The sequence below is a fragment of the Talpa europaea genome (genome assembly GCF_964194135.1).
Source record: "Talpa europaea genome assembly, chromosome: 1".
In the NCBI taxonomy this organism is placed as follows: domain Eukaryota; kingdom Metazoa; phylum Chordata; class Mammalia; order Eulipotyphla; family Talpidae; genus Talpa; species Talpa europaea.
Window position 1 is genome coordinate 1,913,222 of NC_140073.1, and position 67,198 is coordinate 1,980,419.

At 67.1% G+C, this 67,198-nt stretch overlaps 2 protein-coding genes across 2 annotated transcripts; both read left to right on the forward strand.

The window, feature by feature from the left end:
• Positions 1-21,199: 21,199 nt before the first annotated feature.
• On the forward strand, positions 21,200-25,794 carry FGF3 (fibroblast growth factor 3; the record flags this gene model as incomplete). Its single annotated transcript, XM_084250446.1, has 3 exons — positions 21,200-21,410; positions 23,214-23,317; positions 25,369-25,794. 3 exons carry the CDS (start codon positions 21,200-21,202, stop codon positions 25,792-25,794), a joined length of 741 nt encoding a protein of 246 aa, XP_084106572.1.
• A 17,732-nt stretch (positions 25,795-43,526) lies between these two features.
• Positions 43,527-45,158, forward strand: FGF4 (fibroblast growth factor 4; the record flags this gene model as incomplete). Its single annotated transcript, XM_084229676.1, has 3 exons — positions 43,527-43,866; positions 44,460-44,563; positions 44,982-45,158. The coding sequence occupies 3 exons, from the start codon at positions 43,527-43,529 to the stop codon at positions 45,156-45,158; spliced, it is 621 nt and encodes a 206-aa protein (XP_084085802.1).
• Between the last annotated feature and the right edge of the window lie 22,040 nt (positions 45,159-67,198).

The window sequence follows — 67,198 nt, forward strand, 5'->3', positions numbered from 1 at the left end:
AGGCCCACAGCACAAAAGCCCGAGCGTGGACAGGCTGGTGTCGCATCCAGCCTCAGCAGTACTGCCTTTCACGGGCGATTCGACCATCTGCAACCAACGTGTTCGTTTATTATTTCTCGCATTTCTTGGGTTAGTGTTCTGGCTTTTCCAAGCAGGTCATGTCATTTGCAAAGAGCGGTTGTTTCGCGTCTTCTGTTCCCCTTTGCATTCCTTTTATGTCTTGTTCTCGCCTGGCTGCTCTGCCTGGGTCTCCACACTGCGCGGAGTGGCGGAGGTGAGCCCGGACATCCCTGTCGCGTACCTGATCTCAGAGGAAACGCCGTCTTTCACCACTGAGAGCGATGTTGGCCGTGGGTTGTCCTAGATGGCCTTTCTTGTGGCTCTAAGCCCCTTCCACCATCTCATTGAGTATTTTTTTAAGTGATTTTTTTTTTTTTATTTATACACGCACTGGGTACAGTCAGAAGCGCGGGAGGGTGAGAGGATTCACCAGAGCCAGAGCGGGGAGCAGAGCAGGCAGAGGGACCGAAGGACACTGCTGAGGGGAGCAGCGGGCGGCAGGAGAGGTCTGCGCGCCATGTGGGACCCTCCTCCGGTGGCCGGGGAGCAGCCGGGGATCGAACCGGCGCTGCAGAGGCTGCGGGCAGCTTCGCAGCCCAGCGCTCAACCGCTGCGCCACCGGGGAGGCCCTCATTGAGTATTTTTATTACAAATGGGCATTGGGTCTTGTCAAATGCTTTTTCAGTGTCCACTGCGATGATCGTGCAGTTTTTGTCTTTCTTTTGTTCACGTGTGGATGGCGCGATGACGTGTGGATGTCGGACCAGCCTTGCATTCCTGGAGTGAATCCTGCTTGGTCAGAAGCAAACAAACTGGCCAAGCACAGCAAAAAGAATTCTTAGACTCTGAAAAATATCAGTGGGATCCTGGTCCTAGCACCCCCGCGGGGCTAAGTGAGGTCGTGACTGGGGCCTGGTGGGGGGAGCACTCGCTCAAGTGGGCCCTGTATTCACAGGGGGCCGAGCCTACGGGTGTCTGTTCCAGGTGTGGACTAGAACAGTCCCTGCATGTCCAGTGCCCCCGCCCGACCAGTCAGGGAGGGCAGGACGCAGAGGACAGGGCTGTGAGGGCCCCTGTGAAGGTCCGAGGCTGGCAGCCCCTTCACGGCCAGAGTGGGCTGGGCCTGGGAGCTGGTACCTTGTCACCAGGGCGTGACCACCAGGCCAGGACCTCCCCTCCGCACCCGGGGCTTTGTGCGGGCTGGCCTTTGCTGGCTGGGCGGCCGGAAGGCCAGGGGGGCTGCGGCCCGGCCAGGGGCTGGCATAGCAGGCTGGCAGCGGTGCAGAACAAATCTGCAAGGGCCTTCCTGTCCCTCCGCCTGCTCGGGTAACCTAATCCGGGGGGCGGGGGGTGGGGGAAGCAGGCCGTGGCTTAGGGTGGGGGCTTCTCTGTGGCCTTCGGGCTGCGGTGTGTGTTCACAGTAATTTGAGGGCGTCCACCGGGGGGTTCCCGATCATTTGATGTGGCAATTAGCAAGGGGACTTTTGTCGTCCGGAAAGACACAGCCGCCCACTTCAATCACCCTGTTTATGCCCCGGCAGAAGCTAAACAGCCCCAGCGGCAGATAACGGGGGACTTCAAAAGGCTCCAGGTTGGGCGCCCTTGGAACCACCCGGCCGCGCTGTGCCCCCCGCCTTTCACGCAGCCAACACGTTACTTTTCCCATGAGAAGTTCTGGCCGTCATGGCGTCGGCTGGCAACGGCAGGGACCCACCCAAGCCTTTCCAGCGTGGGCACCGGCTCTCGAGTGCACGTGGAAGGAGCACGTTGTTTCCCTTTGATTCCCAGAGCAACGGGGCCCCCCAGATGGGGCAGGCAGCGTCCCAGGCCGGGTCTCCTGCCTGCCCCCCAGGGCCTGAGCCTGCCCCGTTTAAGGGAGGGAAACAGCTCAAAACTTGGGCCTTGCTTTCCCGTGTCCCCAGGATGAAGCTCCCCCTTTGGAGAGGGAGTCCCCGGAGGGCCATGACGGGGACAGTGATGTCGCTGGGCTTTGGGGGGACCCCAGCTGCAGCCGAGGTCGGTGCCTCGGCTCACGGCCGCGCCCACAGCGGGGGGAGGTTTACATGGGGCAGGCGGCGGCTCCGGGTTTGCCCGAGGTCCCACAGGGAGCCGCTGGGCCCAGGAAGGGAAGCCACCAGGGACTGTCCCCTGCGCTGCCACCGCTAGGGTTGAGCCCGGCCTCGCCCAGAGGCCCCGAGGCTCCTCCTCTAGTGAGCGGCTTTCCACCTTGAGCCAGCCCCTGCCCCCCTGTCGCCGCAGTTCCCCCTGCACTTTGACGTCAGGCCGCCGCCCCTCCAGCCAGCCACCAGGCGCCCCATCCAAGCCCCCTGAAAACACCACCTCCCCCGCAGCACCCCTGAGCTCCCCATGGCCGCGCAGCGCAGGGGAGGGCCGACCCCTCCGTCTTCTCTGTGACGGGGGCAATGACAGTGAGTGTGTCCAGAGCTGCTTCAGGGATGGGGTGCGGTGAGGGGCGCACAGGGGTGTGGGTTGTCTGTTCATTCCCTAGAACAAGCCGCTGACCGTGACGTGTGTGGTGACCCCGTGGCCCACCAAGGGCAGGAATCGGTAAGCCACGGCTCCGTCCAGGCGCAGCTGGGGCTCCCGCCAAAGGAAAAGAGGCAAAATTTGAAGCTAAGGAGGCACAAGAGGGAATTTAAGCCCCGCCCCGCCCACCCCCGGTCACTGTCTTTCTGGAATTCTTTCTCTGGAGTTCGAAAGTTGGACAGGATCCATAAACCCGGCCTTTTCACCAGATGGGAAACTGAGGCACGGAGAGGAAGCCGGCACACGTGGTTGCTGGGGGCGAGGGAGGGCCCGGCCGGCAGAGTGCTGTGGGGCCACCTCCCAAATCTGCCACAGAGGTGGCACAGGCCCCCGCGACCCTCCTCCCCTGGGCACCAGCACAGCTGGCCACCATCCACCCCTAACCCCACGCTCAGGTGTGTGGTCCCCCGACTGGTATCCGGGGTCAGTGCCCATCACAAGCACAGGAGCCGCGGGCTGGCGGGCGGAGGCCACCCCACGCTGCACGCCACATCCACTGGGCAGAGCTGCAGGGACCCGGAACCCAAACCCGGGGCCACGGTCCTGCTGCACGGTAGACAGGAGGGGTACCCGGAGCCCCGCCAGGGGCAGGTCCCAGCAGGCTCCCCGGAGGAGGGGATGTGGCCCCGCCGAATGCTTGGGTGCTGGGCTCCCCAGCCAGGTGGAGGCAGAGCCGGCATGGAGTCTCTCGCCTGCACCCCTTCTCCCTCTGGGTGGGGGCCCCAGCAACCAGGCCTCACTCTTGGGGGCCTGGGCGGCTCATCTCACGGTGCTGGGCGTGGTGGGCCTGGGTCTGGACCTGGCTCAGCCAAGGGCATGTGATGGGGGCAACTCACAGACTCCCCCTTTCTAATGGGGAGACGGTGCTGCTTCCCTCTCGGGGGTTGTGAGAACGCAGGAGCTCGTGTGCAGGGAGCGTGGGCCGCGCAGGGGGCACCCTTCCCCACCAGCACGGTCCGGGGTGGCAGGGCAGCGTGGGGAGGGCTGGGCCGCCTCTGGGCCTCGGGGGACGAGAGGACTGCCAGCTGACCACGGCTGCGCTCAGGAGAGGGGGGTCTCCAGCCAGGGGGCAGCTGTGCTGGTGCCTGGGGGGCCAAGGCTCACATGAGCAAGGATTGGAGGCTCTGGGAACTGGGGAGCCCCTGGCTGCCAAGAGTGGCGAGGGGGCCCAGGACCCCCCTCCAGAGAATAGGGAGCTGTGGGGTCATTTGCAGCTTCTTCAGCGACCAACAAAGCCTTCGGCCCCCCAGGCTCCTGGGGGTGTGCCCTGGGGACAGGCCCTCGGGCTTCGGGGCACACCCCCCCCTCCCCAGACAGCCGTTTTCCTCTTGCAGATGAGCCTGATGGATGAGCCCCCCACAGCCTCCCTGGGAGGAGGGGCCGCCGGCGGGGCAGTGGGAGGCGCTGGCGCGTGACGGGGCTGCCCGCCGGTGCGGGACGGGCGCCCTCAAAGGAAATGCCGGCGCTGCAGAACGATTCACTCGCCGCCTTTCTGTGGCGCTCAGGGTGCCTTTTATTCGGCGGTTGAAGAAAGGGCCGCGACTGCTTGTCTCTGGGAACCGTCCCCGAGGCCGGCCCCCGCAGCCCACTCCCGGCCACCTTCGCTCCGCGAGCGCCCCAAAGGTCCCAGCCTCGGAGGGGACGTGGCCTCACGGGCCCGGGGTCCAGGTGACAGCCGCCTGCCCGCGCGGCCTCTGTCCCAGAGCCCGGCCCTGAGCCTGCCCGCGGTGGGCAGCGACGATGGCTCTTGCACCCGCCGGAAGGTAACGGCCAGGAGCGCTGATCCCGGCGCCGGGCCCCTCCTCGGAGAGGCCCTGGGCAGCTGGACGGCCTCCGCAGACGCAGCCCCGGTCCCCCAGCAGTCGCCCCGGCCCCCGCCTGGGCGGGACACGCGACTCCTCCGTCAAACACAGACCTGGACCCTGGCGTGGGTTTCGCTTGAAGATGGGGGCCTCCGGGGCCAGGGCACAGGGGCGGGGGGCGGGGTTCTTGGGTCCCCTCCTGGGATGGGAGCAGGCCCTGGCGCCCCTTGGCCGTGTGGCCGCTGTGCAGAGCGGCTGGGGGGGCTGCAGAATTAGGGATCTCGAGGTGGGGACATCGAGGCACGGATCCCCCTGTCAGGACGTCAAGGGGGAGAGACATCGAGGGTGGAGCTGAGAGGGCGGCCGCAGAGGTGGGAAGTGTCTGGGGCCCCTCGAGAAGGAGCGGTCTCCCCGAGGACCCTCAGCAGAAAGCAGCCCCGCGGTCGCCTTGACTGAGGCCGTCTGGGCCCGAGGCGCGAGGGCGGTTTGCAGCCCTGAGTGGGTCATTCGAGCCGCTGCGTTTGTGGCCACTGTGCCGGGGGCCCAGGACGCGCACAGCCTCACCTAGTGGGTCAGATTTTAGAACCAAGCAAATATTTCACGTAATTAAAAAAACCCTACAAACTGGACCCCAAAAGGGATCCCTAAAAGTCAAACATGGAGAGTGCAGAGGGAACCACATCTCCCGCTTAGCCATGCGGACTCCGGCGAAGGCCCCGGCGTCTGGCGGGCCACTCCCTGCCGAGCCCCCCGAAGGAAGAAGCAGGCCAGACGGGATGTGGGGGTACCTGCCGTCCCGACTTCCTTCGGGACAACGATCCTACACCCACCGGAGCAGAAGGCAGCCCTTTGACATCGATCTGCTGTGCCCACTTGCCTGCCCCTTCCCCGCCACCCACCCCGTCTAGGGCCAGGGCCGCCTGGTGTGGCAGGACCCGCACGTGGGGTGTCCCAGAGGCCCCGAGGGAGGTGCCGTCCTGTCCCTCTGCCGCCAGCCCTCCCAACCCTCAGCCGGGGCCTGTATCAGCCCTGGCCAGGCTCCCGCCGGGGCAGCCGCGGGCAGCACAGACCAAGCTCTGCATTTGCAGCCGAAGGACACGGACTGTGTGTGGTCAGTCCCACAGGCAACCAGGGATGCCCTTTGGCGCTCACTGGGGCCCTCAAGAGGCTGCTGAGCAGTGCCCCGAGGTGATGTGAATGGTGTCTGCCCGCCCCGAGGCTCCTCGCTGGTGACCCGGGCGTAGACAGGTCTGAGAGTGGCTGCGGTCACAGGAGACGCGCCCTGCCCGGCCCCTGCCTGGGGTGAGGCCTGCGCTGATGGCGGCCACTGTTGCTGCCTTGCTGGCTGTTCTTTGGACTTGGGAATGACCCTCTGTGGTTGTCTGTCGTTCCCTGGCAGACGCTGGGGGTGTGGCGCGTGCAGTTGGTCTCTCCCGACAGTCACCAAGGGCATAACCATCGGGGTCGGGCAAGAGGCCCCCTGCTTTGGGGCAGTGAGGTCCACGCCCTGTCAGGAGCCACGCGACAGGACACCCCGGGAGGTTCTCAAAAGAACACAGGGCCTCGAGGACCTCGTGACGAGGCATCCAATGACCCCAGTCCCGAGTGTCCAGCAGGTCACTGGCCAGCGCTCCTCACGGTGTCAACATTATGGGGACAAGGGCAGAGAGGGGCCGGCACTGGCCGCTGGGCCTGAGCAGACAGGACACCAGGCGCAGCCTGCTCTCTGGCTGGAGCCCACAGGACCCGAGTGCCCAGGGCCGCCCAGCCCAGCTCACGCCCACCAACACCCACGTCTGTGGCCGCGGACTGGAGAGAAGGGCGAGGGGCGGGAATCTTTCCACCGTTCTGTGCAACATCTCTTTACATGGCGCAGTATTTCAAAAGAGAAGGTTTAAAAAAGCGTGCGTGGCGCAGAGGCCCGGCTCCCGCCCCGTGAGATGCACGTGGAGACCCTGCTGCCGGGCAGAGTGGGGGGCGGGGCGGGACTCCTCGAGGGATCCGGAGGCAGAAAGTGCACGTTCCGTCCCCCGAGAGGGTGAATCTGTGAGACCAGCTCGTGTCGTTCTTGGTTTACACTCGGGGAAGTTTCTAGACGGGCCCGGGGCCGTGACATCCAGCAGGGGCGCGCGGCCTCGACGTGATGGCGGGTAAGAGCCTCCCAGAGCCGCGAGGCGCCGTGGGCGCGAGCTCCTGGGCCGGCGCGAGGGCCGTGACCTGCGGTCCCTGCCACCCCGGGCTCTCGGCCTCCCCTTCTAGCCTCAGAAATCTCACTTTTTATGTGTCCGAGAGTTTATCATTATTCTGCTTTGTCGAGTCTCTGGATCCGTCTGCTCCATGGAGAGGAAAACGGTCAATATTTGTCTTGACCCGTCTGACTCGCTTGGCTACAGGTCGTTCCTTGAGCTCCTTCCGTTTTGCTGTAAACGTGACCCTTTTTCGTCCCCCGTGGCGGGTCGTATCCCCCCGTGTTCCAGGCCCAGCTCCTTCGCTCAGTCTGTCTGCAGCTCTCGAGTTGCCCCCGGGCTGCGGGCGCTGTGAGCGGCGCTGCAGCAGGCGTCGTGGAGCGTGTATGTACGTTTTGGTCTGATGGTCTCGTGTTCTCCAGAAGGCGCCCCGGAGCAGAACCGCTGGGTCCTATGTTCCTCCCATTTTTGTTTTTTTAAGGTCGGTCCGGATGGCTTCCGAGAGGGCCACGCTGCTCTACGTGCACCCGCGGGTCGCTGCCGTCTTTCCCCACGCCAGCCCCGGCACCTGCTGTTGGGGGCTTTTATTTATTTATTTTTTTTAAGATTTATTATTTATGCACACAAGAGCCGGGGTGCAGGCCGGAGGTGTGGGGGTGAGAGGACTAACTAGAGACAGAGCGGGGAGCAGAACAGACGGATCCACTGAACCGCACTGCTGCGGGGAGCGGGGAGCCAGGAGAGGTCTGCCGCGCCCTGTGGGTCACTCCCAGGGAGGGGATCAAACTCAGGCCGCAGTGGCTGCCCGCAGCTTCATAGTGCTGAGACCGAACCCTTGCGCCACCAGGGAGGCCTGTTGGGGGCTCTCACTGCGCACCGCTCTCAGGGTTTGGGGTGGTGCTCATCGCAGTTTTGACTCGCATTTCCCCTACGACCACGGACTTTTCCCACGTCCCTACGAACCTTCCAGACGCCCTCTTTGGAGAAGTGTCTCTTTAGAGCTGCTATTTATTAATTGGGTTTTCTTGTTGAACTGATGTCTTCATGTATCGCCGCTGCCTTGACGGAGTCTGGTTTTCCCCTCCTCTTGGGAGAAGCAAGGAAACGTTCTCTTGCATGCACAGCCCAGGGAGGCTGGACGCTGCCCGCACCTCGGGTGTCCGCACCTCAGGTGTCCGCTCGCCTTCAGCAGGAATTGCACAGGGAGGGCCAGGCAGAGGTGACGCCTGGCAGGGGGCGGCGGACCAGGGAGGGCCGGCTCCGAAACCGAGGCGGAGGAGTTGACTTGGCTTCGGACCCTGAAGTATAAGAGAAAAATAACGCACCTGGCTTTCTCTTGGAGGTCTGCAGCTGCAGAGGCAGCTTATCTGACGTCTCCCAGCGAGAAGCAGACAGCCTCCAAGCCTGCCTTGAACTGAGGACGCAGAGGAGGAGGCTGCCTGCGGCAAGGGTGCACCCACAGAAATTCGGAACCCCAGTTAGCTGAGGAACAGCTTTTCACACTTTTCCACGGTGGAGCTCCCTGTGACTAGCTGGGGACCTTCGGCCTTGTCCACCTTTCTCCGACTGTGACCTGCTCTTCAGTTAACTGGGTTTTAATTCCTTTGTTCTCAACCTTGGTCTCCCCAAAACTTATATAATCTCCTTCCGCAGGGTGATTATCAGGCATTTCTGCCTCCTGCCATTAGGATTACTGGTGGATCCCTGCCGTCCTGAATGCATGCCTGGCGGCGGGCTCCTGGAGTGGGGTGTGGGCACACGTAGGTGGGTTCACCTGGGCAGAGACTGGGCTTATAAGGGCGGCGTCACCGGGACTCAGCAAAAGGAACGGAACCAGCAGGAGAGAGAGAAAGTAGCAGTGTTGGAAGCAGCAGAGAAGCAGAGAGGGCAGGGAGACCACGAGAGACGCCAGGGAGCCCGGAAAGAGTGAGTCCCCCCGGCCCCCTGCCTGCCGGGTACCTGGCTGCGGCCCTACCGAGGACGTAAAAAAGCTCAAGGAAAGCCTGAAAAAGCCACCGAGGGCTCCAGGACTCTCCTTTCCCCGTCTGCCCAGATCACAGAGACCCTGCTCTGGGCCTTGCTGGCGTCACACCTTCCCTTTCTTAATCCTTGCCAGTTGATTCACGAGACAGCTAATTTCTCTGCTGTTGTCCCACCTGTCCTGTTGGGTAGCGACCCCCTGGCTTGACGTAGGGTAAATGAGTTCATCAGGCTTGTTGGGCCCCGAGCCGCTGTGGCCATTGCCTGCGGCCTTGATCGTGTTAATGAGAAAGGTGCTGGGGCCGTGGGCGCGGGCACTCGGCCTGACGGTGGACCCTGGAGCGTGGGGTGGGCGTGCGTGAGTGTGCGCACCTGAGCCTGGGTCAGGCTAGAGGCAGCGGCAGTGAGAGGATGAGCCGTGTGACTGCAGACGAGGCGACATGGTGAGCGCACGCCAGAGAGCCCGGAGAGAAAGTGTAAAGATTTGTGGGGGGCTGGGGGCTCGATTGCCTGCCTGCCTGCCTCCCAGCATCCCTCCCCGCCTCCCTGCCTGGCGTTAAAGCCTGAAAACCCCCTCCGGCCTCCCTGGTGGTGCAAGGGGTTAAGCACCACACTGTGAAGCATCCGCAGCCTCTGCAGCACGGAGTGCCCTCCCAGGCCAGGGAGCGACCCACATGGCGCAGCAGACCACTCCTGTCACGCACGCTGCTCCCCTCAGCACTGGATTTCAGTCAGTCTGCCTATTCTGTTCCCCACTCTGTCTCTGCTGGATCCTCTTACCCCCCGCATCTCTGGCCTGTGCCCCAGCTCTTGTGTACATAAATAAATAAATCTTTTGAAAAAATAAAAAAGCCTGAAAAGCCCAGCGAGGGCTCCAGGACTCTCTCTTAAAAAAAATTTATGCATAAAGAACTGGGGTACAGGCACGAGGCGTGGGGAGTGAGAGGACTCCCCAGAGACAGAGTGGGGAGCAGAACAGGCAGATCCACTGAAACACACTGCCGAGGGGAGCAGTGGGGAGACAGGCGGGGTCTGCTGCGCCCTGGGGGTCACTCCCTGGCCGGGGAAGGAACTCGCGCGTCTGCTGGAATCCGTAGTGAGCTGCCCTGTGGGCTTGCGCCTCCCTGGGAAGGGCGCCGTGGGGGGCGGCGTGTTCTGCAGACTAGCTTCAGGTGTGGCGGCTTCGCCTCCGAGCCGCCGGGTCCCCAGAGCCGGCCACGCCCACGCGTCCCTGCGCAGGGCCGGCTGAAGAGAGCCCTCGTCTGCCTCGCCCGCGGGAGGGCCCGCCTGCCTGGACTCCGCCCCAAGCATGATCAGGTGCTTCCACTTTGTCTTCCAAAGAAGCGTGCAAAGGGAAGGAAGAATATCTTTATCTGAGCACATCACGCCCGTTTTCTAAATATTTACACGCAGGGGCCTCCCCGGTGGCGCAGAGGTTGAGCGCTGGGTTGCAAAGCTGCTCGCAGCCTCTGCAGCGCCAGTTCGATCCCCGGCTGCTCCCTGGCCACCGGAGGAGGGTCCCGCATGGCGCGCAGACCTCTCCTGCCGCCCGCTGCTCCCCTCAGCAGTGTATTTCGGTCCTTCTGCCTGCTCTGCTCCCCGCGCTCGCTCTGGTGAATTCTCTCACCCTCCCGTGCTTCTGACTGTACCCAGTGCTTGCATAAATAAATGAATAATTAAATTAATAAATCTTTTAAAAAATAAATAAATAAATATTTACACGCAGTTGTGTCCCTGCCCCGAGGGCACCGGGCTCTTGCTTCCCGCCCCCCCCCCACATCTGGGCTGTTTGAGGATTGGGAGCCCCTTTCTCTGCTCCCAGAGCTCCTGTAATGCCCAATGCCAAGGCTGATGGGGGCCCCGGGGTCCTGGCCGCTGGGGCGGGCTCATCTGGATGACCCGAGACGGCCCCCGCCAGGTTCCTCCACCATGAGAGATGCCAGGCAGAGATGCCTGTGAAAGCCCCCAGCCCAGCTCTGGATCCCCCGCAGCTTTTTCTCACGTCGAGCTTGAAGCCCAGTGTCCTCAGCGTGTCGCAGGAGGTCCTGCAGGGTGGCCACGCCTCAGTCTCTACCTTGGCGCCGACCACTTGCCCACAGTAGCGTCCTGCAGCTGCCGGGCAGTGGGGACCCCTCGGGGCTGAGCAAGAGGCAGCCCGGGCCCTGAGGCCGTGCCAGGCGTTGCTCTTCAAGGTGCTGGCAGGAGCTCTCCAGCCTGGTCTCCCTCCCGCCTCTCGGGGTGGGCTGCCTGGCCTCCTGCCCTGTCTTCCCACGTGTCCTGTTGGCCCAGGGCCCAGCCTCCGCCACATGAGGTCACGCTCACGGGCCCCCAGCACGAGCCAGCTAACTCGGCCTCCGTGAGCCTCGGGAGTCACCCGGGGGCCGAGGCTGCCGCTCCAGGGGTGCAGTCACGTGAGGTCGGGCTCGCCGAGGGGAGGAGCCTGGGCTGCCGGGTCTGGCCCCAGCACGCAGGCCTCGGACTCCGGGTGGGCCCTTCTCTGTCCCTCTCCAGCAGCAGCGTCCTGCGCCCGCTCCCCTCACCCTCCCCACGCTCAGTTCCATCCTCATTCTCGTCCTCCCCAGTCTGCGCACGTGACCGTCAGCAGCACCACGTCCTTGTCGCGGGGCCTCTCGTGTCCGCGTCTCCGCCGCCGTCCCGGCCACCCTCGTGTTGGCCATCACCGTCAGTCGCTTCGCCGTCCTCCGCCTCCGGCCAAGCCGCCTCCTCCTCCACGTCCGCGCAGCGCCCACCCGCCTCGCCATCTCTGCCTCGTGGCCTCAGGGCCTCTCCCTGGCCATCGCCACCACCGTCATGGCCGGCCACAAGCCGCACCTCCTCGCCTGGGCACGCCCTGAGGCCTGCTGTGCGCCGGGCAGGGCAGCGCAGCCTCCATCAGCTGCTCTCTTCGGAGCCAGAGGTGCTAATCCCACCCACCTCCGCTGCAGAGCCAGGAGACTGAGGCGAATGCCACGGCCCAAGGCTGGGAAGTGCCAGCGCTGAAAGGCGCTTTGTCTCCACAGGCCGTCCCGGCTCCCTCTGCGAGGTGCCACCCTCGGCTGCCACCCACCCTGTGACCCAGGGGCCTCAAGCCCTGACCTCGCCGAGTGCCACAGAGCCTCCATACAAATGGCTTCAGAGCCAATTAGCCCTTCCCCCTGCCTGCTCCTTGCCCCCCAAGGCTGGCGACAGGAGCCCCCTCCTTTCTGGGTTGGGAGGAGAGGGCCCCTCTTCAAAGTCAGCCTCCCCGTGCACGGCCTGCCTATTGACAAGGCGAGATTATCAAAGGGCCACATCAAAGCCCGCAGGGTGCCTTTCAGACAGGCAATTTACAAAACAAAAAAGCCGGGGCTAGGGGAATGGTGGGGCCGGCTGCGGAGGCCTGCTCAAAGTGTGGGCTCAAAAGTTGGTTTTATTGCTAGAAAAACGAGAGGTCACAGAGCACCCCCCCCCCCAGCATAATCAGCACCTTCAAATACAGAGACAGGCTCAGGCTGCTCCTGCCCGCATCAGACTGGGGGTGCCAGGGCCACTTGGCCCGGTGGGAGCCAGGAAGGGACACAGCTGGGCCTCCCGGGACGCTGTCTCCCAGGGGACACTGTCTCCCAGGGGACGGCCTCGTCCTGGGTGGGAGGTTCCTGCAGGTGGCACCGGGCCTGGGAAGTCAGGCCTCAAAGCCCCCTCTACTTGATGAACAGCGACCAGGCTGTCCAAGACCCCAGGACTGCAGTCCCCATGGCCCTCAGCTGCCGCGGTTCTCGGCTGAGATGGCGCCTCTGTCCTCAGCCCTCGGGTCATTTACTGGCCCCACGACAGCCTGAGACGGCCACCAGCCTTTGCTCATCTCAGAGATGAGGCCCTGAGTCCAGGGAGGGCGCGTAGCTCCTGGAGGCCACGCAACTGGTGAGCACAGTGGCCTGAGCCGCCCTGGACTTGCTGGGGGCTTGGACCCCTGAGGCAGGCTGGCCTGGGCCTCCATGGGGGGCTCCACTCAGGGGAAGTAGATGGAATAATCAGGGAGAGGGGCCTCAGGGGCTGTCCACCCTTACCCCAGAGGACAAAGGTTGTACCCCCGAGGCACACGCTGGCTGAGGATAGGTGGACGGGCCTGCTGGACGCCGCGGGAGGGGCATCCTGTGGGCATGGTGGCCGTGGGTCCCTGAGGGGCGGTGCTCGTGGGCCAGGGGCAGGACTGAAGGCGAGGCTGAGCTCCCCATGGGCTCCAGCTGGTGTGGGGGCCCAGGTCTGCAGGCCGGAGCCTCTGGAGACCGCCAGGAGACTCCTGGGGCTCCCCAGGCAGCCAGCCCTGTGGGCCTGGCCTCCTCTGCAGCCTGGACCTGCTCGTCACCCACCTGGGAGGCAGCTGGCGGCCTGGCTTAAAGTAGGCTCTGGACTCAGGTGGCCTATCCCGGGTGTGCGACTCCCCAGCTGTCTGTGAAGGGGGGGCTGGTGCCCGAGGCACATGCTGGCTGAGGATAGGTGGACTGGGTGTGGCCAGACCTCAGACACGCCCACCCGAGTCCGAGGACCTGGCGTGGGTCACTCACTCAGTTCTGAGCCCAGTGGCTGCCATGGTTTTCCAGACGAGGGGGGCGGGCCGCTGTGCCGCCCGACGCTGCTGGGGGGTTCTTTTCCTGGTGTTGCTGGCGCCATGGGTGGGGTCTGCGTCGGGATCCTTACTTGGTGTCCTGATGCAGGTGGTGGCAGTGTGGTGTCATTTTGGTGCAGCTGTTGTGGTGCGTGTTCTTCCCTTTGGGGGTGGTGCCAGTGGTGCCAGCAGTGCGGGTGGTTGGGTGGTGGTGTGGGGGGTGGTGTGTGGGGGGTGTGGGGGGTGGTGCTGGTGTGGGTGCTGGTGTGGGCGGTGGTCCTGTGGGTGCAGGTGACATTTTGGTGGTGTCGGTGGTGACACTGGTGTCAGGTGGTGGTGTGGCCGGTGGAGGTGACACGCTGGGTGTTGCTGATACGGGGGTTGGTGGGGCTGGTTTGGTGGTGCTGACATTGGTGGTGTGGGTGCTGGGGACACGTGGTGGTGTTGGCATTGGTGGTGCTGCTGGTGCCGCTGCAGCTGGAGGTGGCCCTGGTGTTTGCCGTGCTCGGCTGCTGCTCCCCCTGTGGGTGCTGGGGTGCCCTTGGGCTGTGTCAGTGGTGGCGCGACTGCGGCTGCTGCCGGCCGCAAAGCAGCTTCCATCCGCACCTGCCGTACCCCGTCTGCGCTCGCCCCCTGGGGTGACCCCATGGCTGCTCCCCCACCAGCACCGTTTTCTGGAAAGCCCAGCATTGTCGGTGGGGGGGGCCTGGCACGAGCGCCCCGCAAGGTGTGCCAGGCTGCAGCTGGCCCGCCGCCCCCGCCCTTTCTTCTCTCTTTTTTGTTCAGGCCTTTTGATTTGGGAACAAGGCCCCTTTATGTGGCGCCGGGCCTGGCCAGGCCTCCCGTCCCACCCAAGGCTGGGGATTTCCTTTTCATCTGGCGCTCGGGCACGGAGAGAGGCAGGAGGGGCTTGGTGGTGTCACAAAACCTGGTGACTCAGCTTTCAGTGGGGCGCTTGGCCCCGCAGCCCCGATATTTAAGTGGGAATCCCAACAAAGGGGAGCCCAGGGCAGAGGGAAGGCAACATTCCCTCGGGGGCTCTGGCTGGCATGGCCTCAGGCTCCGCGGCCCAAAGGGGCCCCTCCCCAGGACCACCCGTCTGGGTGGGAGGCCTGGCCTTCGAGCCCAGCCTCTGGCGGACACATTGAGCGGGGCTGCCCTCTCGGGCCTGGGGGCTCCGCCGCTCTTCTCCCCCGTGCAGCAGCTCCTTGCCTGCCCTCGGTCCTCTGGGCGTCCCACAGGGACATGGCTGCAGGCAGCTCCGGCCGGAAGTTTCCAGGCAACGGTGCTGGGCGGCCGCGGGCCAGTGCAGGTGAGCGGCCTGGCGCTGCTGGGCTGGGAGGCTCTGGGAGCTGGGGCAGGAGGAAGGACCCACAGGGAGGCCGCCTGGGGCTTGGCGCGCCACCCGCCAGGAGAGCACCGCTGCCGCCTCGCTCCCCCGGGGGTGGCTCAGGGCCCATGTGGAAATAAAGATTCGTGGGGCCTTAGTCAGTGACTTAGATGCTCTGCGCCTTAGTTTCCTCTTCCAGGGGATGGCCCCTTGGAGCACCCCCCACCCCACAGGGTGTGGTGAGGGTGGATGACCAGTCCTCGGCCCCCCAGGCTCTGCCAAGCCCTCGGTAAGACCCTGGCACACGAGCTGGACCTACCTCCGAAGACGGTCAGCCACGTCGTTGGTCGACTGCCCCGGTGCCCGGCCACACACGCCCTCCCGGTGTCCCCAGCTGCAGGCAGGAGCTCCCCGTGGCTTTGGCCCACTTGCGGGGTGGAGCCTGGGGCTTCCAGGTCCTGGGCCCGTCACTGCTATCTGCCGCCTCGGCTCCTCCTCTGGAACTGGGGCGCTGGTGTTACCATCTCCCTGTGGGCAGCAGAGGCCATGGTGGGGAGGGGGTGATGTGTGGCCCGGTGGGGGGCAGGGCAGGAAAGGCCTCCACTTGGGTTAGAAGTCCTGAGAAGCCAGGGGCCAGCACGGGGGCTGTCGCTGCCGGGGGCCCCCGCGATGGTTCCGAGTGTTGGCACCTGCACACACACATCCCACACCCCCAAGCCCCCGCGCTCCCACTCACACGCAGCTCTGGGGTGGGGGATGTGCCGATGACCTGACGTGCTGATGACCATCCAGCCCAGCTCTAAGCCCTGGTCAAGCCTACAAGAATAGGAAGGGCAGCAGCCCCTGCCCGCCCTCCTCCCTGCCAGGGACCGGGGCGCCCGACCAGGACCCGCAGCCACACAGGCCACAGGTCGCCCTGCCTCTGGCACCACCGCGCCAGGCCCTCGAGGTCCAGCTTCCACACCAGCCGCCTGTGCAAGAGGATTGCCGTGTGCAGTCCCTGCCATCCTGCTGCCCTTCCTTCCAGGGCCCCCCAGCTCAGGCCCCCACTTTAGGGGAGACAAGCTTCCTGGAATCCGAGCACACCCCACACAGGACAAGCACTGCGGCTCTTTCCTGGGGGCTGGACGTCAGGTCCCCGTGGGGAGACCGCAGCCCCTCCCCCCGCAGCTTGGCCCTGTGCCACCTCAGCCCTGGACCACCTCCGCAGAGAGGCTGAGGAGGCGGCTGCGGTCATGCGGCCCGAGTTCTCCCTGGGATCAGCACGCCCAGGGGCCTGAGAAGCACCAGCTCTCGTCCCCTGGTGGGCTGTGGCCGCCTCCTGGCACCTGGCACGCCCAGGGAAGGGACTCCTTTCAGGCGGTGCTTCTGAGCAGCAGCGCCCGGGCCCGTGGCGCCCCGTCGGCCACCTGTCCCCGGCCAGCCTGGGGAGCCCGGAGGAGCCCGCAGGTTGGCACTGTAAAGAAACTCACTGAGGGGAAATGAGTTATTTGGATGGAAGGACAATGGGTGGGTGGGTGGGTGTGAGAGGAAGGGGAAGGAGGTGGTCGCCCGCCCCTTCCACGACACTGGTCACCCCACACGCCTTCCGGGGGTGCTGAGTAGTAGCCTGGGGGGCCCTGCTGTGAGTGGGACTCCAGTTGGGGGTGTCCTCCCCATCTGGCATGTCTGAGGCAGCGGAGCCCAGGGTTGGTGCAAGCACTGTGTCGCGTTCAGGGGTACCGCAGGCACCCCAGAGGTCACTGCCCCCTGTGCGCTTTCCAGGGGGAGCACCCAAGTCGTGGGTTCTGCGAACGCACCTCCTGGAGGCCCTCCCCAGGGGCCTGGCCCTGTCCTCTTCTCGCCGCGTCCTCCGGCTCCTGCGCTTCCCGTCCTGGGCCAGCCCAGGGCCAGTGACGGGGCCGGTGGCAGGAACCAGCCCTGGACGGAGGTGGCCCCAGAGGTCACCCCCCGCTCCTGACAGTGCCTGAAATCTGAAAGCAACCAAAGAGGGGAGAAGGTGCGGGAAGGCTGATCTGTTTCAATCACCGGGGCTGGCCCTTCCTTGGGGCGTCCTGCAGGGAACCCCACCAGCCCTGCGTGGCCTCCTGGTCCCACAGGTTCCCGTGACAAAGCTCCTGAGCTCCCCGGGGGCATCTGTCCGCAAGGGCTGGGCGGGGCGGGTCTGGGCTTGGGAGCCGGAAGCTCAGGTTCCAGATGTAAACCTGACAGCCGTGCGAACTGGGGTTGGGGGGGCATGGAGGGCGGAGTGGGGGGGACCAACGAGACGTCCCTGAAGACACTGCGGCTTTCCAAGGCGGGGACAGCAACCTCCGTCCCTCTGGTTGGTGTCGCTTTGGGGAGGCGCTGACCGTCGGGCCCCAGCCTCAGCGGAAGCAGGTGCAGGGCTGGGGCTGGGGGCAGAAGGGCCGCAGGAGAAGGTGCTGAGCCATCCGGGGGGTGGGCAGGGCCTCCCCAGGGTCCTGAGCCCACCTGCCAGGGTCCAGCGCCCAGGAACCATGCCCTGTCCGCCACGGCAATCCCGCGGGGTCTTCCTCCTCTTTCCTGGAGCTTTGCCAAATCACAGGGGCATCCTGGAGCGGCCGCCCCACCGCGGCAGCCAGAGGGGATGATGCTGTTTCGGCCCCTGGCCGCCACGTGCCAGCCTGGGCAGGGCCCGCGGGGGACCCGCTGCTCCTCACCTGGTCACCCAGAGGCCAGGACGCCAGGTCAAGGGACGCGGTGGAGACTGACCCCCTTCCTCCTCCCTCCCTCCCCCCCCTCGCGCGCCCCCAGTGGGGGGCCGGGACCTGGGTGTGGTCAGCGAGAACAAGAAGCCAGAATGGGGTGGGGGAGGGGAGGGGTTCAGCGTGGCCGTCAGGGCCAAGGGTGGGCAGGAGGTGCCGCGGCGCGGGGCCGGCCCAGGCCTGAGAGCTCGTGAGGGCCGTGGCACTGGCCGGGAGGTGAGGGCCGCGCAGGGGCGGATGGGGCCCAGTGGGCAGGCAGCTGGCGGGGATGGCCCTGGGAGGACCCGGGGGGGCTCTCGGCTCCCTGGGGGGAGGCCAGCGGTCCCTGCCCCGGGGTCTCTGGAGCAGGTGTGTGCCCAGGGCCTCCCTCCCGCCCGAGCTCCGCTGCCCTGGGTCAGGGCTTCCGGCCACATGGCCACGGCCACGGCCAGGCCCCGCCCAGCCCAGGCCCCTTCAGGTCAGGGAATCAAGGGGGCCTGGGGCACCCACGTCCCAAGTGCCCCATTTGACTTGTGGAGAGGACGGGGCTGGCCTGAGGGCGGAGCCAGGAGCCGGTCCCAGAACTCTTGGGTGGTGGCGACGTGCCGGGAGCCCTGGCCGGCCCCTTCCTGTGTCCCCAGAGGCCGAGAGAGGACAGACAGCCCTGACCGTGGCGCCCTTGGCTGGTCGCGCTGCATGGGGTCTTACAGGAACAGCAGAAGCTTCTGGAAGGAAGGGAGAAGGGTGTCCCGGGGGGACCAGAATGTGCAAGGGGCGGCAGGGGGCTCGGGGCGCTGGCTCCGGCTGGCCGCTACGGGCCGGGTCTCCCCCCTGCTCTTGGGCGGAGGGGCGCAGTCAGAGTGAGCTCTGGGCCTGGCGCCAGCACACCTGACGGTGTCCCCGAGACCCGGGACCCCATCACACCACGCCGTTCCCCGCCCCTGCCTTTCCCGACGTCCTGTCCGGGGGCCGGGGCTGCGGGGGTGGGGCTGGACCTGGGGTGGCCCGCAGGGGTCAGCCAGGCACCTGGTGGGGCCGGGGGATCTGAGGGCGAGGCGGCGCGAAGCCGAGGCCCCGGTGGTGGGGAGGCGGTCGGGGCCGGGCCTGGCTGCGGGGCCTGGGAGGGAACCGTTGGTGGAGGCTGCGGTGCCCATGTGGAAGCCATTAACAGGGTCACGGTTACCCACCGCCCCACCTGGCTCCCTGGGGGCGGGGGCGGAGGGCGCTGCGGCCGGGTCGTGTGGAGCCTCCGCCCAGCCCCGCATGGGCAGAGAGACCGCTGCCCGCAGGAAGACGCTCTGCGGTGGGCGCCCCTCCCTGGCTGGGCAGCGGCCGGAGGTCTGGCGGCCCCAGCATCCGGCACCAAGCAGCCCTCGGGGGTGTCCAGGGGCTTCCTGGGAAGACGAGGGATTTAGACGGTGGCCTCGGCGGGCGGGTGGGGAGGCAGGGGGCTGGGCTGGGAGGCCGGCAGCGGGGTGGGGGGTGCCGGGCAGCCTTGGGGTTTGACAAAGCCCTCCGACTCAGGGTGGGGTGCAGGGAAGGCTTGAGACAGGAGCCTCGGGGCCCCGGGAAGGAGGAGGGCTGCTTTGGCGCCTTGGGCACCAGAGTGCAGGGCGAGCTGGAGCCATCGGGACCAGCAGCCCCAGCCTCGCCCTCAAAGCCACCCCCTGGCCTGAGGATCAGCGTCCCCTGCTCGGGGCCATCAGCTCCGTGCGCTGTGGCGGCGGCAGGGCCGTGGCCGCGTCCTCTCTCCTCCCTCCTCGAGGGGCAGTGCTCACCAGGCACCAGCGTCTCCGGGGCCGGCTGCCGGCCCCCGCCCCCGGCCCCCGCGGGCACACGCAGGCGCCTGGCGTGCCAGGCGGGTCTAGGCCAAGGGCACAACAGCCGAGGAAGCACCAACCGTCAGGCCTGCCAGACTTCCTGCCGCGTCAGCCCCTCTCGGGCAGCCCCCGCCGCCCCTCCAGGTGCGGGCTTGGCCAGGCTGCGCCTTCCCGAGCGGGAGCGAGACCAGCTCCAGGCGCGGGCCCAGGCGGGAGGTGAAGTGCAACCCCTGGGGCAGACTTTCCGGCCCCTCCCAGTGTTCCCCAGGACCCGCAGCAGGGGGGCTGAGGCCTGGGCAGGGAAGGGGGTACCCCCATGGCGTGCTCACGCTCTCCCCAGGTTGGGACGGCTTCGTTGTTCTCCCTTCCCGCCCTCCGAACTCCTCGTCCACTCTGTCCCCCACAGTCCACCCCTTCCCGGGCCCCTTCCTGACCCTGCCCGCGAGGTCCCTGCCGCCAGGAGCAGCGCTCAGGGCCACCAGGGCACTGACCGTCCTCATCCCGCTGGCAGCGAGTCTCGCTGTGCCGTCCAGGGAGCCACAGGCTGTGGCGGGCACCCCGAGGGGCAGCGTGCCTCCCGGCTCTGTCCTCCATCCCCGAGAAAGCTCCAGCCATCAGGGGCCTGGCCTTTCGACAGCCGCTGGCCAGGAGCCCACCACCCTGGACTGACGTGCCCGGTGATGCCAGGGACCTCTCGGGCACCGGAGGGGGGTCTGTTAGGCCAGGGTGGTGAGAAATGACCGGAGGGTGTGCTGCTCCCGCAGGCCCAGGGCGTCCGAGCTGCTCTGCTCACCTGCCCCTCCCTAGAAGGACCCAGACCCCAAGCCCCGAGGCAGGCACCAGGGACAAGGGACACCAGCCCGCGGGGCGCTCCCCAGGCCCCTGGCTAACTCGGAGGCCAGGCTGTGGCCCTGATAAGGGGGGCCCCCTCGACCACCAGCAGAATCCCTTTTCTAGAGCCTGCATGTGGGTGTCAGGCTGGCTGCTGGCCCGGGGCCGTGGGGTGGAGCCAGAAGGGGAGTGGGGGTGGATTCCCCAACACTGTCTTCAGCCCCCTTCACCGTGTCCCCGGGGGACAGGCTGCTACCGCAGCGCAGTCCGGGGTGCCACCTCGGGGTGTCTGCTGCTGCTCCCCACGCCCCAGCGGGGACATCTGCCAGCCCTGGCCTCTGTCCTCTGTCCCCTCCCCTCCTGCGGCCACCGGCCTCTGCAACCGGGGTGGCTCCTCCGGCTGCCCCGCAGCCTCCCTGCTCTGCGGACCTGCCCCGCCGAGTCCCGTCCAGTGCCTGTGGAGCTTGTTCTCTGCGTCTGTGCCTCTCCGGGCCCCTCCGGTCCCCTGCCCGCCTCCCCTGCGGCCAGCTGCTGGGACGGGACCCTCCAAGGCTCCCCGGACGGCCCAGCCCCGGGCCCACCCTTGTGCATTTGCCAGGTCGAGGTGCCAACAGGACAAAGCGCCTCCGCCTGGTCTGGCCTCACCTCCGCCCTCAGAGGACACCCCCGGCCCCAGGAGGGAGCCCCAGGCGCCGGCACAGCCCTGGGGACCCGGGCCCTCCCCTGCGCGGCCCTGAGGCCCCCTTCATTATGCGCCGCCTTTAATGGGCGTTTGTCAGCGCGACTTCCCGCAAGTTGTTTTCGGGGACATCAGTCATCACGGCGGTCCCATTGTGCCAGGGGATTGATGGGGGGCGGGAGGGGGTGACAGGGCCTGGGGCGGCCGCCTCGAGGCCTCGGTCTATAATTTTCGGAGGCGTAATTGGCCTGGGGGAGGGGCGGGGGAGGGGCGCGAGGGGCTCCCCGCGCCGGGAGGGCGCGCGGGGGCGCTGGCGCGGCCGGGGCTGCGGCTCGGCTCGACGGCGCGCGCGGGGGCGACGGCGAGCGGCCGGCCCGAAGCCCGCGCCCCGCGGGGCTCCCCACCCGCCGGCCCCCGCCCCTCGGAGCCTCCGCCCGCGACCACGTCGGCCTTTTGTTGCCCAACCGTCTTTTCTTTCAGCGCCCGGCGCGGCCACGGGAGTCTCCGCCGGTCCCGGGAGAACCGGAGCCTCGGCCGGTCCCGGGCCGCGCCCTCGCGGTCCCGCCGCCGCCCGCGGCGCCCCCGCGCCCCCGCCGCGCCCGCCGGCCCGCGCCCTCCATGGGCGCCGCGCTCGCCCGCAGCCGCCGCGGGCGCGGGGCGCGCGCGAAGCCGCCATGGGCCTGATCTGGCTGCTGCTGCTCGGCCTGCTGGAGCCCGGCTGCGGCGCGGGGGCGCGGGCGCGGCGCGACGCGGGCGGGCGCGGCGGCGTCTACGAGCACCTCGGCGGGGCGCCCCGGCGCCGCAAGCTCTACTGCGCCACCCGGTTCCACCTCCAGCTGCACCCGAGCGGCCGCGTCAACGGCAGCCTGGAGCACAGCGCCTACAGTGAGTGTCCCCGGGGCGCCCGCCGGCAGCCCCCCAACTCCCCGCACCCCGCAGGGACGCCGCGGGGCCCAGGCGGCGCGGACCGCGAGGCTGCGGCGCGCCCCGGCCCGGGCGGCGACGGCGCGCCCCGAAGGGCGAGGGGAGCGGACCCCGCGGCCGCGGAGACCCCGGGGGCCGCCCCTCCCGCGGCGGGACGGGGGCGCGGCGCGGGCCCGGGGCTCGGCGAGGGTGCGGGGGCGCCCCGGGGCCGCTCGGACGCGCGCCCGCGCTGCAGGCGGCCCGGAGCTCCCGCCCGGCGGGGCCCGCGGCGCCGGCGGGTAGAAACCCTCTGCGCTTTCCGGGGAACAGGCGCTGGACGGGCGCTGACCATCCTCTCCATGCGACCCCTCCTCCGCCTGCCGACCCCGGGGCGCCCCGCGCCCGCCTGCGCCCTCCCCGCTCGCGGCTGCCGCGCGCCCGGGCTCCGCGGCGAAGGCGCGCCGGCTGGGGGGCTCCGGGGCGCGCGCCGAACCCCGCTGCCGCGTCCGCGCCCTGGCCGCAGGGCCGGCGTGGGCGCCCGGGGTGCGCCGCGGGCATCCGCCCGCGTCTGGGGCGCAGACACACCCACCCGCCCCGCCCAGACACCGGCCCCGCGGGCCGGGCTGCTGAGAAAGGAGCCCGCGAGGCTCCCCAGGTGCCCGCCGCGCGCAAAGCCGGGGCGCAGGAAGCGGCTCCCCCGGGGCGGCTGAAGGCGGGAGCCCCGTCCGGCAGGACCGCAGGAGCGCACGGCGCGTGGGCAGGGCCGGCGCGCCCCGTGGGGCTCCCCGCTGGCCGCCCCGCCCGGCAGGGAAGCCGCTGTGCCCGAGGCCGGGCGAGCTGCGGCCGCCCAGGAGCGCAGCCCGCGCGTTCCCAGCCGCCGCCGCCCGGGGCCAGTGCGGCAGGACCAGGTCGTGGAGCCCCGGGGCAGGGACCTTCGTTCCCTCCAAACCCAGCCCCCCTCCGGCAGCCGCAGAGCAGTCAAGTGCTGGGGGCGTCCAGAGTGACGGCCAGGCAGGGCCAAGGCCTTCCCCACGGGGCTCGGTCCCCTTAGCCTGCTGGCGGGGCTAGCGGGGTGCAGTCTGCAGCCCCAGCTCTGCACAAGCCTCCCGCACTCCACACCTGTGCCCTAGGGTCCCGGGGTGCTGGGCTGGTGCCCAGAGAGCAGCCGCCAGAGAGGGCACAGGCCTAAGTCCCAGCACCCCTGGGAGCTGCTATGGGGGACCACAGCCCTACCGGGCCTCTGCCGCAGGCCCCCTGAGGGGCCTTATGACCTGAGGGAAGATTTTACTTTCTTGCGCAGCGGGTGGGCCGGGGACTGGGCCAGCCCCCTCCGCGTCCCCTTGTGAGCCCTGGGGTCTGCGGCTTGGTGCCCGCGCCCTCTCCCGGCCCCCGGTGTGGCCCAGTGGTCTCTGCCGTGGTCCACTTGGGCGGCGTCCTCAGGGCACGCTGCATGGCCTGCCCTGCCGGGCTTCCTCGGGGGCCTCGGCCCCAGCAGGGGCGCGGGGCCTGGGTGCGGGCTGCGGCTGCGCGCGAGCGGGTGTGGGCCAGCACCGCCGAGGACCGCGGCCATCCCCCCTGGCCGGGCTGCGTGGGGCCCCCGGCAGGCATGGAGTGGAGCCAGGCTTTGCCACGTCCCCTCTGAACCCCAGTTCTCTCTGGGGGAGCCTTCCTGGATGCCACCCTGGGGACCTCCAGCCCTGTCACCCCCTCCCTCCCCGCCCCGGGTAGCTTTGGCCGGGCCCGCCTGCAGGAGGCCGGTGCCAGGAGCCTTCTCCGTCTCCCCAGGTATCCTGGAGATCACGGCGGTGGAGGTGGGCATCGTGGCCATCAAGGGGCTCTTCTCCGGGCGCTACCTGGCCATGAACAGGCGGGGCAGGCTCTACGCTTCGGTGAGTCCCCTCTCAGGCCGCGTGGGTGGGCGGCTGCCTCCCTGAGCGCCCCAGCAGGGAGCGGGCGACGGGCGCAGCCCCGGCCGTGACTCCATGCCCAGCGCTCCTCGGCTGCCAGCCCCAGTGCCGTGGAGTGGCCCCTGGCGCGCTGGCAGCGCTGCGAGTGAGCCAGTGCCCCGCTGCTGCCCCACTCCGGCCCTTCCCTTGGGGTCGCGGAGAGCGATGGGGGTTGTCCCCAAGTTTCTTCTGAAACCCACGGGCCCAAGGGCGCAGGCTTGGGCCTGAGCAGGGGCACATCAGGGGTCTTCTGCTGCCCACCCAGGGCTCTGCGAGGGCGGGGTGGGGCTTCCTGCCCAAGAAGGGGCCCGCGGAGCCTTCGTTCTCAGGAGGGGGCCCCAGGGAGGAAGCGGGGCCACCCGGCTTGGGCTCGGGGCTCGGGACCCGGTTCTTCCTTCCGCGTGGGGCCGGGCCCGGGTCTGAGCGCCGGCAGCCCCTCCCGAGCGCGGGGCGGCCATGGAGGAAAACACGAGCGGCCAGGACAGGAGACTCGCTGCCACCCAGCCGCCCTTAGGCGCGGTCCGGCTGATGCCTCCCCGGGCCGCGGGAGCTTTCCTCGGGCACCAGACGGCCGCCCCACCCTCTCGGCCCCCGCCCCCGTCCCAAGTGAGCCCGAGCGCGCCCCGTGCATGCTGGGCCCGGCTCTCGTGGGGGCCTGCAGGGCAGGGGCTCCGGGACGTGCTTCCAGACGCTGCAGACAGCACCGTGGCTTGTGAGACGACCCCTCGGCCCGGGGTGCGGCCTGAGATCGGGGGGTGGACGGGGCTTTTCGCATCCCTGGCCCTGGTGCCCGTGTCTGAAATGGCCTGGGCCACCCCCACTGCCCCTACCCCGTGGAGAGGGACACCAGGGAGGGGTCCTGCTGGCTGCGGTGATGGGGTGGGCCTTGCTGGCCACGAGGGTTTTCACCTGCCCAGGAGTCCGGCACGGGTGGGGACGGCGACCTGGAAGAGGAGACGGGCCTCCGGCACCTCTCCCGCCGGGACTGCCGCAGAGCAGAGCGGGGCCTGGGGGCCCAGTGGCTCAGGCCTGCCTGTGGCGGCGCGTCCCTCACACAGGCCAGCTCGTCCGCTTCTGGGGTCTGTGGTCAGTGCACCCCAGCATCCTCCATCCAGCCCTGCGCCCTTCTGGGTTACCCTGAGAGGGCAGCGCACCCCACGGCCTTCGCCGTCACCACTCGTTCAGGCCCAAGGCCAGGGGCGCGCGGCGAGCCCCTCTCCGCCCCACGTGCAGACCCTCAAGTCGCTCCTCGCCTCTGTCTGGCCACAAGACCCTCGCCCCTCGCCCACCTCACTGCCCACACCTTTGGGCCTGGGCTGCTGGCCCCGCTCCCCTCCTGGGGCCGGCGTCTGCCGCTCCCCGCCCGCGGAGGGCAGGGCGTCTGGGCCGAGCCGGCAGACACTCCAGGCCCGGTTCCGGCTCTGCCCACGTGCCTTCGTCCCCCTCAGCCTGGGGGAGGGGACCCCAAGGCCAAGACTGCGACTCTCAGAGTTCAAGGTTCAGGGCTGGGACCCCAACACGGCCTTAATGGAGACCCGGCCACGTCCGCCAGGGGCTCCTCCAGTGCCCGTGTGGCCTCCCCCGTGCCAGCCCGCCCAGCCCCGGCCGCACCCCTCCCTTGTCCTGCTGACCGGTCCTACTGGGCGCCAGTTGCCTGCAGGCTTTGGGACGCCTGTCTTTTCTGCTGAGACAACTCTCCACACCCCTGGGCTGGGGCTGCCCCCCCAGTTGGTGCCCATGGGAGGCGGGGGGCAGGGGACCCCACAGGGGCGGCGGAAGGCCCATCCTCCTCTGGGGATGCTCAGGACCCCCTGCCAGGGAGACACCTGAGCTGAGCCCCCGAGGTCAAGTTCTCCAGACTCAGGGCAGGAGGGCAGGCCCACTGGGGTGAGGGAGCAGGGCAGTGGGCGGAGAGCCAGCAGGGCAGAGGCGGGCGGGGTGTGGGGGCTCCCCGGGCCCCGGGGGGTGGTGGCTGACGCCCGCCCCGCCCGCAGGAGAGCTACAACGCTGAGTGCGAGTTTGTGGAGCGCATCCACGAGCTGGGCTACAACACCTACGCCTCCCGGCTGTACCGGACGCTGCCCAGCGGCTCGGGGGCCCGGCGCCAGCCCGGCGGCGCCGAGAGACTGTGGTACGTGTCGGTGAACGGCAAGGGCCGGCCCCGCCGGGGCTTCAAGACGCGCCGCACCCAGAAGTCCTCGCTGTTCCTGCCCCGGGTGCTGGACCCCAAGGACCACGAGATGGTGCGGCTGCTGCAGAGCGGGGCCGGGCTCCCCGGCGTCCTGCCCAGGCCCCCCGCCCAGGGCGTCCCGCCCCCACGGTGGCGACAGCGGAAGCGGAGTGGGGCCGGCAGGAGGCGTGGGGGCCCGGCCCCTCGGGGCTCCGGGCTCCAGGCCAGCGGCCCGGTGGGAATGGACTAGCCAGCCCCAGCCCCGCCGCGCGGCTGACCGCAGGGCACGCGGCTGCCCCTCCCCGCCCCGCCCTCCTGCTGCTGGGCCGGCCGGGGTGTCCGGGCTGAGGGGACGTCGCCGAGCCCTCCCGACTCTCCAACAAGGGCACTCGGAAGCGGGCCCGACTGGGCCGCTCGCAGTCAAGATGCGGGTGGGCTCGCGGGGCCGGGCGGCGCCCCTGCAGCAGGGGACAGTGGGGGCTGGGCCCGCCATGGGACAGTGTGGGGGGGCAAGTCGGAGCATTAAAGTATTTCACCCTGCTCTGTTCTTTAGTAGCTGTAAGGCACCCCGAGGGCGCGCTGGCCGGGCCTGCCGGCTCAGCTGGGGCGGTGGCGCTCGCTGAGCTGAGTCGTTATTTAGGCCGCGAGCGTGTGCGGGAGGCCTGTGCTCCAGGCGCGCTTCAGTCCCTGGGCCTGAAAGTTACTGTTTTTCAAGTCGGCAGATGGCGGAGGTGGGTGCCCCAGCGTGTGCCTGTGCGTGCTCGTGCTCGCGTGTGGCCGAGAGTTTGGGTGTGCTGCACCTGGTGTGTGCACACTGGGGGGTCTGGGTGTTTCTGCGGCGTCTGCATGTGACGGGCAGGCTTGCCTGTGTGCACGGGTGTGTGCACGTGTGTGCACTTGTGTGCGTGTGCGTGTGGAGAGTGAGACAGAGAGGTTATATTTAGGATTCCCCGTAACTCCCCCCGTCCTGAGACTGCGTTGTCCGGGCAGCACTGGGTGGCTGGGCCGAGGGCAGGCGCTGCCTGAGGACCCCACTCAGAGGGGGACGTGGTTGCCGGTTCCCTGACAGACCGCAAGCCTCCCCAGCCCCCCAGCAGCTGCCGCCACCCTGGGGTAGGCGGGGTCGCCTGGCCAAGAGGGCCAGCACCGTCGGGAGCTGGCAGGGGACAGCCCCATGCCCGGGCCGGGTGAAGGGTGTGGTTAGTGCGGTGCGCGGCGGGCCGCCCCCGCCCCCGCCCAGCCAAACACATGGACAGGGCTGCGTGATGCCTGTGGGAATCTCGGGGGAGGCTGCGGAGCCCAAAGACCCAGCCCCCGACCTGCACCCCTCAGCAAGAGGCGTCTCAGGGAGGCGCACTCCTGGGAAGGCGGCCAGGACCCCTCGGAGCCCCCGCAGCCGCTGCCGTTACCTGGCAGGGACAGGGACAAGATGCTCCCGGCACGTGGCTGGAAGGGGGTGAAGCGCCCTGTCCACCCAGCACTCGGTCAGCGGGCAGTCCCGAGGGGACTGAGAAGAGACGAGCAGCAGCACGGGCCTCTGCAGCCGGCCAGACGCTGTGCCCTGCGGGTCCCGGCCCCCCGCCAGAGGCTGCGTTTCCAGCCCGGGGGAGGATGCAGAGATGGGTTGAATGGTGTCGCCCAGACCCACCTCCCGGGTGGAGGACTGAGTGCCGGCTGGGGTATGGCAGGGCCCAGATGCCCACCTGGGGCCACTGCAGCCCACAGGGATCAAGTTGGGGACTTGGTAAGTGGAGCTGAATAAATTGGGGATAAAAGGGGGGAAATAGACCTTTTGCGAATGGCCACCTACCCGCTGCCTGCGCAGAGCTGGCCGGAGAGGTGGCCAGAGGCCCTCGGCAGGGAGGCCCAGGGGGGTGGGGGGCCGGCTGGTGTGAAGCCAACACGACAGGGCCCCCGGGCCCCGCCCTGGGCGGCCGGCTCGTCCCTCTCTGCCCCTGCCGGGGTCAAGCCGCTCTCGCCGGGGAGGCAGGCCGGGCCTGGGTGACCGCGCGCCAGCTGCTTGGAGCCGGCCTGTGAACCCCCAGCGTCCGGGGGCTGAAGGACCCGGGAAGGTGAACCAGCAGGTCTATAATTAGCGCCCACCCATCGGAGGGCGACCTTGCTGGGGCCACATTCCAGGGCTGAGCCAGATTTAGCCCCCAGGGCGACCCCGGCCCGAGCAGGCTGCAATAGCTGGCATTCCAGGGGCGCGGCACCTGTGCCGGAGCGCCGGGCCGGCGGGCTGCGCGGACCCGGGCTCGCGGGAAGGGGCTCCCGGTGGGAAGCGGCGGCGCGGCGCTGATTCGGGGGCCCCCGGCCTCAGGCCCCCCTCAGGCAAACAGACTCCCACAGTGGCCGGGGGGCTCTGCTGGGGCCGGGCAGACGCTGAGTGGTCCGCGGGGAACAGCTGCGGAGCCTGAGCGAGGGGGGGAGGCACTGCCCTCTGCGCGGGCCTGGGGATGCGCGGAGCCCGCCCCGCGCCCGCAGCGGCCCTGATTGGAAGGACGCGGCGATGCCGGGCAGCGGGACGGCCCGGCCGCGGGGAGCTGGCGCGGGCCGGGTGCTCCGGGGAAGGCCATGCCTCGGGCAGGTGAGTTTTAAGATGGAAACTCCAAATTTATTTAAAATTACTGGCGAGATAAAAATATTTATTTTGCTTTTTATGTAGTTCAGGAGAATAGAAATAACTCTCCATCCCTCCACCCACCCGTCCCTATATTCATTCATTCATTCATCCGCCCTCATCCAGCCACCATCCACCACCATCCCCCATCACGCACCCGTCCTCCATCCACCCTCCACCCTCCATCCGTCCAAACGCCCCCCCAGCCAGCAGACCTTCAGAGCCACCTGGGATTTGAAAGGGCCAGACTGAGGGGGTGAGGGGGAGAAGGGGCAGAGGAAAACCCCACTTCGTGACGAGGGGTGTCTAGGATCAGGGCTTCGAGGTGAGGCCAACCTGGGTGTCCATGGTTCGATCTCAGTCATCGCCGGGAGGCCAGGTAAGGCTCGTTCACCGGTCAGGGCTGTCCCCTCCTCTGTGAAAGGGGGACACGGAGGACACCAACGTCACAGGCCGGTCCCAAGGCTCCCGCAGCTAGAGCAAGGCCTGGGGCCTGCAGGTCACCTCGTGGCTCCGGCTCTGGCAGGAGGCAGTGGGGGTCGGGTGCGAGAAGGGCCTCTGAGTGCTACCTCCGTTCTAGACCATTCTAAGCGCGAATCCTCCTAACCCCAGCCTGGCGTGACTCAGTCCTCAAACACCCCGAGAGCAGTTAGCAGCCCGCCTGCTGGGCCATGGGCCTGACACCCGGAATGGGCGTGGGGCGGGCGATAGGGCCAGGCTGGTCGGGGGTCAAAGCCCGCCCCTGTATAACAGCGAGGCAGACTGCCCGGCCCTGCCAGGAGGTGGGACTCCCTGGAGTCCCTGGAGTCCCAGCCGGATTTGGGAAGAGGGAGGCCTGTTGGGGGAGCCCCGTCTGATTCCTAGGGCCCTTTTCTTTACCAGACATTTCTCTCTGGCCCCTCCCCTCCGTGAACTCGTACTCTGCAAGAGCAAGTAGATTCGAAAGCTCACATTCAGGTCTCAGGAGAGCAGACTGAGCCTCTAGGGCCTCAGCAAGTCTTTGTGGCTTTTCAAGAGTCACCTCTTGTCACCAGGAGGCTCTTCCAGCCCCTGCTTCCTTGCAACACCCATGCCCCCCACCCATTCTCCCTCCCAGCTCTCCTGAGCACTGCTGTCTGCCCCACGCTCTTCCCTGCCGCGGGGCCTTTGCACACGCTGCCTGCCGGGTCTACCCTTCCACCCACTGTCCACCCTCTGGCTGCTTCTCAGTCTTCACTTCCTAGAGACCTGTGACTGCCCTCCCCAAAGCCACGTTCCCTGGCATGGCCCCTCCTGCCTTGCTGTTGCCTTTCCCAGGTCCTGCAACGATCTGTCGTTACCTTTTGCAGATGAGAAACTGAGGCTCGGAGAGATTAAGCGGTTTTCTGAGGTGCAGAGCCCAGGAGGAGCGAGGCAGGGCAGCTGCCAGGTCTCTTGAGCTGTAGACATGAGGCGTGGGCAGGCAGGATGTGGGCGAGGGGCATGGGCAGGCCGGAGTTTCTTCCATATGTTAGAGGGAGACGCCTGTGGACCCAGAAATTCTGCATGGAGGTGTCCTTTCAAGACCAGGAGTCATGTCTGCAGACACCTGCACACACTGGCGGCCTCACCACCTGGCCAAAGGCTGGACGGGCCCAGACACCCTGTGAACGGCTGAAGCAGATGTGCTGGAGCCACGCCGTGAAATATTACTCAGCCATGAAAAGGGCTGGGCTTGGAGCCAGCTCAGCCAGATGGGCCCTGGAGCTTCAGGCTGAAGATGCCACGTGAAAGGCTCTCCCACAACCCCACGCCCAGAAACGCTGGAGTTGGCAAGCCCGTGGGCACAGACTGGGGACCGATGGTGTCCAGGGCTGTGGGAGCTGGGGTGAGCGAGGAGGTGCTGACGGGACTGGGGGTGGCGCACGCTGAATCTCGCCTTAAATGGGTAAATTGTATCTCAATAAATCCTACAGCACGCAGCAAACAGGCACTAGGCCTGCTAGTCTGTCTGGGAGAGAGGGAGTGGTGGGCCCTCCCCCTGCTTTGGGGACACCTGGGAGACAGGAAGTGGGGGGCTAGGTGGCCCTGAAGGGTCTGGGAGAGCCTCCCTGGCTGCAGTACTGAGGCCCACCAGCAGGTGGCGGGGACCTCGGGGACCAGACCAGAAGGTCCCCCAGCCTGCGCCTGCTGGGTGCCGGTGCCGGCAGCACCCCACAGTTGAGTGCCCTGGGCAGCGCCTGCCCTGTGACCGGGTCGGGCCGTCAGGAAGCGTCCAGCTCCAGTGCAGGACTGAACCTGGGAGCATGGGCCCATGTCTGAGGGGCCGGACATCTTGCTGAGGGCCCCACTGGGGCCAGGGTATGGTGAGGAGCAGCAGGGGCCTGGGGCGTGGGTAGCACACAGCAGCCCCACCCTGGCGAGTCACAGGAGCCTCTCACCCAAGGCCCCACAGCTTCCAGGCCGGGCGCCGCGTTCAAACCCAGCTGCTGGTCCTGGCTGGGGGCCTCGGGACCTGATTTCACTGTTTTGTCTTTGGCCCTCGATGCCAACCGGCGCTTCTCAAGATGAGGTGGCCTGACCTGGGATTGGCTAGAAATGCAGCCTGGGCTTGCTCCAGGCAGCAGGACCGGAGCCCCCAGGGAGGGCCTCCCCAGGGGGTGCAGCGAGTGCTCAGGGGGCTCCCGGTGCTGGCATTTAGGAACCCTGGATTTAAAGCGCTACCCCCACTGGCAGCACACAGTAAATGTGCACGTAAAGCACTTGGCTAGGGGCTGGCTGCCTCTCGTTCATCATCACCCTGCAGCCCCCGTTCTCACCCCCTCTTATGGGAGGAGACGGAGGCTCTGGGGCCAAGTTCCTAGGCCCTAGTGAGGAATAAGCATGAACTGGCCACTGGGTCTGAAAGGCCACTGTCTTGCTGGCCTATGGACAGTGGCCCTGGGGACACTGCTTGCACCCCCCCAAGTACACATTCTCCCTCTCCGTGGACCAGCCGCTAGTGAGAGCGGGCAAAGGAGAGCCACCCCACCAGGTGCAGGTGCCGGGGAGGCGTTGCCATAGAACCTGCCGTCCTCATTTGGGCCACTCGGGCTCTGCTGGGGCAGGAGTGGGACTCACTGCTCCCCTGAAGCTCGCCCACACTTAATCCAGGGCATCCCTGGCCCTGCGGGCAGGAGGCTGGGTCCTCTGATGCTCACCCACCTGCACCCCCACCTCAAGTTTGGCTTTGGAACCCAGTGGGTTTGGATTCAGAGCTCATCCTGGCCCCAACTGAACTTCCCAGAGTGTTTTCCCCCATGAATTAGTGTTCAGCTCAGCTGTCAGGGCCAGAGAACTTAAGAGACATGTACTTTAAACAAGATGAGTGTGTCTCTCATGTAGAGGAGGTCCGGGGCGGTGAGGCTGCTAGACACGCCTCAGAGAGCCAGGCTCCGCTCAGCTCTTGCTTCCATCTACATAAGGGCTGCTGGGGCTCCAGCCATCACATCCACATTCCACCCAACAGCAGCAAAGACAGGCTGTCCTGTCCTTATCTCCCGGGAACCACACCCACTGGTGCTGCTCACCAGCCATTGGCCGGGTTTCAGGCACACCCCACTCCCAGGCGGCAGGGAGGCTGAGAAGACCGCCTGAGGTCCAGACAGTGATCTTGGGCGAGCCTCAGGGTTTCTCATACCACGGAGAAATCCAGCAAGGTCCTCCTTGCTGTGGCGCCTGCCCCACCTGTGAGCCTCTGTGGCCGTTGAGCCCTCCCTCCCTGGCAGCAGCTTCATCGAGGGTCAGAAGCTGGGGGGAGATGCCTTGCCCCCAGGCGCTGGGCCTGAGGCCCCTGCTGGGGGTCAGAGCCTGCGGTCCCCCCTCACCCCCACCCAACAAGGGAGCGCCCCAGGCCGGAGCCCAGGGGAAGACCACAGGGTGCTGCGTGGACTCTCAGCTGGGCAGGGCCAGTGCCCTCCCTGGGGTGGGGCCGTGCAAAGGGCCTCCCACCAGTCCAGCATCTTCCTCAGAACCACACCCCCAAGGCAGTGAGGAGGCTGAACTTGGGTGGGGGCTGGTGCGCCCCAGGGGGTGCATGCCAAGCAGGGGACTCTAGGCACTCTCTGCTGACTGGACCCAGGGTGGGATCTGGTAGTTCTGGGGTCACCCCTGTCCCCATGGAGGTGGGAGGACAGTGGTGCTGGAGCTCTCAGCACTAGGGAGTGATGCGCCTGGCAGGGGCGCCCCAGAAGGGTCAGGAGCCCCTCCACAGGCAATTACTGCGGCCCTGAGAGTCAGGGATCCCATAGGAGACGCAGCTGAGGGGCACGAGGCAGGGCCAGGCCTCACGAGGCAAAGCTCGCCAGTGTCCGGGCTGGGCCCCTCCCTGTGCCCTCCAGCTCAGCACAGCAGCAGATGGTGCCGTCTCACGGGCAGTGGGGAGGACCTGTTTGGAGCTGTCCAACCCCCGCTGCTGGCCGCCTCTCAGGAGCCTCCTCTGAGCACCAGCCTGGCTTGGGGCCCCAGAGTGGACACTGGCCAGTCCCGCTCCCAGCCAGTGCTGACACGATGGAGGCGCCCCCACGCCCCTGTGAGAGCCTGCGGGATGGCAGCGAGCAGTTCACACTCACAGCCAGGCGTGGGGGGGAGAGCGCGGTGGGGAGCAGGCAACACTGAGAAGGCCTGTCTGGGCAGGTGACAGCCCAGCTGAGACCTGTGTGACCAGAGGGCGCCCCAGGCCACGAGGTGGCCGGCACGTGCAAAGGCCCTGTGGTGAGAGAGGCCTGGTCCGAGCCCCAAGCAGCCAGGCCAGCTGGAGCCTGCAGGGGGCAGAGGCGGGTGGTCTGGGCAGCTCCCGCAGGCCGGGCCTGGGCCTTGGCGTTTTGCCTGAGTGTGATCAGGGGCTGTGGCCTGAGAGCGGGTGCAGGAGCCCCCAGGAGGGGCGGCTCTGGCCCTTGACCACCCTGGGACGAGAAGCTGCTGCCCTCCACAGGCTGCCTGTGCTGCGCCTGACCTTAGCCCCCCCACGAGCTCCCTCAAGCAGAAAAAAGAGCCAGCACCCCCACTGCAGCCCCAGCTCCCCCCACGGCAGCTAGCAGCGGGGGGGCAGGCCCAAGGTGCCAGACGGGGGGTGTTCCCTGGCTCTAGGGCCTTCCCAGGTCTCAGAAAACAGTTGGGCCTCCAAGAAATAAAGGGGAGACGACACCCCAGGAAACAGCTCAGGGAAAAGCCCACCCTGGCCGCGCTGAGGGCGCGGGAGGAGGCCGAGGCACTTCTGACTGGCCACGGGGAGGCCCTGTCGCAGCCCGGGAGCCCACGGGGCTGGCGCGTCCTGGCGGGACATGGGCAGGAGGGGACGAGGACGGGGGCTGTGGTCCAGCCGTCGGCTGGTCAGCGCGTGTCCCTCTCGGCTCACACATCGTAACAAGTGCACCCCATGAGAGCGGGTGTCCCGGGGGAGCCGGGCGGGCAGTCGCAGCTACCGCAACTAGCTCCCCGACCTTCCTGCAAATCCCAAACGGGGGCCCCAGCAGAGGCTTCCTGGCGAAGTCAAATCAAAGTCCAAGATGTCGGCCGCGGGTCAGGAAAAGCCCAAGCGGGCCGCCCCCGGAGCTGGAGGACGTGGCCGGAGGACAGGCCGGGCAGGTGAGAGCCGCCAACGGAGAGCCCGAAATTCTTGGCCTGAGTCCAGATTTTGCTTCTGGGGATCCCGTCCCCAGCTTATGCACCAAGCTGCTCACCCCGCGCTGCGGAGAAGCCAGAGCGGCGCGTCCCCCTCCGGCCCGGAGCTGGGTCTAGGGGAGCTGGGTTGGCGCCTCCCGCCCGCGGGCGCTCGCCGGGCCAGGGCACCTCCCCTCCCCTCCCCTCGGCCCGTTCACTCAGCAGATAAACACACTTGGAGGTCCCCCGTGGGCAGCGGGGACCAGGGTCCCACAGAGCCCGGGGTTCACCCCGGGGAAGGACACGATGGAGTCGGAGGGGACCCTCCCTACCCTGGGCGTGGGCAGGGCTGGGAAGGTGGACACGGGCTTTCCAGATGAAGGGGAGAGGGGAGACCCCCGAGTGTAGCCAGGGGTCCCCCTGGGTGGGCGCTTGCAGAGTAGGAGGTGAGGGCAGAGGCCCAGGCGAGGCGTGGGGAGCGTGGAGGGCCAAGGAGGCGGTGGCCAGATCAGATTGCTCCCCAGCGCCTCTCGGGAGCCAGCACCAGGGCTGCCAGCCCTCCTCTGCCCTCCGGCATTATGAGGGTCCACTCACCGTGACCGCGCCCCAGGCCAGAGGAAGCGGCCCCTCCCCTGGGGGCCTATCGGGGCCTCCATCTCCCGGGCCCCTTCTGCAGCCGCATTCCTGGCCGGGGTGATCAGATAGACAGGGCCGGCCCCTTCCGGGTGCCACGGTCACTGCTTCTGGCCTGTCCACCCCTGCCCCCATGGCTAGGAGAAGCCAAACATCCCGGGCCAACTCGAGTGCGGGCCCCACCCAGCCCTGGCCCAGGGGAGCAGCCACAGTTGGAGGGTCCAGGGGCCCGGGACAGGAGCCCCACCTCGCCACGGGATCACGTCCTGGGCACCTGGGCAGGGTGCCTGGCAGGGGGAGCAGAGGCGGTGCAGGCGTGCCGGGAGCCCTGCCCAGGGAGGCCCAGGGAGACCCAGGGCCGCCATCCACAGCTCGGGGGAGGGTCCTGGGCCACCCGGCGGGGTCAGCGGGAAAGGTGAAGTCAAGCACCCCACACGGCGGCTTCAGCTCCGGGGCGATGTCAACAGACGCGGGAGGCACGAGAAGGCGCAGTCCCCGTGGGCCGGTGGCGTCGCTGAGCCGCGCCTGAGAGGAAGAGGCGAGGGGCGTGGACGGGGAGACCAGCCACATCCCCAGCCCCTCCAGCAAGACGGCCGTGGCTGAGCTCGTGACCACGGAGCTGAAAATACTCCCCACTGGCTCCTTCCAGAACCCGGGCTCCCTGCATGTGGAGGCAGCTTCTCGGAAGAGGGGAGGGCCGTCTTGGAGGGCCCACTCCCAATCACTTCCTCTGCTCTCCAGAGACAGATGCCCCTCCCAGGCTCGCGCGACCCCACGACCCACCCCCAGGCCTCCCGCCCCTCTCCTCCCCGGCAGCCCACCTGGCCACCTCTCGGCCTCTCCCGCATGCCGTGGGGTGCAGGCAGGCCCAGCAGGCCGGGGTGGAGCAGGTCAAGGACAAATTCAAAGCCTGAGCCCCAAGTTCCAGCTGCCGATTCAGACCCAGGGCCACTGGGTCACGGAGGGCACAGGACTGTCGGCCACCAGGGTTCAGAGACTGCCACAGCGTGACCTAAAGTCTCAAAGCAAGTTTACTGCCCCCTCCCTCCCGGGAGGTGTCCCGTTGCCCCGCCTGAAACACGGGGCCCAGCTGGCCCCACCAGCCGCCTTGCTAGCCCCTGGGCTGCTGGTCGGGTCCCCAGAGGCCCTGCATCTCACCCTGCCCAGGCCGCTCCCCACCCAGGCCCCAGCACTAGGTGGACCAGATGCTACCTTGGGGGGGTCAGTACCTCCCCGGTTGGGGCCCCCTGCTGGACTCCCGAGTCCCTCTCTGAGACCTCGCCATGCAGGGAACCCCTGGGTCCGAGTCTGCCCACAGAAGGGCAGCGCCCGAGGGACGGGGACGGGGATGCATCTCTGCCTCCCCCACCCTGGGGGACACGGTCTGCAGAAAGCCGAGTGACTCCCGGCCTTTGAAACAGGCGTCTCACCTAGGCTGCAGCGAGGCAGGAGGGCGGCTGTAAAATGCTCCTCAAACCATTGGGGCTGAAGGTTGGGGGGCGGGCGTTAGTGGCAAGGGCCAGAGCCGCCGGTGCCAGGTGGCGGGAGGCACACCTGAGCCATCTGGCGATCTGACGTCTTTGGAAAACGGCGTGACCTCGTCCGTCAAACTGGAGCTGGCCCGGCTTTATTGTCCGAATTCCTTTCTGTTTTTTTAAGTGTCCTCAGCTATTCCACGCATGCGATCGCGGAGGGGCAGGGTGATTTAGAGGCGCAACCGTGCCGTTCATCTGGCGTCTGAAGTCGGGGGCTCTCTGCTGGGGCCATCTGTGGGGGCTGGGCTGCGCTGAGGGGCTCCAGGCCTGGGGTGCTGCACCCACATCCCTGAGCAGCAGGCCCCCCCACGCGTGTGCTCCCGGGGAGACCGGGGTGGACTCTGTGGGTTTCACCAGGGAAGTCCAGCGTCTGTGCCACGGGGAAGCGCAGGCACCTGTGGGGCGCCCAGTTCATTCTGGGCGTGCGGGGGGGCTCAGCCCAGCGCCTGGTGCAGCCACCCCAAGCTCCTCCTGGGACGAGCTGCTGGGAAGGAGAGCCGGGCCTGACCTGGTTCTCGGGGCGACCTCTGGGCCGGAGCGTCTATTTTAAAGGAGCCTGCCATTTGGTCTTTGCCAAAATAGTTGAAAGAAAACCCCAGAATAGCAGACGGGGGCTGCCCGGCTTAGAAGCCGCGTGTCAGCTTAGCGGCAGGCGAGTGGACGTCAGCGAGCGGGCGGCAGGGGCGGCCGGGGCCTCTGTCGCCCAGGCCAGTGCCCCGAGGGTTCTGGAACTGCCGGGGGTCCTGGCCCGACGGGGTGAGTCGGGCAGGACTGACCCCCGACAGCACATGCCGATGGACTGTCCGGTAGGTGCTGACCCGGCTCATCCCCCACTGCTCCCCATTTCACAGGTGGGAAGACCGAGGGCCAGAGCCAGCGGTCCTTATGCCCTCAGGTGCCGGGGAGTCCGGGCGCGATGCTCCCGCAGCAATGAAGACCAACGGTGGGGGGACCACAGCCCCTCTGTTGCCATGGCCAACGCCTGTGCTGCTCCCTGGCCAGGCGTCCACCTCCGGTCATGGGCTCGGCCTGCGCCCCCAGCCAGCACCCGGTTGCCTGTCGCTGGGCACGGGCCTGGGAGGCAGGGACCTCGGGAGCAGTCACCGCGGCCCTCGGGCCATGAGAGCCCGGGGTGCGATGGTCTCGGCCGGGATCTCTCTGGGCCCAGAGGCAGTGGGTCTGCTTTGCCGCCACAGACCGTAGGTCCAGCGGGACAGTCCGGCCCTGCCCCCCGGTGCCCGTCCCGCGCGCGTAGATGGGGTCCGGCACACCTGCCCACCAGCTGGGCTGCGGAGGGACCACGGGGAGCCGGCCAGAAGTCGGGCGGCCTCTCCCAGCCGTCGCCGCCACCCCTGCCGGATCCCGCCCGTCCCCACCTCGCTCTCAGGCCAAGCGCAGCCCTTTCAGCGGCCTGCCCAGGAGCCAGCACCCGCTGCCGGGGCGGACAGGCCAGGTCGCCGGGGATGGGGCGTCCCGAGCCCAGTGCTCCCGCGAGGAGGCAGCCGAGAGCTGGACAGGTACGGGGCAGCGAGCGGGCCTCTGCCCGCAGCCGTCCTCCTTGCACGGCCCCTCGGGTGGAATTCCCTGAGGCCTCGCTGGGAGGGAGGCGGGGCTTGAGAGTTCAGGCCAGGCCGCCCCGCAAGGTCAAGGTCAAGCTGGGGCCGGGCAGGCGAGCAGGTACCCAGGCCAGAAGGGGAAGGAACGCAAGAGGCTTCCCGCCCCACCCTGCGCCACACCTGCGGCCCAGGCCCCTTCAGCCGCTGCCCTGGCAGACAGAGGACCCGCGGGTTCTGTCCCAGGTCGGGCCCCTCCCTGCAAAGGCCCCAGGCCGGGCTCCCCGGCCCACTTTACTTTCTCCCACTTTACAAGAGAATGGCCGAGCCGCAGCCCCTTGGGAGGGTCAAGGGCGCTGCAGACTCAGGGCAGCTGGGCCTGCGCTGGGGAGGGACGTGTCTCGGGGACCGGAGGGGGCCTTGTTCCGTGGCCTTGTCTCCAGGACAGGGTCCCTGGGGCCAGAGGGGCCCGGCTGTGGGGACAGGCCCCCTCCCCAGCTGCCGTGTCCTTGCCACGATGTCCCTCCTGCGAGACGTCGGAGCAGACACTTTGCTGCTCCGCACATGGGCGGGCTGGGGGCCCCGGTGGGTGTCGCTGGGTGGCCGGGGACGCGGCCCTCTCCCCGACGAGGCCTGTGTGGCGCTCGGGCTGGGCTTGGCCACGGGCGGGCACGTTGGATGGACAAACTGCGGCTCCCAGGCCCGGGAAGCTTCTTCTGATGAACGCCGAAATGGGCCACGGCAGCCACTGGCCTGAAAGGTGCCCCGTCCAGGAACAGCTGGAGGAAGGAGCTCCTGGCTCTTTCACCGCGCCGGGAAGGCCTCTGTCCGCGCATCGCTGCAGCGGGCCCAGGGCCAGCTTGGCGGCCGCGAGTCTTTGCCGCCCACGGAAGCCTTCGAGGGCCTCGCTGAGGTGTCAGCAGACTGGGCGAGGGCACACACGCTGCGGGTGACCGCAGCTGATTCCGCGCAGACCCCGCCCGGCCAGCCTCTCCGCCAGCAGCCTTCTCGGCGTCTCCACCAGCGGAAACGGAGTGTGAGCCTGGGGTGAGGCTGAACCCCAGGTGCACGAAGTGACTGAGCGAAACAGAGCGAGACTCTGTCCCTCGAATGAAGAGCTCGTCTCCGGAGAATTTTGTTTGTGGTTTTTACTTATTCATTGATGGTGCCCTGACCTGCTGCGTGTTCAGATAATCGCCTTGAAAATGAAACACAAAACCAGAATATTAAACACCAACTGGTGCCAGAAATCAGTTTAAAAAATATTTCAATTCTGGGCCTCCCTGGTGGCGCAGGGGTTAAGACGCAACCTATGAAGCTGTCCACAGCCTCTGCAGCAAGAGTTTGATCCCCAGCCAGGGAGCTACCCACACGGCGCAGCAGACCTCTGCTGTCTCCCCGCGGCTCCCCTCAGCAGTGTGTTTCAGTCCGTCTGCCTGTTCTGCTCCCCACTCTGTCTCTGGTGGATCCTCTCACCCCTGCACCTCTGGCCTGTACCCCAGCTCTTGTATGCATAAATAAATAAATCTTTAAAAAGAAAAAAGGTGGAAAGGTGTCAGCTGGTGCCCTTCACCTTGAGGGTGAAGTCGACTCCCGGGGGAGAGGGAGGCCAGAGAAGAAGAGAAAACCTGGGCCAGGGAAGCCCCCTGCCCCCAACCCTGGCAGTTGCCTCACCTGCCACCAGACAGGAAAACGTGTCTCCAAAAAAATAATAGTATTTCCCAGACCAAGGTCAATCTAAATCCAGATGGGGGTGATTCTCTAGGCCTTGGGAGTCCACTCCCAAGGCCCCTGAACAGACTGGGGCCTCTGATGCAGGTGACAACAAAGTTCCGGTGTGCCCAGCGTGCGGGAGAGCTGGCATCTGTGGGGACAAGATGGGGGCATGGATGGACCCCGAGTCAGTCTAGCTTCTGCCCTAGGGCGGCTCGAGCCCACCCCTTTGCAGGCGCCTTCCCCAAACCAGGTTCTCCTGGCAGTGGCATCCCCCAGGGAGGTGGCCGGAACCAGAGGGAGAGCAGCCCCACCTACAGCTATGGCCCCGGGGAGGGCGGGAAGAGGCCCCAGGGGTCTCACCACTCGGGCAGGCTCCGCAGTGCAGCCCTGGAGCCAGAGCCTCAGACGGGGCAGGCCCTGCCTCCCCACCGGGGCGCTGCTGGTCCTCCAGCAGACAAGGGCCCGGGCACGCTCCTCCCAGAACCCGCCGCTGAGACCTGGCGTAGCGCGGCTTGGCAGAGAAACCATCACGGCTCAGCAAGCGCGAGAGCTGCCCAAGGCCACGCAGGCCGGCCGCTGTCCACTCCCCGCACCGCCCGGGCCCTCGCGGCTCTCCAGGTGGCGTCCGGGGTCACTCCTCGCGAGATGGGCCCTCGGGCCAGGCGAGCTTCCAGGTTTCCTTGACTTCGTTGTCCTCGAGGGGAAGAGAGGGGCAGAGAAGCGTTTGGGGCACCGGTGCTGCACCCGGTGCTGGCGGGGTGTCCACCGGGCGCCCACCGGGCCGTGCCCAGAGGCTCCCCGCCCAGAGGTGGGGGGAGCAGGGGGGAGGGGGAGGGAGGGGCACGGCTGCCTTCACTGACCTTTAAAAGGACCTTTCTTCTGCCCCGAGACGGCTTCTCCCGGGGCCCTCTGGGCTGGGAGCGAGAGGCTGGGGTGCTGGGGGTTCCCCTCTTGCACTGAGCTTGCACTGAGGCCAGCTGAATCCCAGACCTCGCGAGTTGCTAGGGAAGCGCGTGAGGGTGAGCGGTCCTAGGGGACCCTGAGCCGCCCCCGACCTCGGTTAGCCCCAGCCCAGCCTTCCCAGCGCTGAGCCCACCAGGCCCCAGGCCAGGCCCTGTGGGGTGAACAGAGACCAGTGGTGGCCTGGCTTGAGCACCCACTGGACGGGGTTTGTGCCCACGCCGGGTGCCCAGGCCTGCCGACCTCGCCGGCACCAGCTCTGTTCCTCCAGGCCCGCGCCCACTGCCCCTCTGCCCGCAGGCCCCGCCCTGGGCCTCCTGCTCGCCCTTGGGTCCTGCCGGCAGCCCCTGTCCCCACCAGCGACCCCGGCTGAGTCCTCGGAGCGTGCGGTCTCCGAGCTGCCGCCCCCCTGGTCTGCCGGTTTGGGGTTTCTATCTCCCCAAGATGTCAGTCCCGGGGGGTCAAGGCTGCCGGCTCGAGCAGGAAGGCAGCCCGAGGCCAAGAACACCAGGGTGCACGGCCCTGAGGGGCAGGGCTGGGGTCCTGGGAGCCTACTGGGGCGCCGAGCTGGGGACTTGCTGGGCGTCCTGGGGTTTCCAAGCAAAATGATTGCTCAGGCTCTGATCTCAGCTCCTGGCCTTGCCCCCCACTCTGGAGCCGGGGATGGAGTGTGGTCTGCAGCGTTTGGATCCCCAACACCCCCTCGAGGAGGATGAGGTCAGGACCTCCAGCTCGCAGAAGAGGAAACTGAGGCGGGAGCCGAGCTGGGCCGGAGGCCTGGGCCTGCCCGGTGCCTGTGAGCGGGCCGTGCTGAAGGCGTCTTGACCGCGATGGAAGCCGCCCGCCCGGCTGGGCCGGAGCAGCCCCGGGCCGCCCGCACCGCACCGCAGGCATGGGCAGCTGTTACCTGCAGAGGTGCTGACAACGCCTGCGCTCGCCCCGTCTAATTCTTCTCATTCTCTCCGCACTCGTCCAGCAGAAGGTGGGTCCTGAGAGGCTGGGGCCGGCCCATCCTGCCAGGAGCGAGGGGCTGCAAGGATGCTCCTGGGGTGCCCGGCTCCCGGGCCTGGAGCTCAAGGGGGCAGTGCCGCCTGCGACTCGCGTGACTGTGAGCTCGGAAGGGTCACGGGTGCCGGCCAGGCCTGCTGTCGCCGACCCTCTGGTGCCCAGAGGCGGAAGGAAAACCGCTGGGGCCGCTTTAGGGGTGGGAGACGGGTTGTGCGTAGAGAGGAAACCGCCTCGGCGCTGGCGGTCAGGGCTGGAGCCTAGCAGGGCCCCAACGCGGGCCACTGCAGACCCAGGACCCACGCTGCCCCACGGGCTTCCTGGCACCCTGCTTCTTGGTGGACAGAGCTTCTGGGGAGCACCCAGAGCCCCTACCAGTTACTGCCTCGAGCCCTGGGGCGGGGGGCTCCCTTGTCTGGCTGGCTCTTCTGGGCAGCTGAGGAGGCCAAGGCCGCAGAGCTGAGGACGGGGGCTCGGGAGCCCCCAGGGGGTCATGGCCATCTGGGGCCGGACTTCAGGGAATTCCCAGCTCCTCACACCCCTGCGGGCTCTCAGGACTTGGAAGGACAGTCACTGAGGGCACCTACTGGGTGCGGCGGGCTGGGAGGCTGGCAGATGGAGGCCAGGGTCTTTCCCTGAACCTGCTGGCAAATGGGAGATGCAGGAAGGGGTCCTAGGGGAGCCCCAAATGGGCTCACCTGGGGGGTTCCTGGGAAAGGGGCGGCCACACCCTGCCAGGAACTGGGGGAAGATAACCAGGGCCGGTGCCCCTCCCAGAGAGGGGCCCACGTGGGCCTGGGTGGCGGGGAGCCCAGCTTCTGTGCTATTTTGCAAATGGGGAGTCAGGGCTGCAGAGACGGAGGACTTGCCAAGGCCACACCTGGCTGGGGGCAGGGCTGGGGCAGGCCGGGTCTCCTGTGCCCGGGCTGGGTCTTCTTGGTACCCTGGGGGCCCCGGGACCCAGCAGCTGCTGAGCGACACCGTCCCCTGAGCTGGCAGCTGAGAGCAGGAAGGCCGCGCCCGCAGGGAGAGCAGAGAGCCGGGCTCCTGTCCTGCCCAGGCCGGTCTGCTCCCAGACCGGGTGCCCCCTCTCTGGGCTCAGGGTCTCCAGGCCCCCTTCAGGGCTGCGGGATCAGCCCCAGCAGGGTTTAGAGGTCGTCCCGGGGCACTCAGACTGGAGTGGGAGGGAGGTGGGGGCGCGCCTGGCCACAGGTGCTGATGGCAGCGGCGGAGGGCGGAGGGCTTGGAGCCCCTGCAGCTGCGGCTGGGCGGGGCCTGCGGGAGGTGACAGGCGAGGCTCCTCAGGTAGCAGAGAACAGGGATTTTCACACCTCGGTGAGCTGGCATCCACAGGCCCCGCCCCCGCAGGCCATAATGGGCGCAGCAGGGGGTGGGACAGCAGGTGGGGGAGGGGAGCCCTCCAGAGCCTGGCCTGGGTCGCGGTGAGGCTGGGGCTCTGGCCCTGGCCCTGAACATCCCCTCCGTGGACTCAGAGGGGAGCCGGGCCGGGAATGTTCCCCGTGGCCCTGCGCCCATCCACCTGTCCTTGCATGGAGGTGGGGTGCAGGGGTGCAGAGCTGCCCCCTCCCCGGTGCAGCCTCCACACCCCACGCCCTGGATTCCTTAAGGCACCAGCCTCCCCCAGCGCCCTCCCCCGCCCCCCCAAGGCTCGGCCTTGCTTACTGCCCTCAGCACCCCTGTTCCCAGGCTGGTCCTGGGGTCCCAGCTAAAGAACCCTGGAGGCCCTGAGAGGCCAAGCTCAGAGCGCGCGCGGGCTTGGGGGACCCCCGGGCTGCTTCAGCAAAGGGGCAGAAGGTCAGCGATGGGACAGGCAGGGACGAAGCGCAAGGGGCCACACTTGGGCTGCAAGGCAGGAGCCGGGGAGCCGCCAAGGGGCGGGACGCACAGGTCCTGGACCGAGCGCGGGGGGCGGGGGGCGGGGGGGGGGCCGGGACCCTCCAGGTGGCCCCGCGGCGCTCGCCCCCGGCCGCCCCCCTCCCCCGGCCTGATTGGCAGGCGGCCTGCGACCAGCCGCGAGCCGCGCAGCGCCCCGGGCGCCCAGGCGAGCGCGAACTGCCCCCCGCGGGAGTGGGAGGGGGCGCCCGGCTATATATAGCGGCCCGGGCCGGGCCGGGCGAGCGCGCAGGGAGGCCGCACCACGCCCAGGTCCCGGCCCGCGCCGCGCGCCGCTCCATGCAGCCGGGGTAGCTCCCGGCACCGGGGCCGGCCCTCGCTCGCCTGCGCTCCCCGGCCGCGCTCCCCGCCGCCCCGGTCGTGCGCCCCGCGGGCCCCAGCCGCGCCGCGCGGCCCCGACCTCCCGGCGAGGCTCGCCTGACGGGCGCACGGCCCGAGGGCCGGGATGGCGGGGCCCGGGGCGGCCGCCGCGGCGCTGCTCCCGGCGGTCCTGCTGGCCGCGCTGGCGCCCTGGGCGGGCCGCGGGGGTGCCGCCGCGCCCGCCCTGCCCAACGGCACGCTGGAGGCCGAGCTGGAGCGCCGCTGGGAGAGCCTGGTGGCGCGCTCGCTGGCGCGCCTGCCCGCGGCCGCGCAGCCCAAGGAGGCGGCCGTCCAGAGCGGCGCCGGCGACTACCTGCTGGGCATCAAGCGGCTGCGCCGGCTCTACTGCAACGTGGGCATCGGCTTCCAGCTCCAGGTGCTCCCCGACGGCCGCATCGGCGGCGTGCACGCCGACACGAGCGACAGTGAGTGCCGGGCCGGGGCGGGTCGTCGCGCGGGCAGCGGCCGCCCGGGCCCGCCAGCGGGCGCGCCCCCCACGCAGGTGCGGCTGTCACCTGCGCGCGCCGGCTCGGGCGGCCCCGCGCTCGGTCTGCTGGCGCGGGGACCGCACCCTCGGGCCCCGGGAGTCGCCCCGGGACGGGCCCTGGCGCCGGGCGCGCGGCCCCGCCTCTCCGCCTCTCCGCCTTCGGAAGCCCGGGCTCTGCGCGCGGAATTCCAGCGTCCTCGCCCGTGGGCACAAGCGCGCGGCGCAGCCACCGGCACCCGCGGGGGCCCGGGACGCGCGCCCGCGCTCAGGTCTGGCCCCTGGGCCGGCGGGGCCGCCTCGCGCTGCCGTGGGTACCGGCGCAGCCGCCCGGGCCAGAGGAGAGCGGGTCGCTCCCGCGCACCTTGGGCTCCCGGCGCGCCGTGGGGAGGCCTGGACCGCAGCCTGGGCCTCTGATCACCCACCCCCGACATGGGGTCTTCGGGGGCGCGCAGGCCGAGGAGGGGGTCCTGGGCCCGCGGGGAGGGCCCCGGGCTCCCGGCCCAGCCGTGACCCGCGCGCGCCCGCCCCCAGGCCTGCTGGAGCTCTCGCCGGTGGAGAGGGGCGTCGTCAGCATCTACGGCGTGGCCAGCCGCTTCTTCGTGGCCATGAGCAGCAAGGGCAAACTGTACGGCTCGGTGAGTACCCGGGCTGGGGCGCCGCTGATCCGCCCTCGCGGGGACCACACCCCCAGGTCGAGCTACACCTGCATCTTGGAACTTCAGCTTCCCCCTGGCCCCCATGGTGCCCTGGGTGGGGGCTCATGCAGCCCCCAGACTGGAGCAGGGAGGTGTCCCCTGAGTAGGCACCCTCTGTAGTGTCTCCTTTGCCCTGGGGTGGGGTGCCAGCAGGCAGGATTGCACCCCGAGGGTGGACACAGTGGCTGCCAGCTGCTGGGCAGGCTGGCTGCAGCACCAGCTGCGGAGGGTGGGCCATGCCCCCTTCTTACCCCCACTCCCCGGGACAGACACCTGCTCTCTGCCAGCCCCTAACCCTGGCCCCAGCGCCCCTGGCCGAGAGCTGGGAGAGTCTCACTCTGCGCCTCCTTCCCACCAGCCTTTCTTCACCGACGAGTGCAAGTTCAAAGAGATCCTCCTGCCCAACAACTACAACGCCTACGAGTGCCACCAGCACCCCGGCCTGTTCATCGCCCTGAGCAAGAACGGCAAGACCAAGAAGGGGAACCGGGTGTCCCCCACCATGAAGGTCACCCACTTCCTTCCCCGACTGTGACCCCGCGCCCTGCCTCGGCCTCAGGACCGGCCGCACGTGGGGGTGCACTTTCTTCCGACGGACAGTTCGATGCAAGAGGAGGTGTAAGATAGTTAACTTAATTATTTAAATGTGTATATATTGCTGCCAAGTTATTTATGGTTCTTGGGTTTGTTTCGTATTTTTCTGGAAAAAAAAAAAAGACACAAAAATGCCCGAGCCCTGACTTCCTGGCAGAGCAGTGGGGACCCCCTGCTGGAGCGTGTTGAGACGTCACGGCTGCTGCTTATCCTGTTTCCAGAACCACGCCAGTGGTGTGCACTGGGCCCACTCAGCGCGGGTCCTGCTAGGGCTGTGGGTCCCCCCCTTCTGGCCCGAGGCCGCAGCGGGCTGCTCCACGCCTCGTCCTGGCAGCATCCTCCTGCGGGCCCACCCCTTTGTGTCCCGGGCTAGGAATCGGGGCGTATCGGTTTACTTGGGGTCCAGAAGTGCGCTGTGGACGGTGGGCGTCCAGCACTGCCACTGTTTTTAGATCTGCCGAGACTGACCTTTGAACTTCGCTGCAGTCAATCTTCCTCCATCTACCAGATGGGCGAGCCCCTGAAGGGACTCCATAAACTCCTGTGTTCCTTTTTTGGATCAGCCGCAGCCCACTTTTCTCTGGCCGTCGGGGAGAATGCCAAAGGAAAACCAACCCTGTGAAGTGGCTGGAAAGGGCCAGTTACCCCACTGGAAGGCAGGAAGGGCCGAGAGGGGTGTGTTTGCAAGCACAGCCCCAACCCTGGAGAGGAAGATGACCTGCGACGGCAGGTTCTCCTGACAAGTGCTAGACTAGGTGTGTATTTTGAAGACGCGCTGCCCAGCGCTGGGAAGCTTCGGACTGGAACTGGCTGTTGATTTTAGTGGAATGTCCTGGTAATTGTATAAGAAACGCTCGCCGGATGTTGGCGCCGAGGACAGGGCGGCCTCTCTCCGCCGCATCCCGGGCTGAGTGGGCCGAACACCTACCTCGCATCCTCGGCCACTCGCGGGGGAAAACGTGCAAGCAGGGGAGCCCCGCGCCGGCTCTGCCGCCCCCCTTGGCCTTCCCCCCATTTGTAGCCCGAAAAGGCTTCAGTTTGCATCGCTGTTTGCCCTTCGAACCTTGTCACGTTTGAGCTATCTTTACCCGGTGACTTACTTTTAGTAAGGACAATCATGGGGAAAATATTTGCAGACAGCTGTGAGTGCACTATATGGTCACCAAGTAACCTTATATTTTTCTTTATATATTTTACAAATGTAACCCCTGTCGTTCAAACAGAGATGGAGAGGCAGGGCCGGTGCCGTTTAAAAAAAAAATTCCAAGGTGATGGCAAACGCTTAATTTTAATGAATGACTTTAGAGTTTATACAAAATGCCCTCTGCTTGCTTCCAGAAATGCTCCGAATGTTTCCTCAAGACTTTCATGCTAGCCTGGGAGGTTTCTGAACTGGCTCCCGAATTAACTTTCTGGGAGTCCACAGACTGCAAGACTGGGAAATCGGAGCTTTTGTCTTTCACATTCCTTTTAAAACTCTTTGTTCGAATGCAAATCATCTACTTAAAATACTATTCTGAAGCCGAGGCCTGGAAGAAAGAAGCCACTTGCAAAGCCTTGAACCTGGACCCACATCTCCAACGGCTGTCGGGCCTGTAATAAAGTTGATTTCAAATTTCCAGCCGGCCCCGGGCCCCGGGAGGCTGGCGAGAGGCGGGGAGGCCAGCCTGTGGCCTCGCTGCCGCCGTCACGTCCACGCTCGTGCTGGTCGTAGGTGCCGTCAATGACCATGGCGGTCCTGCCGTCCGGGATGCCACATCTGAGGGCAGAGCCGGTCACCGTGGCCCGTGTGAGGCAGAAGGTGTCCCTACGCCCCTGACCACCGCCCAGCGTCCGCTTCGCCGCCAAGGGGGTGGAGGTTTCTGTTTACCTGTTCTCACACCTGTAGTTTTATACAGGTGCCGACCCCGCCGTGTATGTGCTGTGCACACAGACGCCCAATAAAAGGAAAACTTGTCCTGCGTGAGCCCTGGATTCAATGTCAGTAATCGGGAGGGAATGGTACTGAAGACTGAGCTGGCCTCGGTGGGGCTCCTCCCACTCCAGGGTCTATTCGAGGCCTTGAGCCTTGCAGACGGGGCTGGGGGTGGGGATGGGCTGGGGGAGATGAATTTTAGCCAGCTGTGTCCACACATGTGGCCCTGAAGATGGGCCTGGGGTCAGGCACAGTCTTCCTCGATGGCGAGTCCTGCAGTCTGTTCTCATGGTGCTTGTCCACACTGTGCCCACACCAGCGACCCAAGCTGCCCAGGCCTGGCTGGTCCCTCTAAGGCGGCAGGCACTTTCGGGGGGGGGGGGGCGGGGGACCCCTAGAGCTGGTGACCACTGGGAGGCTGAAAGCAGGATCACCACTGCAGGGAGCTCTGGCAGGGAGGAGGGCGGTCCCGACCCTGTGCCTGCTGGTGTGGCCGGGGACCGCCTGCAGTCACAGGTGGATCCGACGCCTGCAGGGTGCGGTCGGGCGTGTTTCTTAGTGGGGATGGCAATAAAAACATGAACTCTGATCTAAGATGGGTCTCTCCCCCCTGAATATATGCAATCACTCCACCAAAAGACCCAAAGAGGCCAACCCGGCGGGGCCCGAGCTCCTTCCTGGTGTGGGCCCAGGTCTGTCTGGGACTGGACGGTGATAGAGCAAGTTGTAACCCTCCCCACCCCCCCGCCAGAAAACCCACATGCTGTGGTCCCACCCAGCATCTAGAAGGGTGTTTATGGAGGGGGTGAGCTAAAATGAGGTGGCCTGTGATGGTCAGGGCGGGGGTGGCTCACCTCCAAGTCAAGGGCACAGAGCTGCCCCCTAGGGGAGTGCCCGCCTTGACCTTGGGCTCCTGAACTGGAGACCCCCACTTTCTAAAATCCCCAGTCTGTGGCCCGCTGTCCACTGCAGCTCTACAAAGTAACGGGCAGTTTTGGGGGGCAGGGGCAGGCCTCTAACTGATGGCCAGCGTTGGCCTTTTCTCTGCTGCCTCCTGTGGGCCTCACAAGGCCTCTGTCCAGACCAGTCCAGGTCAGACACTGGAGGCCCCTCCCGCTCGGGGGACGTCTGTGCTTGGGGCAGGTCCTGAGCTGGCTGAGCTGAGCTGTTGGTCTAACAGCCTCTGGTGGGACCAGTCTCTCGTTCACTTAACCCGCGTGCTGAGGACCTACTGTGTGCCAGGCATGCCTTGTCATGCAGGGAGAGGGGCTGGCACCGGCAGGGGACACACAGCCAGGCCTTGCTGGTGCTAAGGGAGGGGCCAGGCAGAGGGAACGGCCCCCGCAAAGGTGCCGAGCTGGAGGACAGTGTGGCCTGGAGGAGGTGCGGTCAGAGAGGCAGCTCCTGGGGCCCCGCAAAGCCTTAGGGGCCCGCTGAGACGGGCAGGGAGGCTGCAGGCTGAGACTGGGGGCTGAGTCAGGGCTGCGAGGCAACTCGCAGAAGCGGAACTAGGAACTAGGCGCAACGCCCTTGCCCTGTGACCTTGGACGAGCCCCAGTGACTTCTTGAGCCCCCAGCGCCTTCCCTCGGTGAGGAGGCGGGAGGCTGCCCGGCCCGGCCGACAGTAACTGTCGCCTATTGTTATTGTTATTCTCCTGAGAGACTTAATTACAGTCTTAACTTCCAATCCTTTTATCTCCTGATGGGACCATCTGGGGACGGGCTGGGAATCCCTGCCTGGCAGCGCCAAGGGCTTCTCCGTGCTGGGTGTGGTGGGCTGGCCCGGGCCGGGCTGCCGGCCACAGGGAATTGCTCTTGATTCCTAATTAAGATCCTAAATATTCTTCAAGTCAAAAAAGTGGGGAGAGGGGGGGTGTCCGGGTTGGGGGGCAAGGCAAAGGGCAACCAGGCACGTCCCCTTCTGTGGGGGAACCCAGGCCTGCAAGACACCCAGCGCACCCCCCAGCAGGGCCCCTTGCCTGAGCGCCTCGGGGCCCAGGGCCTGCCCAGTGACTGCCTCCTCAGGTCCAAACCTAGCACGGTCACTCCCGCTTGGCCTCCTGCCCAGGTGCACAGGCCACACGGGACCTGTCCTGCCTCCTGCTCCTGCTGGCCTGCAGCTCTGAGCCCTGGAATCTCCGCGTCGCTGTTGCCAGGCAGTGAGCTCAGGGGGGCTGCCTCTCTGTGTCCAGCTTCTGCCCGCCCTGCTGCCATGGGACCACATTCTCCAGGGACTTCTCCCCAGCAGGACCGTCCTGCCTGCCCCTGGGGGACCTTCCCCAGCCGGAATGACCGTCCCAGACCTGGGCCTGGATCCAGGGTGTCAGGGTCCCCAGGCGGTCCCAACTGAAGCCACAAGCCAGGGCCTTCGGATGACAGAAATGGACCCTCTCGCAGTCGGGAGGCCAGAGGCCCAGAATCAAGGTCTTAGAGGCTGCGTCCCACCCTCACCCCCCAGTTCTCTGGGGGAGGATCCTTCTGGCCTCTGGCCTCCTCCTCTGGGTCTCGGCCCCAAGGTCCCTCTTACAGGAGCCATCACGGGAGTCAGAGCCCCCAGCCAGGGGGACCTCATCTTAGGGAACGGCACCTGCAGAGGCCTGATTCCAAGGGAGGACACATTTGCAGGTCTGGGCGGACAAGAAGGGGGGCACTAACCAAGCCAGGACAGTGGTGGACTCTGATTCAACACTAAGATCACAACGCCAAGGTCATCGGTTCTAAGGACTGAAGACAGGGCTCGGAGGGAACGGGGCCGGCGGGCGGGGCGCCCCAGACCTGCCACCCCCCCACCCCCTGCGCTTGGTTCCCACCCAGCCCCTGGCTTCGGCGTGGGCTTCCCCAGCAGCCACGCCTGCGCCCGGCTCCTGAGCAGGGTGTAGGGTAAGGTGAAAGGTATCAGGCTTTCCTGCCCTCCCGCCATCAGGAGAGATGACGGATCCTGCGGTCCTGAACGCTGGCCTGATGGCGGCACCTGGGACGGGGTGTGGGCACATGTAGATGGGGCGCACCTGGGCTGAGACTGGGCTTTTAAGGGCGGCGTCACGGGGATGCCAGCAGAAGGAGAAGCAGAAGCAGAACGGATGGAGAAGGGAACCCACGAGAGAAGCGGAGGGAGCGCGAGAGAAGGCCGGGGAGCCCAGACACAGTGAAGACTTGCTGGGGGCTGGGAGTCCTGTCAGCCCCCCGGGCCCCCTGTCTGCCGTGTGCCTGGTAAATCCCAATAAAAGCCTGAAAAGCCACTGAGGGCTCCAGGACTCTCTCTCCTCCTTTACCCTCTCTGCTCGGGTCATAGAGACCCTGCCCTGCACCCCTTCCGTCCTGCCGTCACGCAGGGGTTCATCAGAGGCACCTCGGGAAGGGCCTGGAAGGAAAGAAGGGGGCTGAGAAATCTTGGGGTACCCCGCGGGAGAACAGTGCTGTGGAGTTTTCCCTTTTGATGAGGGGTCCGGCTTTTGATCCCCTTCTCAGCCCACAGCGGCCTGCAGGCTGCCGGCAGGACAGGGGCTGGGGACCTCCGGGAAGGTGTGGACAGGAGGACAGCAGGACCAGAAGCCCAGCCTGGAGAGCAGCCTGCGGGGGCCAGCAGTGCCCCCACACGACAGCCCCCTCCCTTCCACAGGCGTGAGCTGGTGGGGGTGAGAGGTGTGGTGGTTCCTTCCTGGCCTGCTTGTGCTCTCTCCCCAGGACGGACCCCAGAGGGCAGGGGGCAGCGCCCGCCCCAGGCGGGGTCCCTCGGGCACCAGCGTGTGTTCAGGTGCCTCTCCCATCCCGTCAAGTCCCCCCGAGCCTGAGTCAGGCCCCCAGGCTCATTATAGCTGGTGGAGGAGCTCACAGAGCTTTCTCCCGTCAGTTCATAAGATGAAACCCACCACCCCTCCCCAGGTGGCGTCTTTCTGCCATGTGAGTGTGCCGGGTGTGCACACAGCTCAGCAGTACTGGGCACATTTACACTGTGCACACATCACCGCCAGCTGGGGAGGGCCCTTCCTGCCTCGCCTTCCTGCCTCGCCCTGCTTTGGGGGCTGCCAGTGCTCCTGCGCTTGCAGCTGCGTCCCTCCAGCCACCAGCCTGTCCCCTCTGCCTTGGTTTCGGCTTCCCCTTCTCTGTAGGACCCCTGTCTGGGCTTCGGGACCAGACTAAACCCAAGTGTCCTTCAGAGCCCTTGCTTTAGTCACACCTGCAGGCATTAAGGACACATTCACAGGGGCAGGGCAAAGCCTTGGGCCTGTCTTTTGGGGTCATAACTCAGCCCACTGCAGATGGGGAGACCCTGCCCACCCCCACCTCGGCCCCCCGCCGGGGCTCTGGATAGAAGAGGCAGCGGGCTGGCCTGGCTTACCCCATCCATTGCTGTGGCCCAGACCCAGCAGCGGGCGCAGCCCCGCGGGGGAAGCTGTGGGGTTAGTGCAGACCTGGCCCGGGAGGGCTGACTTCCAATAGCTGGTGGGGGCGGCGCCCAGGTCCCTGTCTCACCTCCCACCCTGTGCCCTGTCCGACTCCCCACCATCGAGCGCCCCCGCCCCACGTCCTGGCCCCGGAGTGCAGGAAGCTCCTCTGCGTCCAAAGCAGCCTCCCCCCTCATCCCGCGCCCGCCCAGCCGGCCTCATGCCTCGCAGCTCTGAGAGCCCCAAACCATCAAGGCCGCGTCACTTGTGAGTCTCGTGGATGCTGAGCCCTGGGAGAGGGGTGGCGCCCGGCACGGCAGCCCCGGCGCGAGGCTCCAGCTGAGGCTTGTTCAGTGGGGCCGAGTAGAGAGGCCCGAGCTCTGGTTGGGGAGGCGGCCCCCCACGCCGCGTTTCCTCCTGTCCGTGCACACTCGAGGTCCCCGCAGACTCCCAGGTCGCCCTGTTCCACCAGGCTGGAGCCCGCAGACCCCGGGAGGCCGGGCCACCTTCACACCTGGAGGGACCGCCTGGCCGCATACAGTCTGCAGGGCTGCCTTGGAGCCTTTTGGTGAGAAATGTGCATTTCTGGGGCAAGGCGGCGGCAGGAAACCAGCATTCAGGTGTAAACGCGCGAGGCCTGGGCTGAGAGAGGTAAGGATCTGGGGCCAGAGGCCTGCAGACCCCCAGCCAGGGCCAGGAACAGGGCTGGGAGGGGGCGGCGAACCGGAGGCGCGCGGGGCCCCTCCCTATAAGCACTGGGTCCTGGTACGGAGCAAGGGCCTAGGTGGGGCTCGGCAGCCACGCTCTGGCCCCGCCACCCTGGACCACGGCCCACACACGGGCGGTGGCGCATGCAGCGGGCAGCTAGGAGCCCGCCGCTCTGCCAGCCTGCTTCCTTTCTTGTTCAGTTCCGGCCCGAAATCTTAGTCCCAGGACCGCGATCTCTTCCCGGGACGAGAGTCCTCCCCCTCTGCCTGGACACTCCTGGAGATGGGGCGCTCCGTCCTGGCCCCAGGCCGGGTCCGTGGGCCTCGGTGTCTGCAGGAAGCCAGGAGCCAGCCGCCCTCCCCGGACACTCGGGCTCACGCACCGTCCCGGGGGCCAGGCGGAGTCCAGGCGCCTGAGTTTCGATTCAGCACCAAATAATTTTTGTTCGTGTTGACGGCATCGCAAAGACCGCGCGGGGCCCACTGGCGCCGAGCTGGGGGTGCCTTACACGGCGGATGATTCAACGCCGGCCTGAGGTTCCCGCCGCCAGGGTCTGACCTCGCCAGTTAAATTCAACAGCCCGAACTCCTGGCTCTTCCCTCCGAGCCCTCGGGGACCCCTTATCCCCCTTTTTCAGGGCAGGTTCTTTGAGGGGACAGTGACCCTCAAGACCTGGACAGGGAGGGATGAGGCCTGGCCTGGGGTTTGGGGTCACTGCCTGTGGGGGCCCCAGCTCCGGGCGGGGGGCTGTGATAAGCTGCAGCTGGCCGCAGCCCGGAGGAAACAGATTTCTGGCAGGATCCCGCTCGGGGTCCCCGCAGGCCACCGGCATCTGTGCTGTGGGCACGGCGGGGCATGGCCGAGGGCACAGCCACCTCTCCATCGCCCAGGAGCCCCAGGCACAGATGTGGGGAGCCCCGCTCACTCTGCGCTCCCTGCCCTTGTGTCTTCTGGGGTCGTCTCTCTGGCTGGCCACTGTCCTGCAGACCCTGGTGGGCGGTGGGCACTCTGGTCTGCACCCAGGCCCGAGGACATGGTGAGGCTGGCCCGCCCTGGGGCTCAGGGCCTGCCCGCGTGGCCGCCTATTGTCTCGTCCTGGGGCCTCGTGGCCAGCGGAGCGGCTGCCCGGGGGCTCGGTGACCTGATCCCGGGCCCACGGACTCGCCCTGCGTGGGGCAGGCAGCACCGGGCACACCTGGAGGGGCGTGCGCCGAAGAAAGAAGCAACGAAGCGAGGCAAGGGCCTGGTGGAGGCAACCGAGGCAAGCGCCGCCTTCCTGATCTTGGCTTTGGTGACCACCGAGCCTCCAGTTTGGAAACATGTTTGTTTTGCTCCTTTTCAATGACTGATTTATTTTCCGGTTTATAAAACGCACCCACCACACCAGCTCGTGAGCTCACAGACCCAAGGACAGGAACGACAGGAATTTCCAAGCAGGACGGGGCCGATGTCACCCCTCCCCACAGCCAGGCATCTCTGCCGCCCCCGCACCCCGACAGGCCCGGCGCCCAGAGGGCCCGAGCCAGAGGCAGCCCTGCAGGCCCCACAGGCCCCGTGGGAGCAGATTCCAGGCCCGAGATCCACCCTCGCCTTCAGCCACCCCATCCGGGAAAGGTCTCCTGCCATCCTCGCCGTGGGCTGTGGCTGGCAAGCAGGGGGCGGCGTGGCCCTGCCGGGCCAGAGGCCACTGGCTCCATGCTGGGGTGTCGTGGCGGGGGCGAGGGGGGCCTGACAGGAGGACACCCCACAGGAGGAGAGAGGGCACAGGCAGAGGAGGGAGCCCCAGCCCCGCCCCGGGAGTGGGTCGGCCCCGCTCCGCTGTGCAGTCTTGGACAAATCACTTAATCCCTCTGTTCTGTACCATCCAGCTGCAAAACAGCGCTCAGGAGGCTGGGGCCGGGAGCTTCAATCACGGCGGGAGCAGAGGCCTCGAGACCCGCAGATGAAAGTGCGATTGAAGTACAAAGTGTCGGCTCCAGTAACCCCCTCGGCCGGGCGGGAGGAGCCGGTCACCAGCCTAGCGGCGGCCAGGCCTGCTCCCGGGTCAGACGGGGCTCAGGGCTGCGCCAGGCCGGGCGCCTCACCTGCCAGGCCCGCGGCCGCCCCCTCCTATCCCCTCCTGGGCAGCCCGTGGGCACCGCAGTGGCCATGCAGGTGCTCTGGGGGCGGAGTGAGGATTCTCTGTAGCAGGTGCGGGCGGAAGCCTGAGATGGGCTTGGAGGCCGGCCCTGGACGACCCTCGGCCCCACCAGGGCCAGCCCCCAGGCCTGTCCCCCTCCTTCTTGCCACTGCCCTGCCCTCATCTGCCTGGGAGTCCCGCTCCTCTCCGCCCCCTGCCTCCATTCGTCCTACCAGGTGCTCCCCCGGGAGCCTCCTGACCCGACCCCGTGGGGACCCCTGCTCGGGACCCCCATGTGGACGAGCAGCTGTAGCCCCTTCCCCAGGGTCCTCAGAAGTCACATGCTCGGAGCCCGCCACCCTCTGATGCGGGCCGGGTCCCCCGGGTCCCCATCTCAGTGTCCCCATCCCCTCTGTCTAGGGTACCCAGCTCCCCCTCTTCATCTCTCAGCCCTTGGCTCCTGGGCAAGGCTCCTGCAGAAATGACTTACCTGGCATCACCCCTAGAGGCTCCGGCCTCTCCTCCCTCAACCCCACCAGAGGGGCTGGAGGCCCTTCCCGTGGGTCTGTCTCCCCAAGTCCTCTCCAGCCCTCACAGCACCACTTGACAGGGACGGGCAGCCGTGGGCGGGGCCAGGGCCCACCAGGAGGGCCTGTGCCCAGAGGGTCCTCCCACCCCACACCCATGCCCGGCTGTGAGACCAGCTGCCCCCCAGCCTGTGCTGCCCTCTGGAGCCTGACCCCCAAGATGTCAGAGCAGCGCTGACCCTTGAGGCAGGCAGGGCAGGCGGACAAGCTGGAGGACGCTGGGGGGCATCTGGCCGGGCTGCGCGTGGAGAGGCGACGTGCCCAGCGCGGTGAAGGCTCTAAGCCCTGGCCTGGCCCTCCGGCGTGGCTGCCGCGGCCGCTGTTGCTGACACATATATTCCACAATAAAAGAAGTGTTTTGCTCCCCCAAGGAAACGCCCTGGGTGACAACATCGAAATCTGGCGGAGAGAGCACCCCGAAGGCTGGCGCCGAGAAGAGGCCGCGTCTTGGCTTCAGGGGGAGCCCTGGCGGGCAGCAGGGGGGCCTGCGTGTCTGTGGGTGGGCACTTGGGGCCTGAGTTATTTCTGAAACGTCACAGCGAACTCTTACAACGGAAGGTGTTTCGGAGATGGGGGGACAAAGACGGAGGTTTGGCGGGAAGTGCCGCAGGCCCACCTGGGGCCACAGGCCAGGAGGAGCGGCTCAGGCCCCTTCTGCTTTCAGGCCTAGGGGGTGGGCCCGGTGGGAGGGGGTGCCCTCCCCAGGCTGGCGGCCGTCTCCCCCTCAAGGGTTCCGACTTCCGGATCCGCCCGCCTGGGCTGGAGGGTGCCGGCTGGCCCGAGCGGGGGTCGCCCAGGAAGGGCTGCGCTCCTCCGAAGCAGCCACGCCCTCTCTCTCCCCAGCCCTGGATTTGTTGGCGCCTTGCTCCCTTGCTGCGGATTTGCCTTTAATTGGATAAACCAATAGGTGTTGCAGTCCTACTGTGTGCCACGCCTGGGCCGGGCGCTGGGCTTCAGGCAAAAGCCAGCCAGGAGCTCCCCATCTGATGCTGATTCCCAGGAGAGCCGTCCGAGAATCTAAACACTCACAGGCCGTGCACTTGAAATCCAAGTCACTCCCCCACCCCAGCCCCCTAGGTTGGCTAACACAGACAAGGGCCACGTGTCCTGTGGGGTCAGGCCTTGCCATGACCTCCAACTCCCTGTCCCCTGCTCCATGCTGCCCCGGCCCCCTGCTGCCCTCACAGACCAGTTCTCTGGCTCTGGGCTCCCAGCTCCTTCTACCCCAGGGCCTTTGCACTTGCCGTTCTGCTACCTGGCACACAGTGGGTCTCGGATGCTGTGTCAGGGGTGCTGATCTGCAGAATTCAGCCAGACTCTGCAGCAGGTCTTGATGACGGGGCTGGGGGGAGGGCTCAGCTCCTGATGGTGCCTGGTTTCTTTAACCGCTGTGAGAATTGCAGTAATCACTGGGCTCAGCACTAATCCTGAATTAATGAGGCAACACTGGTTCTTTGGTGTTAATATTCTCTGAAGTTGGGCTCGGAGAAAAATAAAAAGAAAGACCCCCCCTCACTCACCCACTCACCAAAGCAAGGCACAAGTGAGCACCCTAGAGTTTGGGGCGAGTCAAAACCAAACAAAAAAGCAGAACCCGGCCCCGCTGTTGGGCCGGGCAGCCTTTGAGGGCCAGCTGTGCCCGGCGTGTTTGTAGTGTGGGTGCACAGCCTGCCAGATGTTCCCCAGAAGGACCGCACTTCAAACGCTCACTGGGCCCATCACCTGAGCAGCCTTTGTGCATTTCAAAGAGGAAGACTGGTGAACTTTCCCTGTAATCATTAGGCCCCAACTTGCCTTTAATGGACCATTAGGGGAACGCTGTGAGGAGGGCTCCCAGATCATTACTGGGTGCTGATGGCCTTGGAGCCCACCTGGAGAGGCCCGCCAGGCAGCCACCTGCAGCCTGAGCTCTCAGGGCTCCGCTCCAGGGAAAGCGGGACGCCGGCCGATCACCCGCAGCGTGGACAGGGGTGCTGAGGAAGCCTGTCTCATCTGCACGGCCGGGGAGCCACCAGCCGGTGCCTGAAGCCAGACCCAGTCACCTGCCCCAGACTGGGAGACTGGGCGCAGGACCCCAAGTTGAGCCAGGGCACAACTGTCAATTTCCAGAAGACACCTTGTTCTAGGAGACACCTCACAGGTTGCTGGGAAGGGCCCGTGTTTACTGACTAGCCCAGCGCTGAACAAACGTGTAGTGCGTTGAAAAGTGTCACTCCAAAGCTCCTGTCCACCTGGAACTTTCAAAGCTGTCCTTATTTGGAAGAAGGGTCTGCACAGGTAATTCAGGAAAGGACCAAGCTGAGCTCACCCAGGCGGGGTAGGCCCTGGGGCCAGTGATGGGTGTCCTCGAAAGACAGAAAGGGAGACGCAGACACGAGGAGGCAGTGGGAACAGAGGCGGAGGCCAGACCCCGCGGCCTAAGTCCGGGAGAGCCTGGAGCCCCCACTGAGTCGCTGGGTGGAACGTGGCCCCACGACCCTCAGATTTCAGTCGCTGGCCTGAGATGGGGAGAGAATCGTGCCTGTGCTGTTAGGCCTCTGAGTGTGCAGTTACCTGTCGCGTGGCCCAGGGAGACAGAGACAAAGAGTTCCCCCTTCACAGGAAATGTCTCACCGGGAGGCCGGCCCGACTTCCAGCAAGGGCCTCGGCCCAGTGCGGGTCCCTTTGCGTCCAGAGCAGGGAGGAGGGGAGTGCGGCAGGGCACCCAGGAAACAGCTGGCACTGGGAAGAGAAAAAGGATTTATTCTTTTTTTATGTGTGTATGTGTGTGTGTGCGTGTGTATTTTACATCATTGTTCATTTTTGTACAGGATTTATTCTTACAAACCTTAATGAAAGTTTCCATTTTCTGCAAATCACAACATGGTAACAGCAGTGCTGGCGCTGCCGTCGCGAGCAGCCACACTCGGCGAGCTGCTGTAGGTGATTATTCTGGAAATACCCATTATCTTCACCATCACCACCAAATTAGGGTGGCTATTAGATCTCCCACAAGATCTTGCTATTTAATGTATCAATAAAGCATGAATTTTACTGTTACAAATTTATTTTTAAATAGACTTCAGTAACAATGATATTTTAGTACAAATGGTTACCCTTGTCGGCCTGTGTTTTTTACTCTAAATATTTAAAAATATAATTCAGAGAATGGGTCACAGTCTTTGTCAGATGAAAAAGGGGCTCCATAATTCAAACAGGTTGAACACCTCTGTTGTGAAAGAATAGAGTCCCCAACTTTGACCCAGGCTGCTGGCTACCTGACCACTTACCACCTGCAGTGCAGCCAGCATGACCCTGTGACTACATCTCCCAGCCTCCTGTGCGGCCAGCATGGCCATGTGACTACATCTCCCAGCCTCCTGTGCGGCCAGCATGGCCATGTGACTACATCTCCCAGCCTCCTGTGCGGCCACAGTCACATGACTAAGTTCTGACCAAGGGCTATGAAGATGCTGCGGGCGCATCTCTCAGGTGGGGATGTCCTGGATGTCCTGGGCTGTCTCGGGCCTGTGTCCTGCTGCGCCAGGTGAGGTCGCGCGTGTCTCATACTAGGCGAGGACAAGCAGGCCGGGGAAGGACCGAGCCTCGGGAGACGCCGCGCAGGGAACCGACCACAGGGCAGAAAGGGGCCCGGCTGACCCGGCTGCTCCGGCTGGCCAGGCCGAGCCTTTCGGGCGGTGGACGGTCCGCGGGCCCTCCCCGCCCGCCCCGGCGCCGCTGTCCTCCGCCCGCTTCCCTTTGGCCTGGGGGGCCCTCGGGGGCCGTGCCGGGGAGGACAGGCCCCGGTGTCTCCCCTCATCAAGGGTCAGGGAGGACGTGGTGGCCAGAAGCTGAGGCCACGACCTTGCAGGGGGACATTCTCGGAGACAAGCCCTAACCTTCGGTGGCCGTGGCCCTCCTTGGGTCTGGGCTGTCCGGACTTGCTTGGACCAGCGGGACGCAGTGGCGCCTGGGCCCTACAGCCGTGGCCTGAAGGCTCTGCTGGCTCCTGGTCCCCCGAGCCCTGGGCAGGCTGCCCTGTGCAAAGGCCGGGGTGGGGGTCGCGGGCTCACCCGCGGGGCGCACTGCAGGAGCACCCCCGGGGGCCACCCAGCCCACCACGAGGGTGGGAACGAGCCTGAGCCTGGCGCTGCAGGCGGTGGAAGGGCGAGCAGGTCCTGGCAGCTGTTTGAAGGCCCCCCGCATGGGTTGCTTTTTCCGGCCACCCCCCAAAACTGGGTCCAGAAGTCAAACTGATCTCCTCTTGCCCTGAACAGCACGGCCTTCCCTGCTCGGCCCCTCCATGCCCCTCTCCTTGGGCCAGAGGGTGCGGAAGTGGGCTGGCCTGCCAGGGCGAGGAGCTGGGGTGGGTGCTAGCATGTTTCATCTGTATCAGGGTTTGAGAGGGGCCGGGCACCCCGCCAGGGACCCAACCAGGAGCTCCCCCAGGCCCTGCGATGGCGGAAGGGGAAGCGGCTTGCGGGAACTCCCGGGCAGCCAGGCGGCGGGGGGGGGGGGGCGGCTGGGAAGGAGAATTCCGCCTGAAAGGTCAGGGCCGCCGCATTCCTGCTCCACGCCGCTCCCGCCGGCCTGCATAAAAGGCCCCCATTCTTCTCGGGCACCCCTCGCCCGCACAGTGCCGGGTGCCAGGCAGGCGCGGGCACCGGGGAGAGGAGCCTGCTTTGCTCTCATCCTTTCCCGGCGGACCGGTGGCCTCTGCGCAGGGTTGAGGGGCACCAGGCGGGGCAGAGCGGGGAGGAGGTGCGGGGACGTGTGTCGATGCCCCGAGCGTGGAGGGGCGGGGGCTGGAGCCAGCTGCTCGCCAGCCAGTCACGGCTCGGGGCAGCACCGGGTGGCCGGCGATGGCCGTGCCCACCCTGCTGGCCTCCGCGGAGAGCGCCTGCGGGCCGGCTAACCACTAGAGATGCCCGTCGCGGGCTGCCCCCCGCTCCCCACGGAGTGGAGACACGTGGGTAAGGCGCGTGCTGGGGCTTCAGATCTGCCCACGAGCCGGGGCCTGGGCCCCCAGCCCGCAGGTGCCCACGGACAGTGTGGCTGGACCACGGCAGGGGGCGCGCACAGGGCCCTACTGCTACTGGTGAAGCTCCCGCATAACTCTCCACCCCGTGACCCTGCGGCCTCTCTGGGCAGCCCCAGCATGTCCCCCCAGCCTCAGCGTCCTCACCTGTCAGGTGGACACACGTGCCCCGGCCTCGCGGGCTGTTGCGAAGATCCAGGAGAAGTCTTGGGGGCGGCCAGCTTCAGGGCTAATATAGGGGCGCAGGGTGGGTGCTGCCCAAGTCTGGTGGGAGGCTGCGCTGAGCTGCTGGACCCCGCAGAGATCCAGGTTGCCAATTAGCAGGCCTCTCACCCAGATAAGCCCCAGCTCGGCCTGGCCCTCCGGTCTGGCACTTCATTGTTTACCATCTGCAGCGGCAGGGGCTGGGCCAGGCCCTAATGGCAGCCTGGGGGGGCCGCCCTTTGAAGAGGGTCTTTATGGTAATTGATGGTAATGGTGAGCCTGAGGCAGGGGACAGGTAGGGAGCCCCCCAGGAGATAATTGGATTAGCCTGGAAGACAAATTACTCTCGGCCCAAGCAAATCACTTTCAACCACAGGTAACAGGTAAGATCCCTGCAGAGCGGGCAGCCTGGGGAGCAGGTGTGGGGGCCCCCAGTGCTTGGGCCTGGACTGATCTTCGGCAAAGATGGGACTGGGCCGGCTGTGGGCACCCGGGTCTCCTAGTGGCCCGTGCAACCCCACACGGGGAGGTGGGCACGCTCAGTAGTGAGGAGCGGCCTTGGTGGGGAGTGTGTGTGTGCATGTGTGTGCATGAGGGTGCGCGTGAGGGTGCAGGTGAGTGCACGGGCGCGTGACGAGTGTGTGTGTGTGGAGGGCAGCCCCCTGTCCCCTGCGCACAGAGGTAGATGGTGCCCCCCTCGCCAGACAAAGGTGCTCCCCGGAGCCCGAGGCCCGGGCCCAGGAGGCGGGCACTGGGGTTGCCTCTAACATGGCGGCCAGCTGGTCCCTCTGAGCCACAGGAGACCCGTGTCTGGGGACCCCTCCTTCCTGAGATGAAGTTGCACAGCTGCGGGGGGCAGAACGGGACCCCCTGAGAACACAGGTAGAGCAGGAACACCCGCCAATCCCACCAGCTGAAGGGAGAGCCCCCAGATGTGTGTGTGTACAGGGGGTCCCCGCCAAGGCAAAAGGTCCCAAGCCCTGCCAGATCGCAGCCAGGCTTGCTCAGTGGGCCTCAGTTTCCCCTTTGGAAAGTTTTTTTAGTTCCTTGCATCCTTAACCGAGGGTGTGGGCAGCACACAGTAGGCGCACCGTGAGCACAGAAGGGGGCTGCCCAGGCGTGGGAGGGCGTTGACTGGGGGAGGGGCCGATGCGCGTGGCCCGTGGGGCCCTGGCCTGGGCTGGGAGCCAGGCTCCAGGTGCCCCGATACTGGGCCGGGAACGCCAAAGCCTCTTTGCTGCTGGCCTGGAGTCCTCAGCTCCAGCACCCAGGCAGGGTCCCCACCCCAGAGGCCCCGACCTGTGGCCCTTGAGCCACCCCACCCTTCTCCCCGGGGAGTCCGGTCCCACCACCCTGCTCCAGGTCCTCTCCCCAGGGAGGCCGGGGGGCCAAGGCCCATTGCAAGGTCACCCTGAAGGGTGACCGTCCCCAGAGCCCCAGCATGTCCCTGGGGCCTCCCCGCTGCGGTCATTTACGGAGTCAGGAGCCACCTCGAGGGCACCGCAACCTGGCCTGGTGCCAGTGGGCCCCAGAGTGCTTTACAACTGCTGGAGGCCCGAGGCCGGAGCTGCCGGGCAGCCCGGTGCCGCCATTTGGCACCCAGCTCGGGGCGGCGAGGACGCCTAGGCCCAGCCTCTCTGGCGGCCGGTGAGGGTGGGAGCCCCGCCGTCCCTCGGGAGGGGAGCGGGCAGCCCTCACCCCGAGTTGTGCCGTCGGAGCCTGAGTGTTGGGCCCTGGCGTGAAAGGGGGTGATCAAAGCTGGCGAGGGCTACGCCAACGGCGGCTCCAGGCCTGCGGCGAACGGCCCCGGCTTTACTAATGTGCCGCGGAGGGACCCGGGAGCCGCCCCGGGCACCGGCTGCACGGGGCGCCCGACACGGCGCTGTGCGCCCTGACACGCAGCTTGGCTGGCGAGGTGAAGCCCCCGCCCGCAGCGAGAGTCGGAGGAGAGGGCCCCGCCTGGACCCTGCGGCCCCCTGGCCCCCGCCCCCACGTGAGCCCCCGCCTTCGCCAGCAGCGGCCGCGCCCGCGAGGGCCTGTCCGGTGTCCGGTGTCTGTGTGTCCATCTGTCCCGCCGAGTTGCGCCCGTGGGTCTCCCTGGGGCCTGAGCACCGTGCCGGGCTCTCCCCGCCCAGGGGCAGGGCCGGCTGCCGGGAGGCTGGGTCGGGGGTGGGGGCTCAGGGGGCTGCGGGGCGAGCGGGGCTTCAGCTGTGCATGGGGGTGCTCGCTGGTGGGCGGGTGGCGGGGGCGGCCACTTGGAAGGCGCCTCGGGGAGGGCCCCGCCGGGTGGTCGAGCTGTGGGGGAACAGCACCCGCCACGGCGGGCATCACGCAGGGGGTTCCCGGGCATCCGTTCCTTTGTGTTACAGGTGGAGAGACCGAGGCCCGGAGAGGCCAGGGAGCGCTCAGCAGTCAAGGGCGGTCAGGCCTGGCTAGGGGGCCAGGCCTGAAATGTGGAGGGGCTTCCCTCCCCCTCTGGAAGAACCACAGGTGGCGGCCCCCAATTTGTCCCCTGCCATTAACAGCCCGACCTCTGAACCACACTGGGCGTCAAGGAATTAAGCAGAGATATGCCACCTTTTGGGAGCTGACACCCCTATTCTTATTTAATTCCCCCCGCCCCCTCGGCCCCTCCAAGTGTCAGCTGGCAAACATCTGTCCTGTAAATCAAAGCGCTCTGGGGCTCCCCCGGCTTGACAGGTCTCCGAGAATTTCATGGGGCTCTTTGGAGGAGGCACCATCGGGAGCCGCGAAAGCATTTGAAGAAGTTAAAAGCCTCCCTGGCCAACACACGGGGGCCGGGGGCCTGGCGGGGCCAGGGGTCAGCCTCGGGTGGCCGGGCTCGGGGCCCCGGCGGCTTGGGCCTGGCGAGGAGCCTGCTCGGGAGGCCGGCGCGGAGGCCGGGGATGGCTGGGGATGGCCGGGGCGGCGGAGGTGGCAGCCGGGACGCGAGAGCAGCCACGGGCCGCCCGCCTGGGGCCGCCGATGCCGTGCAGAGGCCCCGCGTGGGCCTTCCCGGCTGACGGGACAGGCCGGCCCAGCCGACGTGGGACAAGGTTCGTGGGTGGATTTGATGGCTCCTGTGGTGTGACCGAGGCGGGCCCACCTGGGGCGGGGACGAACGTGAGGCAGAGGACGGTGCTCCCTCCCTCTGTGCTGCTCCCCCCTCTCCTGGTGCTCTCCCTTCCCTGGGCACCCTCCCCCCTCCAGGTGTCCCCCCTTCTCCAGGTGCGCCCTTTCACGTATTTCATGGGGATTTGCTGATGTGCCCCCCGGGTTGGAGGGGTGCTTGACCAGCCGCCTGGCAGGTGGGGAGCGAGGCCACAGAGCCCCACGGGCCCGAGGGGTGGCAGGAGGAGAGCCCCAGGGCAACCAATGTGCAGAAGAAGCGGCATGGACGACCTCTCCTGGCCTCGGGGGCACATGGGCCTAACACCCTCCAAGCAGCCCCGGCCCAGAGGACCCTGCTGGCCCCTGCAGCCCCCCACAGGTGCCCGCGCCGGCCTCTGCTCCAGGACACGCAGGCTCAGCCGTCGCTACCCCCTGCTCTCGGTGGGGGTCGGGGTGCTGTGGGGGACAAGCACCGAGGACGGCACCAGCTGGTGCTCCCCGAGGGCAGGTGGACGTCACCTTGTTTGGGAAAGTCTCTGCCCATGAAATGAAGGGTCTCGGGTGAGCTTGTCCCTGGCATGGTCCCCTAAATCCAACAAGTGTCCTCATCAGAGAGAGACGGAGACCCAGAGATGGGGAGCGGGCCCCTGCCAATGGGGACACAGCATGGTCCCTAGGAGGCACGCCCCAAGAAGACCCCACAGAGCGGGACCTCACCCCCACATTCTCCTTGGCGCCGCCACCCTGTCCCGGCCAGGGCGTCTCCGGAGCCGCGCCGCCCGCTCTGGAGGACGGCTGGGGACGGCGACCTGGACATCCAGGGCTCCCACGGCGTGTCCGGGGCCCCGGCTGGGGCGGTCACCACCAGAGCCGGCCCTGGCTCTGGCTAAGGAGCCAGAGCTGGCGCCAGGTACGAGGGCTGGGTCCCCCCCACTCGTTATTTCACCTTGCAAGGTCCCTGACCTCCAGGGAAGTTCCGAGCAGGTGCCCGGAGCCCCGCCCTCGGCCACCGCGCGCACTCCTCCGGCCGCCTGAGGTCAGCGGGGGTGACAGACACCGTGCCAGCCCCGTCTGCGGGGTCGGGGACGTCTGTCCACAGCCCTGGGCAGGGCCTGGCCTGCCGCCCAGCCCAGCCCCCTCAGCCCGCTGCCCGGTCACGCCCCCGGCCTGGGCGCCCTCCGCGGGTCGCTTTCTTTTTTGCGTGACATCCACATAACATAAAACCAGCCATTTAGACGTGTACGGTTCAGTGTGGCGTGGAGAACATTGATAACCACGCTGTTACCGAGTTACCGAGCACCCGCCGGGCAGCCAGCCCCCACCCCAGCAGCACCCAGCTGCTCCGGCCTTTTGCTTCTTCTGAAGATTTTTAAAAATTGGGCCTCCCTTGGTGGCGCAGCGGTTGAGCGCTGGGTTGCCAGGCTGCCCGCAGCCTCTGCAGTGCCAGTTCGATCCCCGGCCGCCGGCTGAGGGTCCCGCATGGCGCGCAGACCTCTCCTGCCGCCCGCTGCTCCCCTCAGCAGTGGACTTCGGTCCTTCTGCCTGCTCTGCTCCCCGCTCTGGCTCTGCTGAATCCTGTCACACACACACACACACCCCCCACCCCCCGCGCATCTGGCCTGTACCCAGTGCTTGTACAAATAAATAAAAAAATCTTTAAAAAAAAAAGATTTTTAAAAATTTATTTTTATGTTGAAGAGCTGAGGTATAGGCCAAAGGTGTACTGGGGGGAGAGGATTCCCCAGAGACAGGTGGATCCACTGAAACCCACTGCGAGGGGACAGCGGGGAGAGGAGAGGTCCGCTGCGCCCTGCGGGTAGCTCCCTGGCCGGGGACTGGCTTCACAGTGCTGAGACTTAGCCCCGGCGCCACCAGGGAGGCCCTGCTTAGGCCCTTTAACTGTAAGGAACCCTGGGCGGGGCGGGGTGTTCGTCTTTAAAAGGCATCATCGCTCCCTCCCTGGGAGCCCACGTGCTCTCTCCGCCAGGCCCTCACCCACCAGCCGGTGTCGCTGCCAGCTCTGCCCCGGCCTTTCGCCCGCAGAGCGGGGCAGCTGCTGGCTCTCCTGTGGCTGCAGGTCCGGGCAGCCGTGTTCAGAGGCCCCGGCGAACTCCTGAGCGGAGGCAGCTGATGGGGGGCGGGTCCTACGGGGGGAGAGTCCCCATCCCCTGAGGCTGCTTCGCCGAGTCTGGATCTTCTGAATTGGCCTTGAACAGGTACGACCTTGGCAATGAACCGGGCGCCATCAACTTTGTTGAGACGTAACTTAAAACGGAGACACCGCCTCTGCCGGGCACCGTTCAAACGAGGAGCTGCGGCGGCCGGCTCACCCCGCCACCACCGAGCGAGGGGCGGGACGGTCCACCGGCGGCACCGTGGGCCCTTCGAGCCCCTCCCTGGCCGACCCCGTGGTCCCCAGCGCCACACCGTCACCCACTGGGCTTTGTCACTCTGGACTAGACTCGCCTGGTGCCCTGACAGCACAGTTCTTTCAGCGAAGGGCGCCGGAGCGTGGCCCTCGCAGGTCAGAACAGTTGTCACCTCTGCCCCCCCCCACACACAGGCCAGCGGCTCGGGATGAGCACCAATCCCCGTGATCAGGGCTGGGGCGTCTCCGGGTTCTCCCCTGAGCCCTGCGCATCGGGCCTCCCTTTGACTGTGCTCACAAGACAGGGAGCCGAGGCACAGAGGAGTTTCCCGCTTCCACCCCGACGCTCCTGGGCTGGCAGGGTCGCCCCTTTGGGAATGACGATCCGCAAAGGAGGAAGATGGGTTTGCGCTGGGGGGGGGGCACAGCGCAGGTTCCAGCAGCGCCGCAGGGCAGAGCTCAGGGGCCCCGGGGACCAGCGTGCCGCCTTGGCCCTGCACCCCGGACTCCAGCCCCAGGCCGGGCCGCAGATCTCCCGTCTGATAAGGGTTTTCACCCACACCCAGCAGTGAAGGTCACTGCGCGCCGCTGGGCGGTGGGGGCCGGGGCGGGCCCGGGAGGGGGGCTGCTTAGAAAAGCGTGTTTGGGATGCCAAGCCCCAAGCGGGAAACTAGAAGCAGCACGTGGCTGCTCCGCGCACAGCCCGCAGGGGAGCCTCGGCTGGGGCTGCGACGGGGACGAGCTCCTCTGGCGCGTGGGGAGCAGCCGGGAGGGCCCGGTGCGGAGACAGGGCTCAGGGCGGCTCGGAGGACCGCGGCTCACACGCGTCCAGCCCCGCGGCCACCGGGCCTGGAGCCCGGCCCTGCTCCCAGCTCCCATGACCCCCCCCCCCCCCCGCGGTGTCTGCCTGCGCCCAAGTCCAGGCAGGCGCAGCCCGGAGGCTCTAGGCCGGCCCAGGCCTGCACGCGGGGGGCGTGTGTGGGTCGGGGCTGCGCTGCGGGCTGGGGCTGCGGGGCCGGGGCTGCGGGGCTGGGCTGTGGGGCTGGGCCTGCGGGGCTGGGGCTGCGGGGCTGGGGCTGCAGAGCTGGGCTGCGGGGCTGGGCTGCGGGGCTGGGCCTGCGGGGCTGGGGCTGCGGGGCTGGGGCTGCGGGGCTGGGGCGGCTCCCCGGCCTGCCGCGGCGCCCCCTGCTGGCCGCCCCGCGTCCCCACCCCCGCGGCGGCCACTCCCCCACCGCAGGGCCCGGGCTGGGGACGCCGTCCCCGCCCCCCCCCCGCCCCCGCGCCCGCGCTCCGGGGGTCTGGCCGCCCCCAGCCCCCGGGTCCTCGCCGGGGGCGCGGATCAGCCGCGCGGGTCTCAGGCTCGGGAGCGCACGTGCGGGGGCCCCTCCGCCGCGTCCCGCCCCGCGCGACCGCACCCCGAGGCCCCGGGCGAGGCTGCGGCGGGCAGAGGGGCGGCGTCGGGGGGCGGCGGGGATCCCCGGGAGCCCCCACCCGGGCCGCAGACGCGGGGACCCGAGTTTCCAAGCCGCGGGCCTGGGCGCAGACGCCGGGCCCCCCACTCACGGGC